The following is a 72,089-nucleotide window of genomic DNA, read 5'->3' as shown; positions in this document are numbered from 1 at the left end:
CACATAATTGGTCACTGGCTCGTCACTCCTCTGCCTGAGGCTGGTCAAATCTGAGAGCTTCATCTCGTGGACTCCCACATAGAAGTATTTGTGGAACTGCTTCTCCAGGTCGGCCCAAGTAACGATGGAATTGGGCGGTAGCTTAGTGAACCACTGGAAAGCCGACCCGGATAGGGACGATGAGAACAGACGTACCCGCAGAGCATCCTGTGTAGCTGCCTCCTTGCATTGGATGATGAATCTGTTTACGTGCTCCATAGTTGAGGTGTCATCCAGCCCTGAAAACTTGGTGAAGTCGGGAACTTTGTACCGATGGGGAAACAATAGTAGATCGTAGGCAAGTGGGTATGGCGTTTTGTACGAGTAGGTTTGTACCTTCGGCTTCAACCCGAATTGGTCTTGAATTACCTCCGCTATCCTTGCTGTCCAATCCACTTGCTGCTGATGAACAACTGGTTGGGGAATCGGCACATGTTGGTGGATTGGCGGCGGGATGACCGGGTGATGGATCAAAGCGTGTGGCGGATTCTGCGGTAACGTGACCGGCTGAGCGGTTGACAGTTGGTGGCGTAGCGAATCAGCTGTCCCATCATACAGCATCATCGGCGCTGCACTTCTGAGTGTTTCTGCAGCATCTGCCCCCCTGCCGATCTCTGACGTGGCCGGTTGATATTGTGGGACCGTTGGCCGGATGGCTGATTGGAAAGGTGTCTGGATCGGAGAGCCTCCATAACCGGCCGATTGATCTAGAACAGCCGTCGTTGCCGGTGCCCCCCCAAGGCACTGAGTTTGAGGGCAATGATTGCACGGAGGAAATCTGAGCAGGCTGAGGCGGTGCTTGTGATTGAAAGCATGGCGCACCGTTGTATCCTAGATGCATTGAAGGCAGTGAAGTGTTGTGTCCTCCATGTTGTGTCGGCATCAGCTGAGGAGCCGAGTGAGATGTGCCCGGTAAGCTCCTGACTAGGGTTACAATGGGCGGGGCGTACGCTGGCCCCTGATATCCTTAAGATACCCCGTTGGCCAGGGAGGTGATGACGGCATTGTACACCGTGTTGGTCATCACCGGGGATTGGTCGATGAAGGCCTGGTAGATAGACTGTTGGATTATGTTGGACATCTTGGCCGAATCCTCAGCGATGGTGATCTGGTGGGGAGTTGGAAGAGGAGCTTTCTTGATGGCTTCCCCGCTTCTAGTACGACTGAAAGATTGCAGGTAAGTCTTTTTGTAGTCTTCCATGTACCTTGCCAGTTCTTCTTTCTGGTCGTCCTTGAGATCTGCCTCCGTAACCTCGATGACATTGTCTTCGGAGATTTCAGCAGCTTTTGACATGTTGGATGTTGAAGTGGCCCCACCGAACGTGCCAAAAGTGTGTTGGCGCTAAAAAGTCAGCCGATTGACCCTCAGTGTCGGACACACGACCCGGGAGAATCTGCTTAGCTCCTGTTCGGGTAATCGCCCTGATGCAGTTTGCGCGGCGTGCCAGTCAATCTGACCTGTTGATTGACAAGGAGAAAAACGTGTCAAATTTCAGGGGTTTCGATTGGCTAAAGTTCCGATCTGTCTCGAAAAGCGTATCAGCGAATCGGCCGATTTGCTATGAAGATGACCGGCTATAGAACAGCCGATAATCACGCAGCGATTGTAAAGAAACTACTAGAGCAGACTAAACAACGCTACGAAGCAACACTTGAAATAGATCTAATCGGCTGTATAATGATAAACAAGAATAATGATAATAAAGCCGACAGTTCAAATCTCAAGCTGGATAACTAGTGATAAAACTAGAACAATAGATGAAACCTATAATTCTAGTAGATATCGATAACTGGTGAATAAATCTAAATGAAACAATTGCGATGCGCCCGAAGTTAAAGCTTAGATATTACTCGATAGACGGAACTTACAGAATCGGCCGGAGATCGTGTCGATGCAGTCTTGCCAACCCGTACGAACTCGTGAAAGAAAAAGAAGTATTGGCGAAGTCGCCGACTTGACGAGGAAAAAGTAGATTGTTGTATTGATTGATGTGTTTTTACAAATCTCTAAAGATGGCTAGTTATAGCCTGTTACAACTGATTTCTTAACCGACTAGGATCTATCTCTAATTTTAAACAAAAATGAATATTTACAAACACAACTCGTATCGGAGTTGGTTATTGTACTCCCGCGGGCCAATCTTTCTCTATCTTCTTTCTCGACCCACTTTAGGCCCATACTGGTCCAATCGCTCTAGCCTTCCAACCGGCCGATCTCCACCAACTCCGTCTGCCAAAATACTGTAGCGCTAATCGGCCGATTCCTAACTGTAGCACCAATCGGCTGATTCCCAATCATAACCTTTTAATCCACCGTATCGGCCAATCCTTTCCTCCCTTGATGCCGATCCCATACGTGTCAAAATCTGGCGTCAACAAGCTCATATTGAATTTATATCTATTAAATTTATATAATTGCAATTAATAAATAAAAATTATCAAACGGATCCGAAAAATTCCCAAAATTTGACATGAACTTATGTTGTCTATGGCCTATAAAAAAATTTTGAACTCAATGCCAAATTCAAGTATCGATTCGACTCAAAATCTTACCGGATCCTTCCAACTTCTGCGAATCCTCTCTGGAGATGCTTCAATTTCTAAGCATCATATGTAAAAATTTGTGCGAAACCTTCTCAATTTTTTACCACAGCCTCCACATATGAAATCATAGCATCTTGGCAAATCTCGTGATTTTCAAACTTCGTTTGTATTTTTGAGAATTAAAAAATCATTCGACCACACGTTCGTGGTCGTGTTTTCTTAACAAAATGTTCAAAATTTCTTTTCATTTCCAGGATGAGACCTCAATTCGGACTCATTAACATGAATATGATTTTTCCACTCATATTATTCCATTATTCCAATCACTTGCAGTTCAAATTTGACTTAAATCAACAAATTACTCTAAATGAAATTAATTCATTAAATATAGCAAACAGGTCAAGAAATTGACCACCTTCTAACATGCAGTGACAAATGTCATACGTGGGGAGTGCAAAAAGTTTGGAGGGTGGAGGAGGGAAAAATTGTTTCGGTTTTGCTGAGTGTCGCAAAAAACACTCGGCACATATTCATGTTTGCCGAGTGTCGCAAAAAACACTCGGCAAAGAGTCATGTTTGCCGAGTGTCCTAGAAAACACTCGGTAAATAGTCAATCTTTGCCGAGTGTCGACGGCGGACACACTCGGCAAAGAACTAACGTCCGGCACACCCTCTAACGGACGCCGCACATGCCGGTCACGTGGTTAAGAGTTGTCGAGTGTCAATTATTTGCCAAGTGTCGGCTGCGAGTTTGCCGAGTGTTTTTCGTTTGACACTCGGCAAATAGGATTTATGCCGAGTGTGTAATATTTGCCGAGTGTTTTCAGTTTGACACTCGGCAAACACGTCCTTTGCAGAGTGCCCGAAATAATGCACTCGGCGAATAAAAAACACTCGGCAATTTTACTGTTTCCCATAGTGGTAGTGCTCTTAACAAGTGTGTTAAGAAACGTGAAGATTTTAAGAAAACAAACCGAAGCGTGTCAAATGTCGCTATTAGAAATACGAGCATTCGATCTTGACATGTATTCTTTTAAGCTAGTTAATGTTCAGAAGAATTGTACCAAATTCATTTGGCTTCTATAACAATGTTCATTGTTCAAGACATTTGTTCGGTGAAGTAACTATGGAGTTAATGGTATACTTCTTTGATAGTTTGCAACTAAAATCATCATTTAGTACGCTTTTTTATGAATATGTATATGTTAAAAAAAGGGGAATATCACAGCAAGGCGAGTAAGCTTTTTTATATCAAACTTGAAGAAAGAGTTCTTTGAATCAAAGAGAAGAAACTAATGATATCAACTTTATTTGTTGTATATAACGGTCTTCTTATCTGTTGTTATGTTCACCCAGGCTCTAGGATATTTCTAGGTCCGCCCACTGGTGTGCGTGGTGTGCTGTTGTACGAGTTTCTCATACATTTTCCTTCTTTAAATGATATGCATCTATCCTGCATGTTAAAAAGAAAAACACATAGATCAAGAAGCAAAGGCGCTCTACCAAATAGAGATTTCCAAGAGGCTGGTCCAGGTTCCATTTTTCACGAGATACACCGGATTAGAAAATATGTACCCTTGTTGCATAGCCGGTCAACTATATACAGTACATTTGCAGCTGACAACATTTCATCCATCTATTGCACGTACTCCAGACTCCAGTATTATTTATCCTCCCACTATATTCCACCCCATCAACAGATGGCCGACTACTGCTACACCTGGATAACCACTTTCTTTGTTATTCCTCGTGTAGCAAATGAGCCAAAATTTACCTTCTTTGAGCTTAAGTGAAGTCATTAGAGCTTAATGGAACCAATGAACAGCCTTGCACCCAAGTAAAATGACCCCTTTTGCCCCTCACGAGCTAAACATGTGTTTAAGCCATAACTCAATTTTTGTCTTAAGAACTTAAAAATGTGCCTAACTAAGAGTTGTATAACTCACAAATTCTAACAACTTTTGTAATTAGCGTTTTGCTTGAAACTGATCGGAAAAGGGTCAAAATATCGAATTACAAATCTGGGCCGAAAGGTGCAGATCAAATAAAGTCAGAACTTTGGAGCCCTTTTTCTCACATTTTTGAATGTATGCTCATGACAAACCTTTTATGAAAGTTTTAGTGCTACGAGTCCTTAACAACTTTGATTTTTGAGCATAGGCCAAAATCTGCACAGAAGGTTTTCAAAAATGAGGTCAAACGCAGCTAAAATGGTCAACACTGTCAAAAATGGATGTAAGTGTTCAAGTCTGAAAGTTTCGGATTTTGCCAAACTTTGAAGCGTTTTATCTTCAATTCAGCTTCGAATTTGAAATCAAGACAATTACAAGAATTGAACTTAGATCCTAGGCCTACAACTTTTGTAAAGGGAGTAGGGGTTGTGCAGTTCAAAAATCTGGAGAAGATCGCGCTCGAAGATTGCCCTATCGTCCGATCCCGCAAATCCCGCACCAGAGCTCACGCCGAGCACGCGTGCGCCGCGCTCCCCTCACCGGCCGCCCCGTGGCACGTGCTCCTCGTCGCTGCCCCGTCGAGTTGCCCCCTGCCGCTGCTCTATCCGCACGCGCCCTGCGACGCTCTGGCACGCCACCGCCGCCGTGCCCGCCAACGCACGCCCGAGACAAGACGCCACAGCTCCTCGGCCTCGCCTGCAGCGCCCTGATGGAGCCGTTCACCCGTGCACGCCTGCTTCGCCTGCGGCGCCCGCCTGCAAGCACGCCCGCCAAGTCGCCTCCCCTATCCGCCAATGGTGCCCGCCGTGGCCGGTCCACCCCGCAGCAGCGTACCAGCGCCCCTCCGACCCACCGGCCAGCCCCACGAGCTCGTCGCGGCTATAAATAGCTCGCCCGCCCCACCGTACTCCCCTCCCCACTCTCGCAGCACCTCGCCACGCTCAAACTTTGCCAGCGAAATCCACCACCGTGAGCGAGTCTCCGGTCGATTCCTTGCAGCCACGGCGCCTCCTCGTCGTCCCGCTTCCATTTTGCCCCTTCCCAGGCTCCCTCCCTTGCCGAGCAGCCCCCTCCACACGAGCCCCCATCCGCCCCCTTCCTGTGCCGTGAGAACTGCTGCACGCCGTCCCTCCTCATCGCAGCGTCGCTGGTGAGCACTCCTGGCCCAAGGCGCCGCCCCTCTCCTCTTCCCCCTGCCGTGTGCTCTTCCTTTCCCTCTGTCGCGGCCGGCCCCCAAGTTCCAGCGCCATGTTTTGTGCCGGAATGTTGCTGTGCTTTTGTACGTGAGGGATCTATGTGGGGAAGAAGAAAGAAAGTCAGGGGGTTATGGGGAAAATCGTGGGATTTATGTTTGAGGTGGGTTTTTGTCCAGGGGTGTAGGCGCAAGATCCAGGGGCCCCTACGCATTTAACCCATAGACTGGAGGGCTAGATTTGAAGATTGCCTCGGTTTTCTTTTTTTTTTCTAGATCTAAAAAGGCTGAAAGTTTAAAAAGGCATAGAAAAGTGTAGAAAAATGCTAAAAATGCAAGATAAATTTTGTTAGACTCAATATTCTGTGTAGTTTCGTATAAAAATAAGTTTACACATGTCTCTGTTATAATTAATGTTATATGATTTAATCCTTGTTTAAGCTAGTTTAAATCATAGCAAATCACAGAAAAATGCTAAAAAGGTAAATCCAACTCTCAAGTGTTTGTTTCAGAGAATAAAAGCTTAGAAAAATGGTTTAGAGCCTAGCTTAGACATTTAAGTTACTGTTTTAGTTTATTAATTGAAATCTATGGGTAGATTTTTCTTTTTGCATAATGATAAATCCAGAGATGATAAAAATATGAAACCACTTGGAATAATTCAGGAATGAGGTGTAGTTCACAGGAAAATTATGAGACTTGGTTTGAAAGTTAATGAAAACCTCTTTCCTTTTTAGAGAAAGATAAAAAGGAATAATATATGAAATGCCTTTCAGACTCTTGGTTTTGCATGTTGAATCATTTGCACCTGCATTTCATGTAGAAGTTAACATCGCCGACGGTACATACGAGCTGCACCCGACGCCCGAAGAGGAAGCTGTAGCGGATCTACACCACGCCGAAGTCGAGCCCGTGCTAGAGCAAGCCGAGGACCAGTTCGCTAACTCCGAGTGTGAAGGCAAGCCCCGGATCATAAATTCCTATGTTTAAATACTTGCAATATATTGGTTGTTTTGATTATGCATTTACGTTTATAGGAATTGATTGAAACCATAGATGCATGAATATAGTGCCCCTTGATCTGAACACTAGTATAAGAAGTCGAGTAGTTGCAATGCTAAATAGGACTCGGTAAAAGTCGAGTGATTTCCTGTCACTCGCGAGTTATAGGAGTTGAATGATTTTCTTTTCATTGCAACTATAAGGATGATGGACGGGGCTGGGCTTATGTTGGTACTCGGTGGTTTGCCCCGTCTGTCTACTTGAAATTGGACTAAGGTCGAAAGGTGATGGTGTTCGTGATCAAGTGTTTGAAAGTACTAATCTCATACCTAGTATGGGATGGGGAAGCCTAGTACCTGATTGAACTGGGACGTGGCTTATACCCCTGCTGTCCTTGGAACGTCGTTCCCATGGTGCATCATGTGGGTGCAATGGCGGTCATAGTACGGTAGAGACCGGGACTGTGGAGCATTGCATGCCAAAGGAAGTTTGGACCTGACACGTACCTAGGGATCGATGGGGACGGCTGACAAGTGAAGCAACCCTTCGTGGTGCGCGGATGTCGTGGGATTAGGTTCGCCATGCATGGTTAATAAATTCGAATCGATTCGTCTGCCTCTCACAGTGTGGGACTACTTGATCGCTATGCTACACTGAGTAAGAATGAAAGATGATGATGATATAATATTGTTACTTGTTATTAATTGCTTGGAAAACTATGCTTATTTAGTATAGTTGCTAAACTTAGAATGATAAACAACAGTAGAACTGGTGGCTAAAATGTTGAAAGTAAGGACCTACACTAGTCGCTTTTGGCAAAACAAAACCCAGAGCCAAAAAGCTTACATGTCTAGGTGTTAGTGGATTAGTACCACAGGTCGGTTAAGTCTTGTTGAGCATAGTTGCTCAGCCTTGTTTGTGGCACCTCTTTTCAGGTGAGGATGATGTTTCTGAGTTCGCTGCTAGTTCTGCTTGGTCTACCCAGCTCCCTCCGGGTTGGACGGTCGAGTGGGATCCCTCCTCGGACGGCGAGGACAGGGGTCAGTGATGTCATGATCGGCTTCTTCATGATATCGTGCATCGACGTTTAGTTTCCGTGCGTTTTATTTCCGCTGCTTGAACACTCTACAAACTATGTTTGAATTTCTGAACTTTATGTTGTAATAAATCGATGCACTTTGTTTAATCTGGGTGGACTGTTGTAATCTCTGTAACCACTCACCATCGTGTGAGTTTTGCCTTTCGATCCTGCGTTACGTGGTTTTATCGGAGGAAATCCGACGGACGACCAAGTTGACTTGTTTAAAGTACATGATCGCGTTTAGGCGACTTAAGTGTGCTTTAGCCAAGTTAATTTAGGTGGTTCCGCCACAGCTGGTACCAGAGCTTGAAAGCATGACAGAGAAAACAACAGACTTTAAATACCTTTTCTAAAATAAAACTTGCAAGAAATTAGTTTGAAAATTTCGTACGATCGTTAAGGATGAACTTAGTACGAGAAGCCCTAGGGGAATTTTTGGGTTATTTAAGGTGGCTATTAGCTATTGGTTATTTTACTAACTTCCAGCACTTTCGCCCACGTGTATTATACGTGCGCAGAGTTCCGCATCGTGAGTATGCGAGGGGTGATAGGAAGTTCTATTCCAAAGAACCTATCATCGCGGTTGTTTTCACCCACGTTTATTATACGTGCGTAAGGTTCCATATGATGATTCATGCGAAGGGTGGTATGGTTCGATTCCAACGAGCCTATCATCACGGTTGTTCGCCCATGTTTATGATACGTGCGCATGATTCCGCATCACGAGTATGCGAAGGGTTATATGGTCCTATTCAAAGGGGCCTATTTCCACAGTTGTTACGCTGTCCATGCAGCGTTAAACGCATGGGTGCCATTTCTATAGTGAATGGTAATGAATGGGGACGCTTTCGTGAGTGTTGGCACGAAAGGTTCATGTGGTATTGTGTTTTTCTGCAGGTACACTAACCACGTTCGTGTAGGAAAACGATATTAGAAACCCGACTAGATACTATAGGGAGCGATGTAATTGTTGCCTTGCCACCGGCACTAATCACGTAAGTCCAATTTTTGGCAATTATTTTGGTTGAGAGGACGATGTAGGTCGTGCATGCATCATGAACTAAAATCCGTGAAACCGAACCATTAAATCGACCTTGCTCATGTGTTTTAAGTTTTTTTTTTCCACGTTAAGGATTTTCTAGCTGCCCTTTTCAGCATGGTGTCTTATCAAAATCTTTTGGGTTTTTTTTTCCATGTGTTATCTACAGAAACTTTATATAAGAAAAGTGTGTAAAAATGTTTTATTATGCCACTGGTAAAATTTGGTAAATTCTCCCAAAGGATTTGCGAGCAATGACAAAAAAATTTGTAACTCCTTATTTCCTGGAAATACAGTTTGTGCACTTGTTATAGTCTTCCTGTTTCGACTCCCTTAAGGACATTTTCTGCTAGGCACTGCTTAAGAAAATCTGTAGAGAACTGTTTGAAGAACCTTGTGGTAAATATTCAGCTTATTTATATCTCTGGTTTGGGAGTTATGCTCAGTTTATTGCCACACTGTCCCTGAAAATTCCAGCATGTGCCACCTGCCAAAGATCTGAGTATATCACCCTGTTAGGATCTGTTTTCACTCCACTTATGAATACCAAACTTGTTACCAATTATCAGAAGGGAATGTTGGTAAAATTTGGGAATTTTTGGATGAGTACTTGTTGAGTTATGACCTTTTTCTCTAGCCTACCAGAATCTGTTTTCATCCTGAGTTTTAATCTCACGTTTCTTTTATCACTCCTTGGTTCCAGATGGCCGCTCCTGGGCACGTGATACGTGGCACGGATGGCACCTCCCACTCCACGTGCCTACACTTCGAGGGTTTTCCCGCTATCTTGTGGGACACCTTGAGGTGGTTTGGGTACCAGTCGCCGCCTCTTTACGCGGGACGCGAGTACCTGGAGCACGGGGTGCAAAGGTGCAGCGTGCATGTGGTCGTACCTCCACCCCCAGTGCAGCCACAGTGGCCCCAGCTTGAGGTTTCGACATATGGTCATACCCTCGAGGATACTTGGGAGTCCGCTGCCCTGCAGGCCCTCACTCAGTTCTGCAGACTACACCCTTTCGAGGTCCTTTTGGATCCGATTGGCTTGTTCCCCGCTAGGGACAGGCTGGACGCAGACTGGCTTGATAGGGTGAACAACATGGAGGTGTTGGTCACCTCACACCCGCAGGTCACCCTCTCCACCGCAACGCGTTGTATGAATGCGTTGTACCGACTGGTCGAGCTCCAGGGGAGAGCTATGGCTGTCTTGGCTCGGATAGCTGTGGACACCCAGGAGCATCTCAATACCACCAAGAAAGATTTGGTGGAACAGTCGTACCAGCTCATCCAGAGGGGTATACGGATCTCTGACATGGAGACCCGGATCACCGAGCTAGAGGAGGAGGTGACAGATATGGAGCACGATATGGTATTGCTTGCAGAGGAGAAGCTAGAGGTTGAGATGGAGCTAGCTGTTGCTAATGCGCACTTGGATGAGCACCACGCCGAGCTCAATGCCATCCATGCGCAGGAGCAGCAGGGGGAGAATGACCCGATGGAGGAGGAGGAGGAGGAGGAAGACCCCGAGGAGATCGAGGGTGTCTCGAGCATGGACTTCGAGGGCGTACAGTCTCCGCACCGAGTTGGTGACGCCCCTTCTCCGGTGCACAGCGCTTCCTCCGTGGGCAACTTAGATGACTTCTAGGTTTTTGTTGTAGCGAGTTGGTCTTCTGTTGTTACTCCTCGGCAACCTATATTTTGGATGGCGATGTAATAGGTTAGCCTCGAGTTGAGTACTCTTTCTGCCATAGACTTGTTATGTATGCATGGACATGCTTTTGTCATGACTGGCGATGTAACCGAAAACTTGGCAGAAATATAGTTGCTGTTTGGTCTCAGTTTTAACCCTATCTCCACTCACTTTTGAACTGATATTTAAATACCAAAGTTGTGCAAAAACTTGTGTTCTAACCGCTCGTAAAATTTCAGCTCCTTTCGATCTGTTAAACTCGTGTTAGAAGCCAAAACTTCACCGCTCAGATTGCTGAAAAACAGCCGGACAATGACTCACTCAGCTCACTGTTCGATCTCTTTATCTTATGTATTGTCAGCGAGCGTAATACAAAAGTTGTGGCATATGAAATGTGCTAACTACTGACCAAAGATGAGAAACAATGTGCATACAGAAGAAGAGATATGCACCTACTCAACAAAAGGATCTTATTGTTGTTTTTCTCAGGATCCGCAAGATTTATGTTTATGATCCTGCACATAATTTTTCGTTGTTTTTAAGCAAGCTTTCGAATTATGTGACTAATGGAAAGATACCCTCTTGCAGATGGTGCGCACTGCACGCTTAAGCTCGATCCCAAGTGGTAGCGAGGATAATCGAGCACCTCCGCCACCACCGCCTCCCCCGCCTTCGCTAGAGGCGATCTTGGCTGCACAGACAGAGCTCTTGCGACACATCGTCCAAGGGCAGCAACACCAGCCTCAGGGAGGAAGGGGTCATCAGCAGCCCCAGATTGCTCGTTATGAGGATTTCTTAGGGACCCAGCCCCCGCTCTTCCACAAGACTGAGGATCCTCTCGATGCTGATGCATGGATTCACATTCTGGAATCCAAGTTCGAGCTTCTCACTACGCCTTGCACCGATGACAACAAGGCACGGTTCGCAGCCCAGCAGCTGCGTGGTTCTGCCCGCCTCTGGTGGGACCACTACCACGCCATGCTGCCGGCTGACCACATCGTCAGCTGGGACGAGTTCAAGACCGCTTTCAGAGGCCATCATATCCCTGAGGGCCTAATGGAGCGCAAGCTCAATGAGTTCCTGGCTCTCACCCAGGGAAGTCGCGACGTCCTGCATTACGCACAGGCCTTCAACGACCTCTGCCGCTATGCCAGCTATCACGCGGATACGGATGAGAAGAAGCGGGATCGGTTCCGCAGGGGCTTGAGTCTCGAACTCAAGGAAAGGCTGAACCCCATCAAAGTGGATACCTACAACGAGCTGGTGAATCTGGCCATTTCCCAGGAAGACTGCATGAAGGCCCTCAAGGCTGACCTGAAGCGGAAAGCTCCCATGATATCACCTAGCCCGCCTGCTCGGAAATTCAGGATGGTTCCCCCTTCAGCACCTCACAGGCCCGCGCAGCCTGGGAGATGGGTTGCTCGCCCTCCACCACCGGCAGCACCTCATTTCCCCGGTTTCCAGCCGCAGGCGCCTCAGCGCAACCTTCCACCGCCGCCGCGCCCTGCAAATGGTAACCGCTGCTTCACCTGCGGCAACGTGGGACACTTTGCCAAGGACTGCCCCAGAAACAAGAATCAACACCCCGGCCAGAGCAATGCAATGGTGAACAAGGGAAAGAAGCCCAAAGTACAAGTTCGTCATGGCAGGCTAAACTTCACCAATGTGGCAGAACTCCCAGAAGGCGCACCGGTGATGACGGGTACATTTCTTATTCATAATCAACCAGTTTTGATTTTATTTGATTCCGGAGCATCTCATAGTTTCATCGGAAGTAAAACTGGTGCTAGATGTGGGTTAAGGTTCTGTCACACCAAAGGGTCGTATATGATCTCTACCCCAGGTGGGAAAATAGCCTCAGATCAAATGAACCTCAATGTACCTATCAAGTTAGGAAGAACCCTCTTTAAGGAAAATCTTATTATTCTCGATCTAGAGGGAATAGATATTATCTTGGGTATGGATTGGATGACTCGACACCGAGTAATGCTAGATATCTCCGCTCAAGCTGTCCACCTAGACTCACCACTGTATGGCACCTCCACTATCCACTTACCCCACCGAGAGTGCATAAACTCCTGTGCTTATCCCATGGTTGAGGCCCAACTGGAAGATATCCCCATTGTTTGTGAGTATCCAGATGTATTCCCGGATGACCTGCCAGGCATGCCACCTGACAGGGATATCGAGTTTGCTATTGAGTTGCAACCAGGCACGGCACCAATATCCAAGAGGCCGTATCGAATGCCACCCGCAGAGCTAGCAGAACTGAAAACCCAATTACATGAACTGTTGGAAAAGGGTTTCATTCGCCCAAGTACGTCACCTTGGGGTTGTCCAGCACTGTTTGTGAAGAAGAAGGACGAGAGTCTACGCATGTGTGTGGACTACCGCCCTCTCAATGCGGTGACGATTAAGAATAAATATCCATTGCCCCGCATTGATGTCCTATTTGATCAGTTAGCTGGAGCCAGAGTATTCTCCAAGATAGACCTTCGCTCAGGCTATCATCAGATCAAGATCCGACCGTGTGACATTCCCAAAACGGCTTTCTCCACACGGTATGGACTCTACGAGTATCTAGTTATGTCGTTTGGGCTTACTAATGCACCTGCTTATTTCATGTATCTCATGAATTCGGTGTTTATGCCCGAGCTGGACAAATTCGTCGTGGTATTCATTGATGACATCCTAGTGTACTCGAAGAATGAGAAGGAACATGCCGAGCATCTTCGCATTGTTCTTCAACGCTTGAGAGATCATCAGCTGTACGCGAAGTTCTCCAAGTGTGAGTTCTGGTTGGAGAATGTTAAATTCTTGGGACACACTATTTCTCGAGATGGCATTGCAGTCGACCCCAGCAAAGTGCAAGAGGTCATGGACTGGAAGCCACCCACTTCGGTTCATCAAATCCGAAGCTTTCTTGGTCTAGCAGGCTACTATCGGCGATTCATTCCGGATTTCTCAAAAATAGCTAAGCCTATGACTGAGTTATTGAAGAAAGGAGTCAAATTCACATGGAGTGACAAATGTGAAGAAGCTTTCCACACCTTGAGAAGACTTTTAACCTCTGCCCCAGTCCTAGCTTAACCTGACACTACTAAGCCGTTTGACGTGTATTGTGACGCCTCCGGCACTGGACTTGGGTGTGTTCTCATGCAAGACAACCGAGCCATTGCCTATGCCTCACGAGCGTTACGGCCGCATGAGCTGAATTACCCGACACATGATCTGGAATTGGCAGCCGTGATTCATGCCTTGAAGATGTGGAGACACTATCTTATGGGCACTCACTGCAATGTCTACACTGATCACAAGAGCCTCAAGTATATCTTTACTCAAGCGGATCTTAACATGCGTCAGAGAAGGTGGTTGGAATTAATTAAGGATTATGATCTGGAAGTGCATTATCACCCCGGCAAAGCAAATGTAGTTGCCAATGCTCTCAGTCGCAAGGCCCATTGCAATTGTTTGTCGGCAACTAACTTCGCAGAAACCATATGTCATGAGATGGGAAAACTTAGTTTGGAAATTATTTCCCATGGCACCTTAGGTCATGTTTCCATTGAATCTACCTTAGAGGACAAAATTGGGCTGATACAATTAGAAGATGAGGAAATAAAGCTAATTAAGGAGAAAGTTGCACAGAGAGATGAGGGGTATAAACATTTCCGACAAGATGAGAAGGGAATAGTGTACTATGAGAACCGACTTGTTGTCCCATCTAACCCCGACCTTAGGAAGCAAATCCTGGATGAAGCACATCTCTCCAAGTTCTCGATTCATCCTGGCAGCAATAAGATGTATCATGACCTCCGTCAAACATTTTGGTGGAGTGGAATGAAACCGGAAATTGCACGCTATGTCTCGGAATGCGACACATGTCAACGTATCAAGGCAAGCCACTTGAAGGTAGCAGGTACCTTGCAACCGCTACCTATTCCATCTTGGAAATGGGAAGATATCAGCATGGATTTCATTGTGGGATTACCTGTTACTTCTCAGCGCCATGATTCTATCTGGGTTATAGTGGACCGTCTTACCAAGACGGCACATTTCCTTCCTGTTCACACTACCTACACCGCTCGGAAATATGCAGAATTGTATCTTGACCGTATTGTGTCCCTACATGGTGTGCCGAAGACAATCATCTCTGATCGAGGAGTTCAATTCATCGCACGCTTTTGGGAACAACTACAGTCCGCACTTGGCACTAAGCTAATCCGTAGCTCAACATATCACCCTCAGACTGATGGCCAAACAGAAAGGGTGAATCAAATTCTAGAAGACATGCTACGTGCTTGCGTCATACATTATGACAAGAATTGGGATAAATGTTTGCCATTAGCGGAATTTTCCTATAACAATAGCTACCAGGCTAGCTTGAAAATGGCACCATTTGAAGCCCTATATGGTCGAAGGTGTCGAACACCTTTAAATTGGTCACAAATAGGAGAAAGACAAACCTATGGGCCTGATCTAGTAGTTGAAGCCGAAGAGCAAGTTAAAATAATTCAGGCAAATCTTAAAGCCGCCCAGTCACGACAGAAAAGCTATTTTGACAAAAGGAGAAGGCCCTTACAGTTTGACATTGGTGATCATGTATACCTCCGAGTCTCACCGACTAAGGGTGTACAACGGTTTGGGATCAAAGGAAAATTGGCTCCCCGATACATTGGTCCCTATGAGATCGTGGAAATATGCGGACCAGTCGCATATAGAGTTAAACTCCCTAACAGACTTTCAGCTATACACAACATATTCCACGTATCGCAGCTCAAGAAGTGTGTACGAGTTCCCACGGCAATTATTGAGCAAGAAGAGGTATCGATAGACCCGGATCTTTCCTATGTGGAGTACCCAATCAAGATTGTTGATCGCAAGGAAAGGAAGACCCGGAACAAAATAATGAGGATGTTCAAAGTTCAGTGGAGTCATCACACAGAAGCCGAAGCCACATGGGAAACGGAGGAGTATCTTAATACCCACTTCCGCGGATTTCTTTTCGATCAGGGAGGTACGATACCCAAGCCACACTAGTTCTTTTTCTTTCACTCGAATCTCGGGGCGAGATTCCTTTAAGGGGGGTAGGTTGTAGCAAATGAGCCAAAATTTACCTTCTTTGAGCTTAAGTGAAGTCATTAGAGCTTAATGGAACCAATGAACAGCCTTGCACCCAAGTAAAATGACCCCTTTTGCCCCTCACGAGCTAAACATGTGTTTAAGCCATAACTCAATTTTTGTCTTAAGAACTTAAAAATGTGCCTAACTAAGAGTTGTATAACTCACAAATTCTAACAACTTTTGTAATTAGCGTTTTGCTTGAAACTGATCGGAAAAGGGTCAAAATATCGAATTACAAATCTGGGCCGAAAGGTGCAGATCAAATAAAGTCAGAACTTTGGAGCCCTTTTTCTCACATTTTTGAATGTATGCTCATGACAAACCTTTTATGAAAGTTTTAGTGCTACGAGTCCTTAACAACTTTGATTTTTGAGCATAGGCCAAAATCTGCACAGAAGGTTTTCAAAAACGAGGTCAAACGCAGCTAAAATGGTCAACACTGTCAAAAATGGATGTAAGTGTTCAAGTCTGAAAGTTTCGGATTTTGCCAAACTTTGAAGCGTTTTATCTTCAATTCAGCTTCGAATTTGAAATCAAGACAATTACAAGAATTGAACTTAGATCCTAGGCCTACAACTTTTGTAAAGGGAGTAGGGGTTGTGCAGTTCAAAAATCTGGAGAAGATCGCGCTCGAAGATTGCCCTATCGTCCGATCCCGCAAATCCCGCACCAGAGCTCACGCCGAGCACGCGTGCGCCGCGCTCCCCTCACCGGCCGCCCCGTGGCACGTGCTCCTCGTCGCTGCCCCGTCGAGTTGCCCCCTGCCGCTGCTCTATCCGCACGCGCCCTGCGACGCTCTGGCACGCCACCGCCGCCGTGCCCGCCAACGCACGCCCGAGACAAGACGCCACAGCTCCTCGGCCTCGCCTGCAGCGCCCTGATGGAGCCGTTCACCCGTGCACGCCTGCTTCGCCTGCGGCGCCCGCCTGCAAGCACGCCCGCCAAGTCGCCTCCCCTATCCGCCAATGGTGCCCGCCGTGGCCGGTCCACCCCGCAGCAGCGTACCAGCGCCCCTCCGACCCACCGGCCAGCCCCACGAGCTCGTCGCGGCTATAAATAGCTCGCCCGCCCCACCGTACTCCCCTCCCCACTCTCGCAGCACCTCGCCACGCTCAAACTTTGCCGGCGAAATCCACCACCGTGAGCGAGTCTCCGGTCGATTCCTTGCAGCCACGGCGCCTCCTCGTCGTCCCGCTTCCATTTTGCCCCTTCCCAGGCTCCCTCCCTTGCCGAGCAGCCCCCTCCACACGAGCCCCCATCCGCCCCCTTCCTGTGCCGTGAGAACTGCTGCACGCCGTCCCTCCTCATCGCAGCGTCGCTGGTGAGCACTCCTGGCCCAAGGCGCCGCCCCTCTCCTCTTCCCCCTGCCGTGTGCTCTTCCTTTCCCTCTGTCGCGGCCGGCCCCCAAGTTCCAGCGCCATGTTTTGTGCCGGAATGTTGCTGTGCTTTTGTACGTGAGGGATCTATGTGGGGAAGAAGAAAGAAAGTCAGGGGGTTATGGGGAAAATCGTGGGATTTATGTTTGAGGTGGGTTTTTGTCCAGGGGTGTAGGCGCAAGATCCAGGGGCCCCTACGCATTTAACCCATAGACTGGAGGGCTAGATTTGAAAATTGCCTCGGTTTTCTTTTTTTTTTTCTAGATCTAAAAAGGCTGAAAGTTTAAAAAGGCATAGAAAAGTGTAGAAAAATGCTAAAAATGCAAGATAAATTTTGTTAGACTCAATATTCTGTGTAGTTTCGTATAAAAATAAGTTTACACATGTCTCTGTTATAATTAATGTTATATGATTTAATCCTTGTTTAAGCTAGTTTAAATCATAGCAAATCACAGAAAAATGCTAAAAAGGTAAATCCAACTCTCAAGTGTTTGTTTCAGAGAATAAAAGCTTAGAAAAATGGTTTAGAGCCTAGCTTAGACATTTAAGTTACTGTTTTAGTTTATTAATTGAAATCTATGGGTAGATTTTTCTTTTTGCATAATGATAAATCCAGAGATGATAAAAATATGAAACCACTTGGAATAATTCAGGAATGAGGTGTAGTTCACAGGAAAATTATGAGACTTGGTTTGAAAGTTAATGAAAACCTCTTTCCTTTTTAGAGAAAGATAAAAAGGAATAATATATGAAATGCCTTTCAGACTCTTGGTTTTGCATGTTGAATCATTTGCACCTGCATTTCATGTAGAAGTTAACATCGCCGACGGTACATACGAGCTGCACCCGACGCCCGAAGAGGAAGCTGTAGCGGATCTACACCATGCCGAAGTCGAGCCCGTGCTAGAGCAAGCCGAGGACCAGTTCGCTAACTCCGAGTGTGAAGGCAAGCCCCGGATCATCAATTCCTATGTTTAAATACTTGCAATATATTGGTTGTTTTGATTATGCATTTACGTTTATAGGAATTGATTGAAACCATAGATGCATGAATATAGTGCCCCTTGATCTGAACACTAGTATAAGAAGTCGAGTAGTTGCAATGCTAAATAGGACTCGGTAAAAGTCGAGTGATTTCCTGTCACTCGCGAGTTATAGGAGTTGAATGATTTTCTTTTCATTGCAACTATAAGGATGATGGACGGGGCTGGGCTTATGTTGGTACTCGGTGGTTTGCCCCGTCTGTCTACTTGAAATTGGACTAAGGTCGAAAGGTGATGGTGTTCGTGATCAAGTGTTTGAAAGTACTAATCTCATACCTAGTATGGGATGGGGAAGCCTAGTACCTGATTGAACTGGGACGTGGCTTATACCCCTGCTGTCCTTGGAACGTCGTTCCCATGGTGCATCATGTGGGTGCAATGGCGGTCATAGTACGGTAGAGACCGGGACTGTGGAGCATTGCATGCCAAAGGAAGTTTGGACCTGACACGTACCTAGGGATCGATGGGGACGGCTGACAAGTGAAGCAACCCTTCGTGGTGCGCGGATGTCGTGGGATTAGGTTCGCCATGCATGGTTAATAAATTCGAATCGATTCGTCTGCCTCTCACAGTGTGGGACTACTTGATCGCTATGCTACACTGAGTAAGAATGAAAGATGATGATGATATAATATTGTTACTTGTTATTAATTGCTTGGAAAACTATGCTTATTTAGTATAGTTGCTAAACTTAGAATGATAAACAACAGTAGAACTGGTGGCTAAAATGTTGAAAGTAAGGACCTACACTAGTCGCTTTTGGCAAAACAAAACCCAGAGCCAAAAAGCTTACATGTCTAGGTGTTAGTGGATTAGTACCACAGGTCGGTTAAGTCTTGTTGAGCATAGTTGCTCAGCCTTGTTTGTGGCACCTCTTTTCAGGTGAGGATGATGTTTCTGAGTTCGCTGCTAGTTCTGCTTGGTCTACCCAGCTCCCTCCGGGTTGGACGGTCGAGTGGGATCCCTCCTCGGACGGCGAGGACAGGGGTCAGTGATGTCATGATCGGCTTCTTCATGATATCGTGCATCGACGTTTAGTTTCCGTGCGTTTTATTTCCGCTGCTTGAACACTCTACAAACTATGTTTGAATTTCTGAACTTTATGTTGTAATAAATCGATGCACTTTGTTTAATCTGGGTGGACTGTTGTAATCTCTGTAACCACTCACCATCGTGTGAGTTTTGCCTTTCGATCCTGCGTTACGTGGTTTTATCGGAGGAAATCCGACGGACGACCAAGTTGACTTGTTTAAAGTACATGATCGCGTTTAGGCGACTTAAGTGTGCTTTAGCCAAGTTAATTTAGGTGGTTCCGCCACACCTCGCCAGTCACTGGCTTGTGTCAATCCCACATATGCGCATGCGTTCCCCTTTTCTCTTGCGCCGACCCAACCCTCACATGCTCAATGCTCGAGCTCAGCGTCCCTCCACCCAGCAGGTAGGCATATTCCGTGATCGCGCGCCGCACGCAGGAGTCCCACACCATGGCCGTTTCCTTCAATGACCTGGGCTCCTGGAGATTGTGGAGCTCACGGCGGAATGCCGCATCCACCACCACTGAGATGCAGCTGAACTTTGTCCTGCAAGTGACCCACAGCCATTTTATTTTTATTTTGAAACGAACTAGCAGGAGAGGCTGCATGTTGTATTGAATAGAAGAAAAGGTTAGAAAGCCGAGGACAGTACACAAAAATACAACTAAGAGCCTGCCACGAGGTGAAACCTGGGTGACTACTATGATATATCAAAGCATAAAGGGGACGAGCAAGGCTGATGGAGGGCGGTAGTAGTAAGCAAGCATGAGCTCACATGAACTCACCTTAGCTGAGCATCTCCTTCATCTTCCACAATAACTGGAGAGCTTCTCGGATAATCGGCAGGGATCAACAGCGTCATGGGCATCACGAGAGGCTGGAGATTTCCTGTTGTTGCAAAATGCAATTTAAGGCTTGGTGCAAGGGAAACTGCAGTGTATGAGAGTTTGACCAGGGTCATGGTCCTGGCCCCATCTTCTCTATCATCGCTGGTGATGCTTATCACTGTATCAATTAGTCTGCTGTTGACAGCTTCAGTCTCATCCAGCAGAGCATCCTTTGTGTTCTGCAATGGAAGTTTCATAGAGAATTGGACTGTAAGAGATAACATATAGAAATGGATCGGCAATTCCAGGAAACTTTAGTGTTACCTGTGTTTTCTGCCTCTTAACACTGCGATTACTGCTGAGTGCAGAATCTGATGCATCAAACTCAAATGTCACGGTGCTGCCATCCGTGCTGCCGAATGTTGGTAATTCAGAAGCAGATGTAACACAAAAGATACGCTTCATTTTGCTATTGGATTGAATCCTTGATGGTACTGAATCCATTTCCCTCAGTGCGGACTCAATCAAATTAACTGAGCTGCGAAGCACTGCTGGTGATGAAGAAAGCACCTGAAGCATAAGGCACAAGTCTGTCAGTACAGTATTGGCATCAGAGAACTACTCCCTCCGTTCAAATTATAGGTCATTTTAGCTTTTCTAGATTTATAGGTGTTCGTATGCATGTCATTTTGGCTTTTCTAGGTTCATATGTGTTTGTATGCATGCATACAAACACATATGAACCTAGAAAAGCCAAAATGACCTATAATTTGGGACGGAGGGAGTAATTGTTATGAAGGTGAGCAATATCCAAGGCTCACTGCTGCAACTAGACGGTCGATGGGCCTCTTGGCCACCGGTGTTTCAGCTCCACCATGCTCCTGATCCTCCGCTTGACCAGCTGGTGTATGTGTCTGACATGGTGGGTCTGGTGTCAGGTTGCAGCAATTTACTGCTCCATTGTTGTGCAGCAACGAGGAAGAATCACCATCAGATGGTGAAGCAACCGGTAGAATCCCTGACTTGGCAATGGCTGAAGGCGAGGCAGACTTCACTGATGAACAGGATGAAGCACCTGCTACAAACCCTAACTTATCGACGGTCGATGTCAACGTGGACTTCGTTGACAGACAGGGTGAAGCAACTGCTATAACCACCGGATGGGAAATGGATGATTGTGATCTTGACTTCAGTAAGGCATTGGGTGAAGCAACCCCTGACTTGTCAGTTAATGACAGCACGCAGGATAACCCAACATCAGTGATGGGCGAGGACTGTAAGGCTCCTGGTGATTTGATTGAGAAACAAGGGCCTTTTACTTCTTGCAATTGTTTGCTATCGGTTTTCTTTTCAACTGATGGTGTTGTGACAACGTTTTGCCTCACTTGGTCAATGCTTTCATCTGCTGACAGTTTTTGCTGGTAACTGCAGAATAAGATTGTGGAAAGGCATTAAACATAGTTGACTTCTGAAGAACAAGCATTGAACCTGCATCCTACTGTGGAAATTGTATATCTTTATTAAGTACTATGTAAATTTATATAATCGACGGCATGAAGAAATTACTGTTACAATCATATGAAATAAGTGGCGCATGTTTGAGATAGGAGACACTATTTAATCTTTAAAGCCTTATTTCAGTAAAGAAGTTCTAGATCGTATGAATTATTGAGCGATTTAGGGGCGTTTTTCTTGAGTCAATGAATTGGGTTGAATGAAAAAATTGTGGTAATTGGGCAGTCTCTAGTGACATTGTTTGCAATAGTTTCAGTATAGATATAGAGGATTTCCAGCAGGCAAACTAATTTCGAATGTCAATAGGGAACTCTTAAAAGAAGCTATATGTGTTTCTACCTACCTTTTGCCACCAGTGAATGGGGCTTTATCAGCAGTCAAATTGATGGTTTCAGGTGGAGATTGCCTAGGACAACTCTTTGACTCCTGTCCTGTATTCATCTCTGCATTCGCTTTCCTTTTCCCCTGACCAAGTAGTAAATGAATGGCTTTCTTATACACGGGGAGTTTCCCCCTATAGGTCTCGAGGCTTTTCTTGAGCTGTAAGAACTCCAGTACATGACTGATATAACATTTTTTTTGTAACATCTGGTTGTATGTGTCAACTTTCTCTCTGGGTAATGACTTGAATTGTTCCTGTGTAGCAATGGAACTTAGGGATGTATAAAAGGAGGATATGCGCACAAATATAAGTGGATGAAGATTTACAACGTGAAGGACATAATAGCAAAAAAGGAAAAGAAAAGAAAAGAAGATAAACCTCTGTTAGTCTTTGCAAAACAAAGTTCTGATCGAGTTCCACGAGCTCCAAAAAGTAAGCATCCTTCAACGACTTGATCTGCAGGTGCAAGGAAAAATAACCAAAATATAAGTAGATGGAGAACTCCCAAAATTTGATGTAACAATCTGAATCTGATGAACAGATCGTCAGATCCTCATCACTGTGATTCAGCTAGTAGTGCTCATGCACTGAATCTGAACCTCACCTGCTGGACCATTTCCTCCCTCCAATCCACTTCTCGAGCACTTTCCATCCTTGCTGAAAATAGCAAAAAGATATTGGCATTTAGCGAGGTAAAGGACACGATGCATTGACAAAAGTATCATGAGATGGACAATTGAATATTTATCAGGAAAAAGAAACCTTGACTCTGTGGGCTTGGACAGTGCGCATTGCTTTGCTGATTGATAGTAATCTGCCTCTCGGCTGGAGGCATCAACTGAGATTCCATGTTAGTCTGCCTCTTGAGCTCCACCTGTTCGCATGCCGTCGATGGTGATTGTATCCCAGAAGCCCACCCAGCGTTTTGCTGATTGTTCCATCCACCAGAATAACCATCGTTCGTCTTTGCCACATTAGCACCAAGCATTTGATACCTTTGCAGGCCCACTGGCTGTTGGTTGATCCAAAAATATTGCTGCTGTACTGTCGGCTGCAGGTGTTGCGCATAGGCACAGACATTTTGGCTAAGGAGGTAACTCTGGTGCCCATTTGGTTGTGCAATTGGTTGTCCTTGCAGCTGTGCCATGTTTTCCCAGTGGCATTGTGCAATGTTTGTGGGCTGCAGTTGCATGACTGGGTGTTGGTTGTCACTCTGCATAACTATTGGTTGCTGACCGACGCTTTGTGCCATTGGAGCAACCATCGCAGGCTGAGAGTTGAAAGTATGATAGAGCATTGGCATCATATCTGATGGTCCTTGGTTAACATTGATCTGCATGTTTGACGCAAAAGGGTGAGCCATGTGCTGGTTCGGCGACTGAAAAGTTGGCCTTGAGGGACTAGCCATCATCGGCACTGCCTGAGGAACAGCGGTAAATGAGGGGTTGCATCCGTGAATAGCTTGAACCGTGTTAGCCAGCTGAATCTGGTGCATCATCTCCATCTGTTGCTGACGGCGTGCAGCAGCCTGCAGTTGCGCCTGATTCCGACATCTACTGAGCATGTAAGATACCCGCCTCAAGTAGTCAATCTGATGAGAAGCCAAAATATCAAATGAGACACCGAGCTCATGAGGCTCAGTCAATCAAACGCACACCAAAACAAGATCAACACGTTATATAAGACTCCCAGCCATGTAGCATTTCTTTGTTTAGTTTGTTGCATTTGGGCACACAGTTATAATAAAACTGCAGCAGGTAAACAACTGTACATAACTGGAAAATGGCCCCCAGAATCTGAAACCAAAGCACATTGTGTCTTTGGTACCGGATTGGTGGGAGCGAGGAGCAAGTTAACTCGTAACGCACCTTGTCTTTGGCTGTCATGAATGCTTCGTTCTCAACATTGGCTACATCTTCGTAGAGTCCCTCAGGAGGGGATTCTTCCTTGGCCCTGAATAACTCATCGATTTTCGCCACTCTGAACACATAAAGAAGTAGGAAAATAAACGGCTTTTCAGACATGTGCCGCAGCAGCATATAAGTTACATGTAGAACAATCAACACAGCTTGGTTATTGCGTCTGTTTCTCTGAATCCGGCCCCCCAAATTAAATTAAACGCAATTCAGCATACTCAGCGTCCAGTCCACACAACCGCGGCGGCGCGCAGGTCACGACGGTGGTGACCGACGCGGAATCGGAGGAGGGGGGGGGGGGGGGGGGGGGGGGGGGGGGGTAGGCGGCAACGTACGTTTGCTGGATCAGGCTGGGGCGCAGCTCGGGCTCCACCTCGTCCTGCCACCGGCGGCCGGCGCCGTCCGCCATGGCGCTCGCGCCGACCAACTGAAATCGAAACCCAGGAAGGCTAGCGAAGCGAGGGCGTACAGGGGGAACGGCTTCGTTTTGGTTATCAAGGACACGCCCACATTTAAATTATTTGGCATCCGACCCCCGGTGGATCCCACTTGAGGAACCGACTCGGACACCGATCGAACAGAAAATTCCGATCAGATTTGCTCCCACAAAATTCTTTTCTTTTCCCTTGTCGCTATCGGTGAACCCGCCTACGCCTGATTAGGTGAGCTCGGAACACAACTCGCGGCAGACTTGAATCCGATTCAGTTTCCTGCCTGATATATATAGAAGTTGGTGCGCATCGATCGCGTGTCATATTTTGCAGCTCCAAATCAAAGATAGGTTTGTGACCATGGCTGCAGCGACGAGATCGCATCCAGACCTCCTGGCGTCGTCGTCTCCTGGACCTGGAGAAGTCGTTGCTGACCATCAGGCCCTCCCATACATCCCTGACGACTTGATCCTGGCCATCCTTCGACGGCTCCCCGCCAAGTCCGTCCTCCGGTTCAGGTGCGTCAGCAAGGCCTGGCTCGCCATGCTCTCGAGCCGGAGCTTCGTGGACGCGCACCTCGAGTTCTCCGCCGCCGCGCGGCCGACGATGCTCATAGTGCCCGGCAAGTACCACCTGTTAGACCCTCGTCGTCTGAGGACGGCCTTCTGGATGGGGTTCTACAAGTACACCAGCGGCGGCGCCGACACCGAGCTGCTTCATGGCGAGCGCTTCCCCGGCGGCGTCGCGTCATGGTTCAAGCCTATGCACTGCGACGGCCTGATCCTCGTCTACACGCGACACCAGGAGCTAATGGTCTGCAACCCAGCGACAAGGGAGTTCGTCCAGCTGCTCAGGGAAACCGAGCGAGACTGCCTGAGCTGTCTTCATGATGCGGTTGGGTTTGGCCGGGACCCACGCAGCAACACGTACAAGGTGGTGAGGCTGTTCTATTCAAGCGAACACGGCGGCGGGCTGGTGAATGTCTTCTCCTGCAGGGCTGAGGTGCTCACGCTGGGAACCAATCAACAATGGCGGCGGGTCGCCACTCCGCCGCGCCTCTTCAACCCGCACCCGGCTCCCGTCCATGTCAGCGGCTTCATCTACTGGTCTGACGTCTCTGATCCCAACAACTTGGTGCTGCTCCGCTTCAACTTAGCCACCGAGACGTTCGCCGCGACGCCGTACCCTCCTTGCAAATTGCCGGGCCATGCCTGCTTGGCAGAATGGGAGGGTGAGTTGTGCTGCTTCTGGGTTCCCGCACCGGCTGAGTTGGCGGAGATCTGGACCTGCGATGGCAAGGCGGATGCGCCGACGTGGACTCGGCGCATCAGTGTTCGGCTTCCAACAGACACCATCACACCTGGCCTCGCATATGCTCAGGGACCACCCACGGTTACTTTTCATGGCAAGGATATGCTTCTGAGAGGTTGCCGTAAGCTTTACCGGTACAGCGTAGAAACTGAAGAGATGAAAAGGGTTGCTGTTGCAGTTGAGGATCTCAAGTACGATCGCCCGGTGGACAGCGATTACCTGCAGAAAATTTCGGGTGAGAAGGTGGAGGCAACAGCTTTCCATGTTGTCAACTATGCGGAGAGTCTTGTGCGGATCAGGGGAAGCAGCACTGACACCCTGAAGCCACGAGCATTTTCAGTGTGGCTACGTATCTTCCTCTGTATACAGAGTCTGATAACCAGACACGGATGGGCAAAGAGCACCATATGCTGGATCGTTCTTATCAGCTGCTTAATAATTGCGTTCTTATCATACAGAAACATATAGCTAGTATAAAGAGTTGTAATCTCCCTTCTTTACCAGTAAACAGTCATCGTGACTCATTATTTTAAACTCCTTTTGAGTTACTGCCCCTTGTTTAAGTTTGAATTTGACCAATTATTATGCTTGAATTTGTGGAACTGCCTGCCTCTTTTTTTTTTTCCAAAATATTTTCAAGGTAGGAAAATTTGTCTACGACACTGAAAATATTTTTTAAAGAAAAATTTTGAATTTATAACTATACCACTGAGCTTACCCAATACTCAACAAATGTGTGATCATGGGCTATCTGCTGGTGAGTCTAAGGGTGGTCTTCGAGTCCTATGGGGTCAATTTTGGGTTGAAGTCACAATGGCTTCTAGAAGATTCCGGGCTATCACGAGAGGTGAGCTTCAAAGATGGAAAGAGAAGTTGAACTAGTGCTACAACAAAGAAAATGGTGGAACGGACCAAATGAAATATGACAGAGCAATATATTTCAAAACGGTGCCTTATTTCAATCTGTATCAAAGTGTACCGGGCACTACTAGAAAACTGACCTTTCATCCCTAGCCTTAGTACCGATTGCATTTGGATCCGGTACTAATCTTAGCATTAGTACCAGTTCCAAAGGATAGGGCTTGGTGCACGAGACGATGACTCATTTAGTACCGGTTGGGGGAGACAACTGTTATTAAAGGCTGAGAATTAGTACCGGTTGGGGGAAGAAACCGGTACTAATGCTCCATGCATCCTCTAGTACCGGTTTTTTGCCTCAACCGGTACTAGAGTACCAATTGCTTCCACCAACCGGTACTAGTGTGGAACCCTCCCTCTAGTACCGGTTCAAGGAACCATCCGATACTAGGGGGAACCACTTTAGTACCGTCAGTACCCTCCTTCTTTCTCTAGCCCGGGTCCCATCCTCCAGCTCGAGCTTCACCCTGTCCATGGTGCCATAGGGGGAGGTTTTGACGGATTTGTGACCATTTCTTGGGGATTTCACTCATTCAGGTGTTCTAAAGGTTAGAAACTTCATCCTTCCTTGATACATGGTTAGTATACTAAGTTTTATGCTTTAAAGCTAGTGTAATTTGTGATTTTTAGAATAAGGTACAATGGGGAAATTTTTCATTTATATGAATGTGTTGTTTAGTGGATTTCACTCCTTCAAGTGTTCTAAACTACATCCTCCCTTGATACATGGTTAGTATACTAAGTTTTATGCTTAAGAGCTAGAGTATTTTGTGCTTTTTAGAATAAGGAACAATGGGACATTTTTCATTTATATGAATGTGTTATTTAGAGCTCATATTTGTGATTTGTAAGCTCATATTTGTGATTTGTAGAATAAGCTACAAAATTTTGGATGCCATGATTCATACTAGTCAAAGAAATTGATATGAGATTAGAGTAATAATTTCGTAGTTTAGTACTTTTTCAAAAAGAGGTACGTAATTACTCATTTTTAGAATAATCTAGATTGGAGAAAAATTTCATTTATATGTTATATGTTATCAAATTGTAGGAAATAATGTTCATTACTCTCTAATTCAAGAATTTTTCTATATTCTCTAGCTATTCAACATTTTTACTACAATTTGCACAGCTTAATTAAGCTTCACCCTATCCATAGCGCCATAGAGGAGGTGTTGCCGGATTTGTTACCATTTCTTTGGGATTGCAATCATTCAAGTGTTGTAAAGGTTGGAAACTTCATCCTCCGTTGGTACATGGATAGTAAACTTGAAAAACCAATCCATGTGTATATACTTTGAAAAATTAGATTAAGTATTTCAATTCATTTTCTTATAGTTAAGAAACCAATCCATGTGTAATATTTTGTAAATGGCTCGGCAATGGATGTACAATGCAGACAAATGTTCCATGGAGTTCATTAATGGCTTGCGTGGTTTTCTTACTCAGGCAGATTCCAATAAACCGCCGTCCGGTTTCATTTGTTGTCCGTGCAGAAATTGCAAAAAATAAGAAGGATTACTCACCCTGCAAGACTCTTCATGCCCACATATACAGTTCTGGATTCATGGCAAACTATTTGATTTGGACCAAGCACGGAGAAAGAGAAGTTATGATGGATGATGATGAAGAAGAAGAAGATGACAGCATTCCTGACTGGATTCAAGGAAGTGCCTTTGCAGATGCTCCAATGGGTGAGGCGGAAGAAGAGATGGGCAAGGCAGAAGGGCCTCTCGATGAGCTAGGTCAGGTGTTGTGAGATGCAAAGGAAGACTGTGAGATTGTGAAGGAGTTAAAAATGTTTGAGCGTATGTTAGTTGATCATAAGAAATTGTTGTACCCAGATTGCAAACAGGAGCTCAAAAAGTTGGGTACCACACTGGAATTGCTGCAATGGAAGGCAAGTAATGGAGTTTCTGACAAGAGTTTTGATGAGTTAACGAAAATCATAAAGAACATGCTTCCTGAGAGGAATGAATTGCCATCCTCAACATACGAAGCAAAAAAGATTGTATGCCCTTTGGGTTTTGGAGGTACAAAAGATACATGCATGTCTATGACTGTATCCTCAATCGAGGCAAGGACTACAATAAAATGGAGGCTTGTCCTGTGTGCAAAGTGCTACATTATAAGATCAGGCAAGATGATCCTGGTGATGTTGAGGGGGAGGCTATCAAGAAGAAAGTTCCTGCGAAGGTAATGTGGTATTTCCCTATAGTACCATGGTTGAAGCTCTTGTTTAGGAACAAGTCACATGCAAAGTTAATGTGTTGGCACAAAGAAGAACGTAAGCAAGATGAAATGATCAGACACCCCACCGATTTCTCATAGTGCAGAATAGTTGATAGTCTATTTCCCAAGTTTGAAAAGGATGCAAGAAACATACGGTTTGGTTTAATTACAGACGGATTCAATCCATTTGAAGAGTTCAGTAGTGGTCATAGCACTTGGCCTATGACCTTATGTATGTTCAACCTTTCATCATGGTTGTGCATGAAGCGGAAGTTCATTATGATGCTGATAATTATCCAAGACCCAAAATAACCTGGCAACGACATTGATGTTTACCTAAGACCGTTGGTTGATGAGCTCCAACTTTTATGGAAGGAAGAAGGTGTACGTGTATGGGATGAGGATAAAAAGAGACATTTAATCTACGAGCATTGTTGTTCATAACCATCAATGATTGGTCGGTGCTTGGTAATCTATCCGGACAGTCAAATAAGGGATTCTGAGCCGGCACGCACTATTTAGATGAAACTAAAGGCATGTATTTGAAGCACTACAAGAAGGTCGTGTATACGGACCATCGTCGATGAAGGTGTATGTTTGTAGGATGAGAATAAAAAGAGACATTTAATCTATGAGCATTGTTGTTCATAACCATCAATGATTGGTCGACACTTGGTAATCTATCCGGACAGTCAAACAAGGGATTCCGAGCCTGCACGCACTGTTTAGATGAAACTAAAGGCATGTATTTGAAGCACTACAAGAAGGTCGTGTATACGGACCATCATCGATTTCTTCCTGATAGGCACGCTCTAAGAAAGAAAGGGAAGCATTTTGAAGGGAAGGAAGAAGATGGTACTAAGCCCCTTCACCGTAATGGTAAAAGTGTATTTTTTATGATAAAGGGTGTGAGGGTAGTTTTTGGCAAGGGATCTGGTAGCCAACCTGTTCCGAACGATGAGGACGGACATGCACCCATGTGGAAAAATAAGTCTATATTTTGGGAAATACCTTATTGGGAAGTCCTTGAGGTCCGTAATGCAATTGATGTGATGCACTTGATGAAAAATCTCTGCGTGAACGTGCGTGGCTTCCTGGGTGTATATGGAAAGATAAAGGATACACTTGAAGCATGTCGGGACCTGAAACATATGAATCAACGAGATGCCCTACATTCGGAAAAGAGAGATAATGGGCATTACTTGCATCCTGCCAGTTACACTCTTAGCAAGGAAGAGAAGGAAAGCATGTTCGAGTGCTTGAATAGTATCAAGGTCTCATCGGGCTACTCCTCAAATATAAAGGTATTAATAAATGTGAAACAGAAGAAATTCATAAATCTAAAGACCCATGACTGCCATGTCCTCATGACACAATTGTTGCCTGTTGCACTGAGGGGTATTCTTCCAGAGAATGTGAGCATGGCAATCGTGAAGTTATATGCATTCCTCAACATGATTTCAATGAAGGCAATCCATCCAGACAATCTATGGAAGTTGCAGAATGACGTGGTGCAATGTCTTGTCAGCTTTGAGATGGTTATCCCACCTTCCTTCTTTAATATCATGACCCACCTTCTAGTCCACCTTGTTGAAGAGATTTTTATCCTCGGTCTTGTATTTCTACACAATATATTTCCTTTTGAGAGGTTTATGGCAGTTCTGAAAAAGTATGTTCGTAACCGTGCCCGTCTAGAAGGAAGCATCGCAAAGGGATATGGAACAAAGGAGGTGATTGAATTTTGTGTTGACTTTATGGACGACCTGAGTTCGATTGGAGTCACTATATCACGCAAAGTTTCAAAAATGTGTTTAGACGATGTCCAGACCCTTCTGAGAATTTTCCAGCTTTTTCTGAAATTTATTCTCATTTTCTAAGAGCTAAATCCAATTTTTGGGTGGTTCAAGCTCCAAATATTTCATTTGGACTCCTCGTGTTCCAATCTATCTTTGGGATTTTTCATGAAATTTTTAGGATTTTCTAAATATTTTCGTGCTCTAAAAACATTATCTAAAGTCTCTAGATTTGTTTTTATACTAAAAATATTTATGAAAATCAAAACCTATCTTTTCGAATAGGCCGAGACCGTGGACCCAACACACATCGGCCCAGCAGGCTGGCCTCGGCCCGTCCCGCATTGGCCCATCCTCTCCAGCCCACATTCACCCTTCTTTCGCCGGCTCGTTTCCCTCTCCTTTTTTTCCAGCAGGCCGCTTCCCGCTCGGTCAACATCCCGCGCCAGCCCACCATCTCTCTCCCTCCCCTCCCACCCTCACTGGCAGGTGGTCCCCACTTGTCAGGAGCTTCTCCTACCTCCCGCACGGCACCGCTTGCTCTACTCTACCAACCGCGCCGCCATGTTCCTTCGCCTCCCCGCTCGCCCCCTCAGCTCCTGGCGCCATCGCACCGCCTCCCCACACACGAGCGCTAATCGCCTCGCCTCCTCCGCTTCCTCTCCCATGGTAACGGCCGCTCCACCGTTGGTCCCCATTAATGGCCAGCCGCCGCTTTTCTCCTTCCCCGGTGCCGCCTCCCCTCCTTCCCGCACCCTATAAAGCCTTCACCTAGAGCTGCTCATCCGCTTCTCTTTTGTGCCACTGCACCGACGCCCCTACGTCACAGCTATCCACTCGCCACCCGTATCCCCTGCCGTTGTCGCTGCCACAACCATCTCGCGCCGCCGGCTGCACTCGACCCTACCTCGTGCAGCTTGCCGCCAGCCCCACACCTCCCGGTTCTGCCGCCTTGTGGCGCGCCCACGCCGCCGCAGGCGCCGCTGTCCCGCACGCCGTCGCCGGGAGCCCGGCCGGCCCGACAGTCATCGGGATGCAAGTGGGGAGTTTGGAGGAAGAATATAAGATGTTTTTGCAGTCTAGCCTCTGAAGATCGTGTAAATCATTGTCTTGTTCTTTGTGTCTCGCATCTTTCACAGAAAAGCCCTCAATCTATTTAGTTTTCTTCAGTGTAATCCAAGTCATTACCTTTTGCAGATCTAACCTCAAGGTTTCACCTTTTCGCGAGCTTTGTTCTCTATGTATCGGTAATCTTCCTTGCAGGCCCCTGTAGTCTCCGGTTAATCGCGCATACGTCCTTAGAACCTCGTTTAACCCATAGATTTCATGTTTTAGTTCTGTTTCTATCCATTCAAGTTGTGTTAGAGTCATCACAACATAAATTACATGTTCGTGTTGATGTTTTTAATCATGCATCTCTTTAAAAATAAATTTAATATTAATTTGATTAATGCTTGATAAACATGTCTTCTCTAAATAAAAGCTACCTAGAGTTATACACCGCTTTTCATAATAAACATCAATTGATTAATGCTTACTTCATATCCTTTTCTAAATAGAAGTCAATTAGGTTATATATCGGTTTTTCATAAACATGAGTTAATTTGATTAACACTTATCTAAAAAATTCTTCCAATTAAAAGCTAATTAGAAATATACCTCGACTTTTCATAAATTAAATTAAATTTGATTAATGTTTATTCAATTTGCCTTCCAAATAAAAGCTACATATGTTATATCTCAAATTTTCATAATTAAATGTTATTAATTTGTCTAATATAAATAGAAATGTGTTTTTAATATAATATGCCTAGTTGAACTCGAAATATAAAGTTATACGCTTAGATGCTTTTACATGCTTCTTCTAAACTCAAATGTTAATTTACATAAATTGTACTTAAATATTTATAAATAAAATTGGACTAAGCTTTACATCATCTTTTCTTATGTAACTATAAATATGACTAGATCGACCTGTCAAAAAAAGATTGTGATTTTCTTTTAGACCTGCGAGGCACCGAAAAGAGAGAGAGAGATGAGGGGGAGTCTAGAGCCACGTCCCTCGTGGCTGGTGGCGACCTTCGCTGGTGACCTATGGGTCTCCTCGCCGCCGGTGATCTCTTGATCCTGGCGCCCACCTGCTCTTCACCCGTTCTGTTCTTTCTGGTGCCCTTTTCTCTTTTGGAGTTCTTTGGCTCAATTTTTCTATGGATTTCAACATGGATCTTCACCCGGGTTTGCAATTCGCTGCGAAGGTACGATCCCTGCTTGGTCTCAAGATCTCTTCTGAGGAAGGTCCGGGTTTTTGGCTTCTTGCAGCTTTTCCTCGTTCAAAATTTAAGCTCTCTGAAGACACAGTTGGATTCCTTCTGCAATCAGCTATTGGTGGTTATGCTAGTCATTTTGCGCCTTTGGAGGTGCTTGATTGGATTTTTAAGTTCAAGGTTTCCTCCAAAGCGGTGGGCTTGTTTATTTATCAATCGGGATCCTTCCAATCCGATGATTTCAGGGTTGTGTTTCATCTTGATAATGATCGTGGTATGGACCTTGCTAAGCAAGTGATTGAAAGGGCGTAGGGTATTCATTTTCCCTGGCATTCTGTTCGTTGTAAGAAGTCTAGTTTATGAATCATAACCTTTCAGTTGCAACACCAGGCAATTCTCTAACAGGAGCCAATGCAATCCCGATCAATCGGCTCAAGCCTTTCTCTCAGCCTACGGCCTCTTCTTTAGTGTTTAATCGTTTGGATTTTACGCATGTCAAGGGGGACAAACAAATCTTGCTCCATCGTGCTTGGATTCCAATCAAGGCAAATACCATGAACTCTAGATCTTCATGTTTCTCTGGTTTGAATTCAACAGTTTCAGGCATTGATTTCTCACTTAATTTGGGGCCTAATCAGTATCGGCATTCAATGCCTTTAAGTGTTGAGGATTCAGTTTTGGTGCCACAACAACTTGCTTCTCACTTTCCAAGCCGTTTGCAGTGCTCACGATGTCTCTCTATGGATCATTCAAGGCCGGCTTGCAATCGGCCGATTATATGTTCTAGGTGTTTTCGTTTCGGCCACATTGCGGCCCATTGCTGTTTCAAGCCTCGTTTTCCGGGCCTCTCTAAAGAAAGGAATTTCTCAGGTGTTATTCAATCTGCTCAGTAGTCAGTTCATAAAGTTAAGACTTGGTTCTCTTGCCCTTTGCCTCTAGAGGGTGGACCTCGAACTGCTGCGGTCCCATTCTTCGGTTCTCTTCAAGACTTGGGAAAACATGTGCTAGGGGTGAATGTTTTGGAGCCTCCATGTCTTCTCCGGAGAGCTCGCCCCTTCCTCTTCCCGGCCATCTTTGATGCCTTTGTCACCGGTTTCCCCACCAGGTGTGCCACCTTTTTCCACCTCTGCTCTCTCTTTTCCAGTTGCAGCTCGGGCCTCTGAGCCACATTGTGCTCCGTGGCCTTCTTTGCTCCGCGCATCCCCCCAACGCTTGAGCACCCATAGCACCCCTCCTTCCACGCAGCATCCTCAGAACCTCCAAGAAGTCCTAATGGCTTATCGCTTTGTTGATCCCACCCCCTTCTTGCCACGAGGGGCGCATCGCCGAATGGTCGGATTTCGGAAACCAATGGCTCGGGTGGTTCTTGGTGGCCCTCGCCGTAACAACTGTGATGTAGCCATTGCAAGCATTGAGCCTCTACCTCAGCAGCAGGTATCTTTTCATTCCATCAGAGAGTTGCTTGATGGTTTCCTTCATAACCGTAGCCGCATTGGGTTCCAATCGATTCAGCCATGCCCTTTTGGACAAGCCTATGTCTGTTTCAATTTCATCCACGATAGGGATTTCTTAATTGGGGGCAGTCCTCATGATTATGGGTAATACAAAATTTCTTTTACTGAGCATAATCACAGATGGAATAATAACACTATTACCCTGAATTGTGAGGTTTGGTTAAAGCTTTTGGGCTTCAACATTGATTTCTGGTCTAAGGTAGACATTGAGAAAGCTATCTCTACATTTGGTAAGCTCCTTGTCTGGGAAGAGGATCCTAACAACCTTGCCCGTATTGTGGTAAAAGCAAGGGTGGTGGATTTGTCTGAGATCCCTTGGTTCATAGTTTGTTCAGAAGGGGAAGACTTTGAGGGTGATTCTTGGACGGTTCAATGTGAAATTTTGCAATACAAAGTCTTAGGAGGTGCCCCTGCAGATAAGGATCAACCTCTAGATGAAGTAGAGCCAAATTTGTTTGACTTCTTTGGTTTTGGTCAGCCTAATCAGGGCCCAGCTCGTCAGGCTAATCCTAATCATTTATTGAATGCTAATCAGGGCCCAGCTCCACAATGGGGTCTTTGGCCAGATGGGCCTGAAGCTCAGCATGATGCTCCTTTTATTGGGCCTCCAGTTAATCCTCAAGTCCAACAGCAGAATGTTGCACCTCCCCAAGTCCCTGAACAGGCATAACAGAATGACATGGCTGCTAATGGAAATGCTCTGGATTTTGATTTAAATATGCCTCTAGATGATGACATGGGGGGAGTTGATGAAATGGTCCAGCCTGCAGCTGACCCTGTGAATGACGATCAAATGCCTCCTACTCAAGTTATAGACGCTACTGATTCTTCTGATAGCTCTAACGGTATGGCAAACAACTTCAATTTGGGTGCTGATGAGGTGCAGGTGGAGGTGTTCATTCCTCAAAACAATGGTGAACCTATGCATTTGGTTCAGGAAGAGATACACGTACATGAGCTCATGGGAGGAAGTTTTTCAAATGAAATTCAGCAACATAGCAGTTCTGACAATGACATCACGTAGCTTGGTTTTGTTGAGCTTGTACAACCTCCGCAGGACCCTGTCCTTATGTCCTCACTCATGCGGCCACCTCTTCATCCTTTCCAGTGTAACCCCGAGGCAGTCAGACAATGGGCTAAATATTTGGTACCACACATGTCTTCTAAAAGGGCAAAAATACCATTCTTATGGTCAGATTGTTGGGATACGAGGTAGGGTACGCTAGCGCAAAATAAAATTTTTCTACCGCGTAAACTAGGAAAACATCTGTACATGGATCATGGGATTACCACTCGATGCACTGGTGCGGAAGATGTAGAATCATGTTGGGGTAGCGAAGTCGATCAGCGTAGTCGAACACGTCGACGTCGAGCAACTCCTCAGCAGCTCGTCCACGTGCAGCAAGATCCTTCTCGTGCCATGGCTCGCTGTCGGCTCGTTGTGGCTCGTCGGCGGCTTATCCAAGTGCTGCAGGTGCAACACCTCCAAGGTATCCACATGTGCAGGGAGGAAGCGTCGCAAGTCGGACTGCTAGGTTCACGAGTTGCAACAAGGCGAGAGTGTGGGAGGCGCGACAGCTCACGTTCGGCCAAAAGTGTAAACCCTAGGGCACCCCAAGCCCTCTATTTATAAAGGTTTCTGATAGGCCTCTGAGTCCGAGGCCCATTAGTACTTCTAAACCTCATCCAACTCGGATCATATGCGAATTGGGCTTCCAGCCCCTTGAGTGTGTGACCCTATGGGTTCGGATACGTATAGACATGGCCCGAGTACTCCTTCTCAGCCCAATAGTCGGTAGCGGCCTCTTGCAAGACGTGCCAACTCCTATGCGCACACGAAAATCATATCAGACAAACTGTCACAACATCACGTAGATGCTATTCCCTTTGCCTCACGATATTTGGTCTAGCTCCAAGCCGACCGCTCTTTCTCGATCCTGTGATTCGGAATCCCTTTGTAGGTTAACTCTTAACCGTACGTAGCATGGTCATGCATTTTCAAATCCGATCACTCGAGGGGCCCAGAGATATCACTCTCAATCAGAGAGGGGCAAATCCCATCTTGATTGACCATGACTCATAGCACGCTTCTTGACAAACCCGAAAGCTACCTTTTTAACTACCCTGTCACGGTGTAGCGTTTGATAGCCCCTAAGTAAGTTGATCCATATCTTGAGTATATGCGATAATCTCAGGTCTAAGGACAAAGCGTACTTGTCACGTAAAGAGAGAACTACTTCTCGTGTTGGGTCAGTCCTAGCACATGTCTCTACACATGCCCACATTATTAGTTTGACATCTCCATGTCCATGACTTGTGAAACATAGTCATCAACTAATACATGTACTAGTCTAATATTCATGTGTGTCCACACATGAACTCCGACTAGGGACTACTTTTAGAATAACCATACAAGTAAAGAGTTCCACATGCAATTCACATAATTGCAGATCAATTCAAGTTGCCTTTAATGGATATTCAATGAACACAATATACAAATTATGAATACAAATGGGATATCAATACCTCCAACACAGATTTCTTCACAGCTTAATTGCTTAACCCTCTCAGTTTTGTTTGGGAAGAATTTCCTCACCTCAGTAGCTTTGCAATTCATAAAGTCAGATTCCGGTACTGTCACTTTTGGTCTGCCTGACAAGTGTCCTTTCCCTTTACAGTCCTCTGATTTTAGTACCTCTCAACCCTTCAGTGTTGCTGCAGAGAAAAATAAGAATAAGATTTTAGAAGGCCTTCCCTTGACTAATATTGCAAGCTCTTCCAAGCAGGCAGCAATTTCCCCAGTGGTTTCTCCTGCAACAGACATGTTATCCTTAGAGGACTCTCCTACCACAGGCTAGTCTCCTGGGACTCCTTTGGGGGATATGCAACCCAAAGTTTCTGTTACTCCTAGCCCATGGTCCAGGACTCTCATGCAACAGGCACTCAATCTACAGAAGGCTAACAAACTTGTTTCAGAAGATGAACTCAGAAGAAGTAAAAGATGCAAGTTACAGAACAAAGGCTTCAAAGGTTCAAGTTGAAGAAATAAGGACTGCATTGGATGCTCTCTCAAACCACCTACACTCACTCCCTCTGTTATTCGCAACCTAGGAGAATCCTTTTGCAAAGTTGACCCCGACAAGCTCACCTTGACTGCGCTACACAAAAAGAAGGCTCTAGCTCCCCCCGATGATAGGAAGCTGGCAAAAAAAAGTCTGATCTTCCCAAAGATGATACTGACGCAAATAAGTTCTCTAAAAAGAAGCCCAAAAAGCAGTAGGGCTAGTTTCAGACTTCAAGTCTGTATTTTGGTGTTTAGGAGTCTTTATAGGGTCATATATTTCTGCTTTCCTTCTTTGTTACTATCATATATGTACTCCTGCATGGAATGTTTTGGTGGAACTTGTTTTTAGACCTTGGGTTTATTAACATCAGTGTTATGCACTATATGTTTCAAGATTTTCTTTCTCAATTTCTTAATCATGAATGGCCATAGAAATTGGAAAATTTTGTGCTAGAATGTCACGGGCATTAATTCAGATAAAAAATAGAATTCTATTCGGGACAAAATTGTTGATAGTCAGTGTGACATACTTTGCCTTCAGGAAACTAAGAGAGAACATTTCGATTTGAGCTTTGTCAAAAAATTCTGCCCTCCATCTTTTGATCAGATTGAATACCTGCCATCTCAGGGAGCTTCAGGGTGTATTGCAATTCTATGGAAATCATGTTTATTTGAAGAACAACTTGCTTTCAGAAATAACTTTGCTATTTTAGTTCAATTCTCCTCCAAGTTAAATGCCTCAAGTTGGATACTTACAAATGTGTATGGGCCATGCACTTCAAAAGGGAAAAGAAACTTTATGCAGTGGTTTAAACATATTACCATGCCAGAAGACTTTGACTGGATTGTTTTAGAAGATTTCAATTTAATGAGGGATCCTTCAAATAGAAATAAGCCAGGAGGTGATTATAATGAGATGTTTATGTTCAATGAAGCTATTAGTGCTTTAGGTTTGGTTGAAATCCCTCTGCAGTTAAAACAGTTTACTTGGACAAACAAACAACAAGCTCCTCTTTTAGAAACATCAAACTCCTGGACATTTTCTTATCCACAAAGTTCAGCTTATCCTTTGACTATGGAGACTTCTGACCACTTTCCTTGTGTGATAAGTATTGGAACTGATATACCAAAAAGAAGCTTTTTTAGATTTGAAAATTTTTGGATGGAGCATGAGCAGTTCATGAATATTGTTTCTCATGGATGGTCTATTCTTGTACCACACATGGATAAAGCCAAAATAATTACAGCCAAATGCAAAAATCTGAGGAGAGTGTTAAAGGCCTAGCAGCACCATCTCTCAAGTCTTAAGTCCAACATCTCAAATGTCAAATTAATTATTACTTTCCTAGAGCTACTGGAAGAGCACAGAGATCTTAGCATTGCAGAATGGAATTTTAAGTCTATACTCTCAGAAAAACTGGTAACTCTTCTACACCAATAGAAGACATATTGGAAACAAAGAGACCACATTAAATGGGTTAAATTTGGGGATGAGGGAACAAATTCTTCCATGCAAATGCTACTATCAAACATAGAAGAAATTACATCACTGCGTTACAGGACTCTACTGGGACACCTCAGACTGATCACAATACAAAGGAAAGGAAATTATGGGAGGCATACAAGGAGAGATTGGGCACATCTGATTCTCAACCAATGATCTTTAACCTACAACAGTTGTTTCAAACAACCAATACTTTACAGTGCTTAGAGGAGCCTTTCACTTCTGCTGAAATTGATGCTGTTATTCAAGAGTTACCAACAGATAAGGCACCAGGGCCAGATGGTTTTAACACTGACTTCATCAAGAAATGTTGGCCCATCATCAAATAGGATTTTTATGAGTTGTGTTCTGTCTTTTATTCAGGTGATCTATATTTGCACAGCATAAATGGTTCCTTCATCACTTTATTACCAAAGGTGGATGGGGCTTCAAGAGTTTCAGACTGTAGGCCCATTTCTCTGTTAAATATATCCATGAAATTATTGACAAAAATGCTAGCTAACCGGTTACAAAAAGTCATCATAGGATTAATCCATAAGAATCAGTATGGTTTCATAAAAACAAGGTCTATTCAAGATTGCTTGGCTTGAGCCTTTGAATATTTACATCTTTGTCATAAATCAAGAAAAGAGTTAGTGATTCTAAAACTTGATTTTGAAAAAGCTTTTGACAGAATTGAGCATGGAGCCATGTTGTCTATCATGGAGCACAAAAGCTTTGGGTCAGTCTGGTTAGGTTGGATGCAGAAAATTTTTAACTCAGGTACTTCTTCAGTTCTGTTAAATGGAGTACCAGGGAAAACTTTCCACTGTAAAAGGGGAGTGTGGCAAGGTGATCCTCTTTCCCCATGCTTTTTGTCATTGCAGCAGACCTTTTGCAATCTGTTGTTAATGAGGCCAAAAACCAGGGACAATTGAGGTTGCCAATCCCTATGCTTCATAGCCAAGATTTTCCAATACTTCAGTATGCAGATGATACTCTGGTTATTATGGAGGCTTGTCCAGATCAGCTTCAGTCTCTTAAAAGTATCTTGCAAGACTTTGCAGTATCTACAGGGCTCAAAGTAAACTATTCCAAGTCTATGAAGGTACCCATTAATATTACAGATGACAGACTTCATTACCTATCTCAGTTTTTTGGTTGCTCTAGTGGCAGTTTACCTTTCACTTATTTGGGTTTACCCTTGGGAATTACAAGACCAACGGTTGAGGAGTTCCTTCCCCTAGTCTCCAAATGTGAGAGAAGATTAGTCTCCACATCTTCTTTTCTATCTTCTGGCAGATTGCAGCTTACTAATTCAGTTTTCACAGCCTTGCCAATGTTTCATATGTGCACCTCCCTCCTCCCTAAATCCATATACAAGCGATTGACAAGTACAGAAAACATTGCTTATGGAGAGGTTCTGATATCAATAATAAAGCTCCTCCGAAAGCAGCTTGGGAAATGGTCTGTGTTCCTAAAAAACAAGGAGGTCTAGGTGTGCTAAATATCAGGGCTCAGAATGAAGCCTTACTCCTTAAGTTCTGGCATAAATTTTTCAATAGGATGGATATCCCCTGGGTTCATCTGGTATGGGAAAAACATTATCACAATGGTCGCATTCCAAATCATATCAGGAGAGGTTCCTTCTGGTGGAGGGATTTGCTGAAATTATTATATAAGTTCAAAGGCATATCGGTGGTACATATATATGATGGCAGAACATGTTCTTTTTGGAATGATATTTGGAATGACCACATACCAGCATAATCTTATCCTCATTTATTCTCATATGCAAGAAAAGCCCTAATATCTCTACAACAGGCTACACAACTTGAAGACATTGATCAGCTTGTCCATTTGCCAGTATCTGCACAGGCTTATGAAGAGCTAATCCAATTGGCCACCCATATGGAAAACTTGGATCTAACTTCTTAAAAAGATATTTGGTCATATATTTGGGGATCCTCAGCTTTCTCCTCAGCAAGAGCTTATAAACAACTCACAGGTTTCACCCAGGTACATCCAGTTTTTAAATGGCTTTGGAAGTCAAGATATCAAAATAAACATAGAGTTTTCTTTTGGCTAGTACTCAACGATAAACTTAGCACAAGAAATATTTTACGAAGAAAGAATATGGCTCTCCCCTCTTATGATTGTGTCCTTTGTTCCCAAGGCACCGAAGAGACCCTCTTTCATCTGTTGCTTGGGTGTCCTTTTGCGCAACATTGTTGGATCAATATGGGATTGTTTGTAGACCTTCATGCGGATCCTTATGATATTTTGGAAAGCTTTAAATTACAGCTACAAGTTCTTCATCGAGATCATTATTATTATGAGCTGGTGTATTTGGTTTGCCAGAAATCACTGGATTTTCAAAGGCATTTCACCTTCATTATCCACCTGTCTTCAGAACTTCAGGCACATTTTTACTCAAGTTATTCTTCGAGTAAAAGAAACATGGAAGGATCCAATGTATACATGGCTAGAGCAGTTTGTGTAATTTTTTGATCTTTTTTGTTTCTTTCTTCGTCTCCTAACAATCTGTGTTATTTGTTTCTCTCCTTAATATATATATATATATATATATATATATATATATATAATAAGTAGGGGATACTTTCCCCTCCTGTTTCATAAAAAAAATATGACTAGATTAATTTAAACTAAGGCTATTTCTCTGAAATATCTTTAAATTATTTTTCTCAACTAAAATAAATGCAGCAAGAGCTCTTGTCTTTTCTTTTATACTTCAAATCTCTCGATAGCATTATCTTTTCAACCATAGTTCCGTTTTAAGCGTTTCTTGCATTTGCGTAATCCTAGAATCAAGCCCTATCCTTTAATACGCTCTTTTAAAGCCTTTCTTTTATTTGTTGTATTGTTCTTAGTTGTACTTGTTAGCTTGCTTGTATATTAGTGCTGATATTTGCTTCGAGTAGAAGGATCGCTGCTCGGAAGGTTCGAAGACTAAGAGTTTCAAGAAAGCAAGAGCCAAAGAGCAGTAAGAGTAAGTTTTCATTGGAGAAAGGCAAGTGTCTGTAACCATCCTTCTACCTATACTTTATTCATAATATCATGATAGTGTTAATTGGAACATAGAGAACCACGCGGGAAAATAGTACAACCACAAGAACTATCATGGCTCTGGTCTTGGCTAATTAATAAGAGACTCTAGTCTAGAGTAATCTTACCGAAAGGGCAAGAGGGGTGGTGGCAGATGGGGTATAACCCGGTCCTTTTGGGAAGTGGGCTTTGCTAAGACACTATACCCACTAGGGTGGTTTTATACTTTATTACCGCTCTGGAAACCTCAGCGAGTTACCACTTACTAGGGAATCTTTGTAAAGACCTTGTAGCGTCCCTATGCAATAACACCTCGGAAGTGTGGTATGGTACCTAGCTAGCACCGCATGGTTGGGTCCAAAGTTCTTCAAACTTTTAGGCAACTTGTGGATAAATATGTACAACCTCTGCAGAGTGTAAACTGATATATCAACCATGCTCATGGTTAAGAGCAGCCTGGACCCTCACATGATTAATTAAACTTCAAGATGGACTTAAATCGTTATTCTAGTTATTTCTTGTGGTCTTGCTGAGTACCAACCATAAGTGTACTCACCCTTGCTTACTGCTGCTCAAAAGAAGAAGGTGTGTGAAATTTTCTAAAGATGATGCCGAGTTCGAGGCATACGCAGCCCTCAGTCATTTGCCTATGAAGTTTGGAGCCTCTGTTTCCATGGTTTAAGATGCGTATCTCTGATAGTCTTGTAAGTCTTTGTTTATCTCTTTACGTGATAATGTTGTTGTTATTCACTAATGATGTCACTATCTGTATGAAACTTGATCCTGACATACATATAGGTAGCACTTGGTTTTGTTTTAAAACCGGGTGTGACACTCCCCCATTGGCTGGCGACATCGCACTCCAGGTGTTTGGCGAAAAGCTCCAACAGCGTTTGGCGACAGCGCTTGGCCGACAGCAGTCCTCCTGGCGGCCGCTAGCGAGGAAAAAGGCGGCGGTCTCAGGTACGTCCACCCTACGGGCCAAAGGTCTGGGCTTTGGGTCCTAGAAAGATTGTACGCACGAGCGCGGGCCAAGGCTCGGCCTTGGCCACGGTGGCGACGGCGACCATCGGTGCCGAGGTAGCGGTAGGTGGCGGCAAAGCGGCAGCGCAGCCTGCAACCCATGGCACGAAGATCGGGTCCTCAAACGCGTGCGGCGACAGCGGCTAGGTGCGAAGCGCATGGAAGGAAGCTAAACAGCTCCAGTTTCCGACCGATAGGGCAAACAAGCATGGGACGGATGGAGTAGGCATGGAGAAAGCAAGGGTTAGGATTGAGTAGGATTGAGAAAGCAAGCACAAGCCGACCCGAGGGGCAAAGCAACTCACGGACTGGCGAACATTCACGCGTTTTCCACATACGGAGGGAGAAATCATTGAAATATCCTCAGGAATCGGTTAGTCCATTTCCCCGGCCTAGCATCGCTAGTAGATAATTCCTTTTCTTTAATCCCCGGCTCAGATTGTCCCCCCCGCTGGTCAATGGCGGTGAGTTGATTGACCAGGTGGGATATTTTTAGGGTAAGGAAAACGCTTTCGGAGATTGAGATGTCGCGAGCGCGGAATAGTGTCCTGGTCGTGGCGTGGCGCCCGCGCATGACGTCGTGCGTGCGGCGCGTTGCGGTCCCCGGGAGGTGGTGGCATCTCAAGGCTACGACAGGCACAGGCTACAGCTAGGAGAAGAATAAGGGCGAGGGGTCACCGGCGGTGAAGGAAGTTGCGAAGATGGCGTCAGAGATGACGGCGTGGCGCGTTGACGTCGTGGTGAGGTCCCAAGCACGGTGCTCTGCCTCCGGTTCACGGTGCCCTCGTCCGCTCCTCTTCTCTCTTCCCCTCTTCCCCTCTCGCCTTGGCTCCCTTTCTCTCTCTTCTTCTTCGGAACTGGCGGTGGACGGAGGGAGAAAACCCCAATGGCATCTCGGACAGGGGGAGGCGGCCAACGCAGAGTTTATAAGGGGCAGCGGCTAGGGTTCTTAGCAGCGCGGATGATAGGGATGAGACCGGGCGGCGTGGCTGCGATCCACGCACGCTAGCGCAAAAGAGCCGGTGGCGAGCGGAGCACGTCACTATCGCGCCTCACGCGCGGTGCGCGTGCGAGGTGGAGGAGGAAGATGCACAGCGCCCCCCGAGGTGGCTTACGTGTGGGGTCAGCGCGGCAGTGGCTGTGGCACAAATGCTTCGAGATGCGGGGCTGGCGCGTAGCGAGCCGCTACTTGTGTTGGCATAACTGCAGGCCGGTGTGGCGAGGGGACAGCCCAGGTGGCCTGGCGGGTGTGTGCACGGCAGGCTGGCGCCTTGGGCCGTTGCTAGGTTGGTGCGGACGGGCAGTACGGGCCGGTGGGGTGCGGGGTGAGTTGGGATAGTTAAGGAGTTTCGGAACGTAGTGGTTAGATTAGTTAGGGGAGTTAGTTTAAGTTCAAATTTGAATTTAGAATTCAAATTTGAACCCTCAATAAAATCCAAATGGCACTCTAGCATTTATTCAACCCTGATTTTTTTAAATTAATTCAAATTATGATTCAGGTGTGATACAGAGAAGACACTCTTATTGCTGGGAAAAATTCACTCCATCACAACAAAAAAAAAATTAAAATTCACTTTTTCGCTCATATTAACATCTCGTAAACATACGGGATGTTACACTAATAAATCAGGTAAGTTTGTAGTTTCATGAAAGTTGCAACTACATTATTTTGCATGATGCAAGACATGCAAAGTAGTGGCAACAAGAAGTATAATAACGAATATACTTAAAAGAGTGAAACGTATCAATGTCTCCTGACTGCTGCCCATCCACCGGTTATCAGATTGCACGTACGGTCGAAGCTGCGCGCCAACACTGAAAAGACTCGTTGCTTCACCGAACTGTTATATCCTCCCCTTATGTGTACTAGACTCTCCGCATACTTATTAACAATACGGAAAGCCACTACGTCACCCGAAAATTCCTTGTAACTGTTGTTCTCCGGGTGATAATACCTCAAATCCTCAACTCCAACATCAACCTTTTTCATCTCTCCAGTTTCAGTATTGTACCGGTATAGATTACGGCCACCACTAATAAGTATATCCTTCCCATGAAAGGTAATCCTGGGGGGTTGCAAGCTACCCCAAACCTCTGTCGTGATGGTTTCTTGTGGGAGCTGAATAGTGAAGCGCAAAGTCCATGCCGGCTTATCTGTACCATTGCAAGTCCAAATCTTTGCCACTTCGCATGCACTACGGGACACAGGAAAATCGCCGAGTGCCAGGGGCACTCGGCGAAGGAACAAATACACTCGGCGAACCGTTTGCCGAGTGTAACACTCGGCAAACGACACACGGCAAACTTTGAGTCGGCAAACACGTATTTGCCAAGTGTTTTGTGTCGCGCACTCGGCAAAGTCTTTGCCGAGTGGCCAGAAAACACTCGGCATCCAATTTTTTTTTAAAAAAAATGTTCCGCCACCGCCGCCACCACCGCCAGCACCACCAGCCACCACCGGCCACCACCACCAGCACCACCAGCCACCACCGGCCACCACCGCCAGCACCACCACCGGCCGCCACCGCCAGCACCACCACCGGCCGCCACCGCCAGCCACCACCGCCAGCACCACCACCAGCCGCCACCGCCAGCCACCACCGCCCGCCGCCAGCCGCCAGCACCACCACCGGCCCCCTCCCCTCGATCCGCGGCCGCCGCCCGGATCTGGCCGCCTCCGGAGCCCCCTCCCCTCGATCTGCGGCCGCCGCCCGGATTTGGCCGCCTCCGGAGCCCCCTCCCCTCGAGCCGCCCGGATCTGACCGGCGGCAGAGGGAGGGAGGAGGGGCGCCGCCCGCACCGGAGAGGGAGGGGAAGGGGAGGTGTGGCAGAACCGTCCAACTTAAACTGGTTTAAATGCGCCTAATTGCTACCGACACAGCAATTATCCGAAACGCACTTAAAACAGTATAAGTCCGGTCGTCCGTCGAGTGTCCCTAGGACTCCTCGAAAGATCCACGTCGTGTTTCATAGCCATACATCAGGATAGTATCCGCGATGGGATAGCATCAACAAATATTACATTTTTACATACATATAAAAGGTACGAGTTATTACAGAACATAGATTGAAGCAAACTTAATAGTGCAGTGTTAGACAGAGTTCTAGGACTTAAAACATAACGGTTCAGGTGGAGATGAGCGTTTAAAAACTTCTTCTAAGGGTATTGTGAGACTCATAACAATACCCTAGGGCTTCGGGGCTTCCTCCTCGGTAGACTCCTCCGGTGCTTCTGAAAGATAGCCACAAGGGATAACCCTGAGTACGGGGTACTCAGCAAGTCTTACCCGACTAACCAATATAATAGCTTTCTTTGGAAGTATATGCTAGCTTTTTGGTGTACTTGGCTAATACAATTTTTGCCGAAAAGCTTACTACAAGTGATGCCTTAGTTTTATCTTTTATTTGGGTTAAGTTATTACCTAACCATTCTAGATGATGAGAAAAGAGTAAATACAACAATAAGGTATTAAGCCATACATCACTCATTATCTGAAAGGTATGTCATTCATGAATTTATACTACGATGCTCAACAGTGATCAAGTGCATTCATAACCGAGAATTGCGGCGATCCGGATCATGTTACATCCTGCAGGAGAGTACCCTGATCACCAGTTTCATACGAATGTCCAGGTCGTACATAACGACCTTTCGATTAGCAAAATCAATGATTGGGAATAAGACTACCCGGACCCAGGGACGCACCCCCACATGGGACCCCACGTCTGGCCCGATCACCATGTGAGTTTCAGGCTACGCCCCTGCCAATCTCCAGCACGTCAAGCGTGGGTACGAAGTATTCCCGATCAGAGAGTTTACTAATCTACTGGGGTTTACTGGTCCCATACCCAGTAAGTGATCAGATGCTTATCACTTGATCAAAGGTTAAGACAACGAATCGGGCCTTAACCAAATTAATCTAGCAGACAGAACTACATCTCTAGCTTCTGTCCGCTTCTCAATTTCCAAGTCATCTTCCCATAAATAACATGTATGACTCAAAAGTTTTCCTTAAGGTTGGTAAACCAAGCATTTAAGCAACTAAGCAATTCTAGACTTGGGTTATCTACTAAAGGTTTGAACAAGTGGCAAAGATGTCCTTAACGCAAGGTATGATCATGCACAAGAATAGGTTTCAAGCAACTCCTAGACTTAGTGCATACATATAGCAAATAGCTGAATAAAGGACACATGAAATATTGACTTCAAAATAATAGGTGTAATGCACCGGGGCTTGCCTTGTTCGCTTAAAAAGTTAGTACTGTCCGACGGGTTGGCCTCGCAGGGGACCAATTCAAAGACTTCTTCGAACTTCGAAGATCCTTCTGAAAATTCCAAGTAATCTCCTTCTGGTGCTTCGGGGTCTATAGCACAAGACATGCAGGGGTTAGGAATGCAAATTTTTGAATAAAAGACTATACAACTTTCCTTCATGATAAAGTTGCAAGCCAACAAGGACTATACAATTTATCATGATAAAGTTGCAAGCCAACACACAAAAACCCAAAAAGATTAGCCCACAAGTTTTATTTCCTTACCTAACCTTACTTAAGGCCTTTCTTTTATTTTTAGAAAAGGTTATAATTATTTTCTAACTTGAAAACCTAATTTCCTATGAGTTGAGAATAATTTGTAATTATGAAAATGTTATTTCATATTTTATGCATTTTATAAAGATTAAGTATTTATTTAATTACCTTAAAAGAAAGGCAAATAAATACCCAAATTTTTATTATTTTTCTAGGTTGTAAAAATTTTAATGCATAAAGGAAAATAAAACAGGCCTAACAAAATTGGTTTCACTAATTTTGGACACTCCTAGAAATTTCTGTGATTTAAATGGTGAAATTTGGATTTAAACTAATTATTCTATAAAGGAAATCTAACTTTTCCCGAAAAACACCCCCGGCGACTTTTCTCACGCGGCTCGACTCTACCCCCTCTCACTTGCACTGGGCCCGCAGCGCGGACCCACCTCTTTTCCTATTTCTTCTACCCGCCGGCCTCCTTCTTCCCCTGACGGGCTTCCTGGGTCGTTTTCTTTTTCTTATTCTCTTCCCGGTCCAACACCGGCCCAACGGCCCAACCTTCCTTTTCCTTCTCTCTTGCAGCTGCTGGCCCGCCTCCTTAGTCTACCGGCCTGCCGGGACTTCACGGGCCTCTAGCCTTTTTCCTCCAACGGCCAACCCACACCGACTTCCTGGGCCTCCGGAGCACCGGCCCAACAGATGCCCGCGCTCGGCCGGCCTTCTTCTCCTCCTCCCCTTCTTCACTGACGCGCGGGCCCAAGGCTCCAGCGCCTTCTTCTTCCTCCCGCCAAAACGCGCGCGCGACAGGGGGCGGCGCGACTCGCCGGTCGGTGCCCTACCGGCGGCGGGACTAGGTCAGAACAGCACCTCCGTGCCTTTACGCACCCGCGCGTGGCAACAGCTCCTCGGGAGATGGCCGGAGCCATTCCCTCCACGGCGGCGGGCGGCGGCACCTACGGCCGGTCGCGGCTACGCACGACAACGGCACGAACTACCCCAACGACCGCTACTACACCATCCTAGCATCCTAAGGACCTGCCTAAGGCTATCCACGAAAGAAGAGAACAAACACAAGGGGGTGCTCACCGTGAGCGGGAGGTGCGGCGACGGCGGACAGAAACTTTGGCGGGTTCTAGCACGCCGGTGGAGAGGCTGGGCAACAAGCTGCTAGGGTTGCTGGTGGGGTGTGGGCGGAGGTGTGGACGGAAGGAATCGACGGGAGGTGCGGTGTGGTGGGAGTATTTTTCTCGGCGGCGGCAGCTCGGACAGAGGAAGTGGCACCGCGCGCATGGGCGACACCGTGGCCTACTCGTAGGCTTGCGTGGTGAGGAGGTGGCGTAGCTGCCGCGCTGGCGAGCGACCGACGACGGCAGCGGTGACACGTCCTGCTTTGCTCTGTCATCCTCCCCCTCATTATCTCAGGTGCCCGAAACTTCAGAGCTTCACCACGGCTGATTTCCAATCCGACGGTCCCCAAGTGTCTTAACCGAAGTTGTAGATAAACTTGAACTCTTCAAATTTTATTTTTGCTCTGACCCGAGATAATCATCCATTTATTTGGAATTTTGAATTCCTTCTCTTCTTTGTCTGGCTTTTCTGAACTTCAATGTTCAGTTCGTCAGTCAGTCGGCTGGTTCATCCACCCGACTTTGCAGATGGTTTTGATGATTCAATTCCTTTCCTCATGGTCCAACTTCTTCCCATTCGTGTTCTATGACATCCAAGGATTCCATTTTGCCCATATTCGCTCATACCCTTTGCACTAGATCTCTCTGAAATTGGCTCCAAACTCAGCTATTTTTGCTGTTTCAGACTTAAGCAATTTCAGCAGGACAGTCAACCCGTGACCATGTGCTGACTTTGAGCTCAAATTCGAAATTGTTCCCTTCCCTGTTCCTAGCCAACAACACCCAAATCTAGGAGTCCAAAGTCCATACTTTAACATGGTATAGTTGTTTGGATCCACTTATTTGAAAAATTCAGCAGAAATGAATTTCCAAAATGGACTCTAGTGCTGTTTTTTTTTTCTGAATTCCTATTGCCGGATGGTGAACAGTACATTTGAATTTCCATTTCTTTTCTTTGATCCTTTTGAAGTATTAGAACCAATTCTTGTCCCAAATTTGGATCCTTGAGTTCTAATCACTCTTTCACCTTTATTCCATATTTTTGCTGAATTTTTCTGAATTTCAAATTCAAAATTCAAATTTCGGTCAAATTTTAACCGAATTTAATTTTTGGCCAATTTCTTTTTCTTTTCTTCTCGAATTGCTTCCAATTATTCAAAGTCACTTTGATGACTAAAATGCAGGTGTTACAGCCTCTTCCCCTTAACAGAATCTCGTCCCGAGATTCCCGGGGTTAAATCTTCGACTTTGAGAATGGAAAGGAAACTGCGTCAGGTCAACTATTTTTCTCTTTTCTGTACAAGGATAGTGGGGTGGTGGTTTTTGTTCATCTGTTCCTGTCGGTTTCAAATAACTCAGGATATTTAGACTCTAGGTCTTCAGCTTGTTCCCAAGTAGCTTCATCCGGAGTATGATTTTTCCATTGTACCTTGTAAAATGTGATACTCCGAGTTCGGGTATCTCTTGTCTTTTGATCCAAAATTTTAATGGGCCTTTCCTCATAGGTTAGATCTGGTTCGAGCTCAGTTTTCGGATCTTCTAGAATTTCTTCTGGAACTCTTAAACACTTCTTAAGCTGGGATACATGAAATACGTCATGTATAGAAGTAAGTTGGTCTGGTAGTGACAGCTTGTATGCCACTGGACCCTTTCGTTCCAGAATTTCATAAGGACCAATATATCTTGGGGCTAACTTACCTTTTATTCCAAATCGTTGTACTCCTTTCATCGGAGATACCTTCAAGTATACAAAATCTCCGGTATGAAATTCCAAGGACCGTCTCCTTTTATCCGAATAACTCTTTTGTCGGGACTGGGCTACTTCCAAATGTTTGCGAATTTTCTGGACCTTGTCCTCGGTTTCCATAACCAGGTCTGATCCCAAATGTGTTCTTTCCCCTACTTCTAACCAATTCAAAGGGGTTCGGCATCTTCGACCATACAGGGCTTCGAAAGGTGCCATTTTAATGCTAGCTTGATAGCTATTATTATAGGAGAACTCGGCTAGGGGCAAACATTCGTCCCATAGCTTAGAGAAGGTAAGGACACATGCTCTTAACATGTCTTCCAAGATTTGATTGACCCTTTCTATCTGTCCTCCAGTTTGAGGATGATAGGAAGAACTTCTAATGAGAGTAGTGCCCATGTCTTTTTGCAATTGTTCCCAAAATCTGGAAACAAACTGGGAACCTCGATCAGAGATAATGGTCTTTGGTACTCCGTGCAAGGATACGATCTGGGCTATATAGAGTTTAGCATATGTCGACACTGGATAGGTAGTCTTGACTGGAATAAAGTGAGCTGACTTAGTAAGACGGTCGACAATAACCCATATGGAATCATATCCTTTTGAAGTGGTAGGCAATCCAACTATAAAGTCCATGGAAATATCCTCCCATTTCCAGACAGGGATTTCTGAAGGTTGTAATAAACATGCCAACTTTTGTAGTATGGGCTTAACTCTTCAGCAAGTATCACATTCAGCTACATACCTTGCAACTTCAGGTTTCATCTTGGCCCACCAAAACCTTTGCTTTAAATCTTGGTACATTTTATTGCTTCCGGGATGAATAGCAAACTTAGACAGATGTGCTTCTTCTAAGATCAACTTTCTTAGGCTCTCATCCTTAGGAACTACTATCCTTTTCTTGAAGTATAATCCTCCATCTTCTTCTTGATTGAATTCGGGGACCTTTCCTTCTGCTTTTTGCTGATAGAGTATCTTAATCCATGGATCTTCTTTTTGGGCTGTTATAATCCTTTCCTTTAGGGTATCTTGCATCATAATATTTTGAAGGGTGCCTTGTTTTACTATTTCCAAACTTAAATCTTCCATTTCCTCACATAAGGTCTTAAGGTTAGACTGGATGGTAGTGCAGTGGCATTGGGCCTTTCTGCTCAAGGCGTCGGCCACCACATTAGCCTTACCAGGATGATAATGAATTTCTAATTTATAGTCTTTAATTAGTTCCAGCCACCGTCTTTGCCTCATGTTCAAGTCCATTTGAGTAAAGATGTACTTCAAGCTTTTGTGGTCAGTAAAGATACGACATTCACTACCCAAAAGATAGTGTCGCCATATCTTTAATGCATGCATTACGGTAGCAAGCTCTAAATCATGGGTAGGGTAATGCTCTTCATGACGCTTTAGTTGACGAGAAGCATAAGCAATAACTCTGCTTTCTTGCATAAGAACACACCCTATGCCTGTTCCCGAGGCATCACAGTATACATCAAAGGGCTTCTCTATATCAGGTTGAGCTAACACCGGGACTGTAGTCAGCAATTTCTTTAAGACTTGAAATGATTCTTCACACTCAGGTTTCCATTCAAATTTCACTTCTTTCTTCAATAATTCTGTGATTGGTTTGGAAATTTTTGAGAAATTGGGGATGAACCTACGGTAATAGCCGGCCATTCCCAAGAAACTTCTTACTTCATGCACAGAGGTTGGTGATTTCCAATCCAATATGTCCTTGACTTTTCCGGGATCTACTTCAATTCCTTTTTCAGACAATATGTGCCCAAGGAATGGAACTTTCTTTAACCAGAATTCACATTTACTAAACTTGGCATATAACTGATGTTCCCGGAGTCTATTTAGAACAATACGCAAGTGGTGCGCATGTTCCTCTTCATTTTTAGAAAAGACAAGGATATCGTCTATGAAGACGACCACAAATTTATCTAATTCTGGCATGAACACTGAATTCATGAGGTACATAAAATGCGCTGGGGCATTTGTCAGTCCGAAAGACATAACCAAGTATTCATACAGTCCATATCGGGTTGAAAAGGCTGTTTTAGGTATGTCTTCGGGTTTTATCTTAATCTGATGATATCTTGACCGAAGGTCGATTTTTGAAAAAACCTTGGCTCCAGCTAGTTGGTCAAACAACAAGTCAATCCGTGGCAACGGATACTTATTTTTAATGGTTACCGCATTCAAAGGGCGGTAATCCACACATAGCCTTAATGTGCCATCCTTCTTTTTAACAAATAGAGCAGGGCAGCCCCATGGTGAAGTGCTAGGTCGGACAAAACCTTTGTCCAACAATTCTTGGAGTTGTATTTTCAATTCTGCTAACTCCTTAGGTGGCATTCGATACGGTCTTCTCGAGATAGGAGTGGTGCCTGGTTCTAACTCAATGGTAAACTCTATCGCTCTATCAGGCGGTAGTCCAGGCAGATCTTCTGGAAATACATCTATAAACTCATTAACCACAGGAATAGATTCTAGAATACTGCGATTGAGCCCTCGAAGATAACAATCTCTTTTTCTGGACTCGGTATTGACATGTTCTGGTGCATATTGGGCTAAGTAGTCAAACTCACTGGTATACTCAAGAATACAGCGATTCCCCTGCTGTAGCCCTAAGAATTGCTCCAATTTCATCCGCATGATACCTTCCAGCACAAACTGCGTCCTGAAGGCTTCCTTAAAGTTCTCCCATGTAACCTCCCTTCCAAATGGCTGCCTAGCCAGATAGCTGGTCCACCAGGTCCCAGCAGGACCTTGGAGCTGGAGTCCTGCAAACTCGGCCTTTTGAGTGGTGGTGCACTGGGGGATTACTCGAAACTTCTGTTCCATTGTTTGAAGCCATTCGTTAGCTTCAAGGGGATGCTCAGCCTTCAAAAATATTGGAGGACGAGTCTCCAGGAACTGGGTGTAGGATACACCCCGCTCTGGATCCCGCCGATTTCCACCGTTACCGGTGTTCTGTACGATCATCTGAAGTAATCGAGCCTGTTCGGCCCCTGAGTTCATAAGGCTGGCTATAGCATCTGCCAGCGTTGGAGCTCTCAGTAAATTCTCCTCCTGGCCCCCTGACCCTGAAGCTCGTGGACCTCTTGGATCCGTCATGCTGCCAAGAGTAAACAGAACATTAATATCTAAGGTGCATTTTATCAATGGTTCACTGCACACTAATATTTCACACATCACAACATGACCATACATAAACCACACTTATACACATATTTATTTATAGTACATGCCCTGAAGTTACTTTTTACAAAACTACCGTGCTACTCCGTCCATCACATATATCTTACATAAATATATTACAACATCTCTCAGATAAGGTCTCACTTCAACCATCGTAAGGGTAGATGCCTAGTTCCTCGACATTCAGTCCTAGTCGGGCCATTGCTGCTTGCAGAATATCTTGGTCTACTGTCATCAACGTTTGCCCTGGAGGAGCGACGGGTGGGGCTTGATTCACTGAGTTTTCACTTCCTGATTCCGGCCCGGGGTCGCTCGAAGTGTAAGAAGTATAGGATGCAGAGGTACTAACTCCGAAATTTCCCTCCATCTCTTCGGGATCTTCTTCTTCTCCCCCGTCTTCTAGCTCCTCTTCTCCCCATTGCTGCATTGGCCCGTAGCCCTGTGGATCTAGCCCATCGGCGTTTGCATTGGCCCAGGCAAATTGTTGATTTCCCGCGGGAGCTTCACCCTGATCGTCTTCCATGTCAATATCAAACCCTTCTAAGTTCTCATGAGCATACAGATCAATCTTAGGAGCTGCAGGTGGAGCAAGATCTTCCTCCACTCCTACCACATCCACTAACTGGTCCGCTTCTTCTGGGTTCAGTGGCTGGGGCTCTTCTGGTGGTGGGGGTGGTGGAACATTGACGATGTTTTGCGCAGGTACCTGGGCCTGCATCTCCTCCAAAGCCAGACGAAGTGATAAGATCTCGTCCAGCTGCTGGAATCTTTCTGTTTCAAGCCTATTAACATTGGATTCGGCTTCCTCCCTTGCTCTATCTGCCATGCTCCTGCTGGCCTCTATGAATCCTTGTAGTACCCTGAGTTTCTCTTCATATTCGTCGATTCTTCGAGACTGCTCCCTCATTATTTTCTCCATGTCGTGTTCCCTTGTCAATGCCGCCTTTTTGTACAATTCCTTATCATGTCGGGCGCCCATTAGCTCCATCTTGGCATCTTCATTTTTCTGCCTCTGATTGTAATACTCTCTAATGCAAGATTGATGTAAGTTATACATGGCCATCATGTAATCAGAAGCAGCAGCAACCAAGATATCATGCTCTACACGAGAAGAGTTCTTCAGACCTTTAATTCTTCTCTTCCAGATCCCATCATCTTGATTCTTGATAGGATAGAACCGAGCAGAGCTCGACCCTATCTCTACTTTGTGCTTTTCATGTTGGGATACGAGGTAGGCTACGCTAGCGTAAATCAAAATTTCTACCGCGTAAAACCAGGAAGAACTGCCGTATAAGGATCACAAGATTACCACTCGACGCACTACTGGTGCGGAAGATGTAGATATGCGTCGATGCAGTGAAGACGATCACGTAGTCGTACGTAGTCGATCACGTCAACATCCAGCAGCTCCTCAGCAGCTCGTCCACGTGCAGCAAGATCGTCTCCCGTGCCGCGGCTCGTCGTCGGCACGTCGTGGCTCGTCGGCGGCTCGTCGTGGCTCGTCGTGGCTCGTCCAAGTGCTGCAGGCGCAACACCTCCAAGGTATCCACATGTGCAGGGAGGAAGCGTCGCAAGCCGGACTGCTAGATCCGCGAGTTGCAACAGGCGAGGGCGTGGGAGGCGCGGCAGGTGTGTTTCGCCAAAAGGTGTAAACCCTAGGGCGCCCCCACCCCTCTATTTATAGAGGTTCCTGACGGGCCTCTGGGTCTGAGGCCCATTAGTACTTCTAAACCTAATCCAACTCGGATCAGATCCGAATTTGGGCTTCCAGCCCCTTAAGTGTGTGACCCTATGGGTTCGGATACGTATAGACATGGCCCGAGTACTCCTACTCAGCCCAATAGTCGGTAGCGGCCTCTAGCAAGACGTGCCAACTCCTATACGCACACGAAGATCATATCAGACGAACCATCACAACATAATATACATGCTATTCCCTTTGCCTCACGATATTTGGTCTAGCTTCAAGCCGACCGCTCTTTCTCGATCCTGTGATTCGGAATCCCTTTGTGGGTTAACTCTTAACCGTACGTAGCATGGCCATGCATTTTCGGATCCGATCACTCGAGGGGCCCAGAGATATCACTCTCAATCAGAGAGGGGCAAATCCCATCTTGATTGACCATGTCTCATAGCATGCTTCTTGACAAACCCGAAAGCTACCTTTATAACTACCCTGTTACGGCGTAGCGTTTGATAGCTCCTAAGTAGGTCGATCCACATCTAGAATACATGCGACAATCTCAGGTCTAAGGACAAAGCGTATATGTTGTTTAAAGAGAGAACTACTTCTCGTGTTGGGTCAGTCCTAGCACATGTCTCCACATGTGTCCACATTATTAGTTTGACATCTCCATGTTCATGACTTGTGAAACATAGTCATCAACTAATACATGTGCTAGTCTAATATTCATGTGTGTCCTCACATGAACTCCGACTAGGGACAACTTTAGAATAACCATACAAGTAAAGAGTTTCACATACAATTCACATAATTGCAAATCAATTCAAGTAGCCTTTAATGGATATTCAATGAACACAATATACAAATCATGGATACAAATGGAATATCATCATCTCTATGATTGCCTCTAGGGCATACCTCCAACAGTCTCCCACTTGCACTAGAGTCAATCTAGAAGGTACCTAATACCCATAGCTCTTACATGCGCATCATGCTTAGCCTGCGGGAGTGGTTTTGTCAACGGATCAGAAATGTTCAGATCCGTGTGTATTTTGCATATCTTGATCTCACCCCGGTTAACGAAGTCTCGAATGAGATGAAATCGCCGCATTACGTGTTTGTTCTTCTGGTGGTTCCTTGGCTCCTTTGCTTGCGCAATTGCCCCATTGTTATCACAGTAGAGATTCAATGGGCTGGACGCATTCGGGAACACACCAAGCTCAATGAGGAAATTCCTTATCCAAACACCTTCCTTCGCGGCTTCTGAAGCCGCGATGTACTCGGCTTCTGTCGTAGAATCGGCCACCGTCTCCTGCTTGGAACTCTTCCAACTAACAGCACCACCATTTAGCGTGAACACAAATCCTGATTGTGACTTTGTATCATCTCTGTCGGTTTGGAAACTAGCATCGGTGTAACCTGTTACAACGAGCTCCTCCTCACCTCCATAGACGAGGAACATATCTTTAGTCCTTCTCAAGTACTTAAGAATGTTTTTCACCGCTGTCCAGTGACTCTCACCTGGATCAGATTGGTGTCTGCTTGTCATACTTAGCACATATGAAACATCTGGGCGAGTACTTATCATTGCATACATGATAGATCCAATAGCCGAGGCATATGGCACTCTACTCATGCGATCCCGCTCATCAGCAGTCGAAGGACACTGAGTCTTGCTGAGATGTATGCCATGTGACATAGGCAAGAACCCTTTCTTTGCCTCTTCCATGCTGAACCGCTTCAACACTTTGTCAATGTAAGTATCTTGGCTTAAACCTATAAGCCTTCTCGATCTATCTCTATAGATCTTAATGCCCAGAATATATGCCGCTTCCCCTAAGTCCTTCATCGAAAAACTATTTTTCAGTGAAGTCTTTACGGACTCAAGCATAGGAATGTTATTTCCAATCAGTAATATGTCATCCACATATAAGATTAGAAATACTACAGAGCTCCCACTAACCTTCTTGTAAACACAAGACTCTTCTTCGTTCTTGGTGAAGTCAAACCCTTTGACCACTTCATCAAAACCAATGTTCCAACTCCTAGATGCTTGCTTCAATCCATAAATGGATCTCTGAAGCTTGCATACCTTTCCAGCATTTTTCGGATCGACAAAACCCTCGGGCTGTATCATATACACGTCCTCAGCTAGGTTTCCATTCAGGAAAGCTGTCTTGACATCCATCTGCCATATCTCATAATCGAATATGCAGCTATAGCTAGAATAATCCGAATGGACTTAAGCATCACTACGGGCGACAAGGTCTCGTCGTAGTCATCTCCTTGAACTTGTCGAAAACCTTTTGCGACAAGTCGTGCTTTATAGATGTGAACATTTCCATCCATGTCCTTTTTCTTCTTATAGATCCACTTGCACTCTATGGCTTTAACACCATCAGGCGGGTCAACCAAGTTCCAAACTTGATTGTCTCCCATGGACTCTATTTCGGATTGCATGGCACTCTGCCATTTTTCGGAGTCTGGGTCCATCATTGCTTCTGCATATGTCGCAGGCTCATCATTGTCCAACAATAATATTTCCCGCATTTCGCGGAGCCTTGCCGACCTTCGTGGTTGTGGCGGTGCTTCTCTTGCCATGGGTATCTCAACTTGTTCTGCTACGTTAGCATCACTCATTGATTCTTGCCCGATCGGCTCATCTTGAACTTCTTCAAGATGCACTGTCTTTCCACTCTTTTCTCCTTTCAGAAACTCTTTCTCTAGGAAAACCCCGTTCCGAGCGACAAACACTTTGCCTTCTGATCGGTTGTAGAAATAATATCCCAAAGTTTCCTTTGGATATCCCACGAAAATGCACTTATCTGACTTGGGTGTGATCTTGTCCGACTGAAGTCGCTTGACAAACACTTCACATCCCCAAATCTTTAGAAAAGACAAACTAGGAACCTTTCCAGTCCATATCTCATATGGTGTCTTAACTACGGATTTAGATGGTACCCTATTAAGTGTGAAAGCTGCTGTTTCTAGAGCGTATCCCCAAAATGACAACGGTAGGTCCAACTGGCTCATCATTGATCGAACCATGTCTAACAAAGTTCGATTACGTCGCTCGGACACACCGTTTCTCTGAGGTGTTCCAGGCGGCATAAGTTGTGGAACAATTCTGCAACACTTTAGATGATTGCTAAACTCGTGGCTCAAATACTCGCCTCCACGATCAGATCGTAAGGCCTTAATTTTCTTGCCACGCTGATTTTCAACTTCATTCTGAAATTCCTTGAACTTTTCAAAGGTTTCAGACTTGTGCCTCATCAAGTAGACATAGCCATATCTACTAAAATCATCAGTGAAAGTTATGAAGTATTGGAATCCTCCTCTAGCCGCCGTGCTCATTGGTCCGCATACATCACTATGTACGAGTTCCAACAAGTCTACTGCTCTCTCAGGAAATCCTGTGAAAGGCGTCTTGGTCATCTTGCCTAGCAAGCAAGCCTCACATGTCTCGTATGATTTAAAATCAAACGAAGTTTGAAGTCCATCAGAATGGAGCTTCTTCATGCGCTTTTCACTTATATGACCCAAACGACAATGCCACAAGTAGGTAGGACTCAAATCATTAGGCCGAGGCCTTTTAGCACTTACATTACAGACAGGTGAACCATCAAGATTTAAAACAAATAATCCATTCATAATGGGTGCAAAAGCCATAAACATACTATTCTTAGAGATCACACAACCATTGTTTTCACTCACAAATGAATAATCATCCTTCATCAAGCATGAAGGAGACAAAATGTTTCGACTTAAACTAGGAACAAAATAACAATTATTCAACTCCATAATAAATCCTGACGGGAGGTGGAGTTGCATCGTCCCGACGGTCAACGCAGCAACTCTTGCATTATTGCCCACGCGGAAATCAACTTCTCCTCTTTCCACGCTTCTACTTCTTATCATTCCCTGCATCGAATTGCAAATATGAGCAACCGATCCGGTATCAAATACCCAAGAATTAATAATTGTATTAGCAAGAAATATGTTGTCTATAACATTAACAACAAGAGTACCTGAGATAGAAGTACTCTTACTTCCGCCATTCTTCAAGGAAGCTAGGTACTGCTTGCAGTTTCTCTTCCAGTGACCAAGTTCATGACAGTAAAAGCACTCTTTGTCTGGAGCAGGTCCAGGTCCAGCTTTAACCTTGGGCGGTGGGTTTGGCTTGGACGTTCCAGCCTTGCCCTTCTTCTTCCAAGAATTGCCCTTTTTCTTAAAGCTAGGCTTGTTCTGTATAGCCATCACATGGCTGGTACTAGCGCTTTTCTTGATGTCAGCCTCTGCTATTTTAAGTATGCCACACAGCTCATTCAGACCCTTCTCCGTCCCATGCATATAGTAGTTCCAGATGAAGTTCCCATAGCTAGGCGGAAGAGACGAAAGAATGAAATCAGTGGCCAACTCTTGGCCCAGTGGGAAGCCTAGCTTCTCCAACCGTTGAGTGTAACCAACCATCTTGATTACGTGTGGTCCTACTGCTGCGCCTTCTGCTAGCTTGCTCTCAACAAAGGCCTTGGACACATTGAACCTTTCAGTCCTGACCTGTGTTTGGAACATGTCTCTAAGCACCACGATCATATCGTGCACCTCATGGTTTGTTTCGAACTTCATCTGCAGCTCGGGTTCCATGCAAGCAAGCATAAGGCAGCTTACTTCGAGGTTAGCATCACATGCTTTCTTGTAAGCATTCTTAGCAGCAGCGGGTGCATCATCAGCAGGTTCTTCTGGTAGTGGGTTGTCTAGAACATCTTCCTTTTTCTCAGCCCTGAGAACAATTCTCAGGTTACGGATCCAATCCGAGTAATTTGTTCCATTCAACTTGTCCTTCTCAAGGACCGTACGCAAAGCAAACGGTGTAGTGCTGCTAGGTGCCATTTAATCTACAACAAAGTAATGCAAAATACACTAAGACAAACGTATCCATGATAGAGCAAATCACATTAAACTATTTTAACAGAATCTACTCCCACTAAAATCAATATCCCTCTATTGAAACTTAGTGATTCAGGATCCACAACTAACAAGTCCACTAGTGAGCTTTAGCATCACCGCTAGCAAACAAGGTAGATCGGTAGCAACTTTTGCTAATCATATCACATATGACTCCTGTTGTTGGGTGACATCTCTATGTCTCGGTGCCCAACCTTTATGCCCCAAGGTCCTTAACCGTTAAGATAACCTTGTTAAGCAAACCAACCCTTATGCGCGTAAGTGTCCGACACAAACCCGTCTAGTCAAGGAAAACTAGTGGCACCCTAATTTCATAGACCCACCACTAATTGTACAAGACATGGGACGATGCAAGTTTTAGTTGGGAGGGCATACTAACTTAAACTTTGTGAGGGATCGTTCTACTTCTAACATCACAGCATGCAGAAAGTAAAACATAAACAGAATAGCATTCACATAGTTGTGACACAGTATGGCCCGTTTTTCTTATGGTGATCTCCATCTCCATAGAATCTGTTCACCATGGTGATCTCCATCTCCATGTTCCATGTGCGCTATCCTCCTGGTGATGAGTCCTCCAAGAACTAGAACATGCTATTACGCCTAATAGCTAGTAAAGAAGCTAGTAATGAAGATTACATAGTTGCTTGGATCATCACAGATTGGTACGCAGACCATTAAATACAATAAAGTGACAACACATATGGCTCCTGCCGTGTTGCCGTACGCGCGACACGCATGTCACGATTGAGTTACACACATGCATCACATACACAAAGGGGCCATACTGATCACAAGATACATACATACATCCTGCAAAACAGAGTTAAGCGTCCTAACGTTCCAAACTTCGGAGGCCCGAAACTCCATCTTCCAAGCCGAATTTGGGAAATCTAATTTCGCCGAAAACGGCGATGCGGTTGAATTTCATGTGTAACTTTTTTTGTAGATCAATTTTCATATAAAATTCGCCCCGATCCGAGATCGTACCGAAAAGTTACGGCTGATTTACCGAAGCATACGCATACGGCAAAAATCCCGACCCCAGTAGTAGATCCCATCTACTTTTGCACATCTAATGCGCCTGGCTTATGACCCTCGATTTCGATTCAACCAATCATATTGATCTTCGCTCATTGCAACTGGAATTACGTATATCACTTAACTCCGATGGCGGAAACCGACCGGTAGGAGTATGTCGTTACACTACCATTGCAGCAAGAGCACGAAACCAGGACATAGATCAAACTGAAAACTCGCATATCTCCATATGCACACATCCCGAATCCAAAACTAAACAGCTACAGCTCATGATACCACTATTGGGATACGAGGTAGGCTACGCTAGCGTAAATCAAAATTTCTACCACGTAAAACCAGGAAGAACTGCCGTATAAGGATCACGGGATTACCACTCGACGCACTACTAGTGCGGAAGATGTAGATATGCGTCGATGCAGTGAAGACGATCACGTAGTCGTACGTAGTCGATCACGTCAACGTCCAGCAGCTCCTCAGCAGCTCGTCCACGTGCAGCAAGATCGCCTCCCGTGCCGCGGCTCGTCGTCGGCTCGTCGTGGCTCGTCGGCGGCTCGTCGTGGCTCGTCGGCGGCTCGTCGTGGCTCGTCGTGGCTCGTCCAAGTGCTGCACGCGCAACACCTCCAAGGTATCCACATGTGCAGGGAGGAAGCGTCGCAAGCTGGACTGCTAGATCCGCGAGTTGCAACAGGCGAGGGCGTGGGAGCCGCGGCAGGTGTGTTTCGCCAAAAGGTGTAAACCCTAGGGCGCCCCCACCCCTCTATTTATAGAGGTTCCTGACAGGCCTCTGGGTCTGAGGCCCAATTGGGACGGGTGTCTTCATCTGGAATATGCACATAAACAGTGCAGTATTGTTTGTGACCCGTATCTTCCTTCCTCCAATAATATTCAGGAGGGTTGTGAAAGCCTAATTACTGCAGCGTCTTCCATAGCAACTGCACAAACCCCAGCTTATCCAGATAATGGCCGCGGGTCCATCCATCTTGATCAGTGTAACCTTCTTGAAACATCCTATAAAAGAAACAAGGTCAGGTCTAACGGCACTCACCAAACCCAAAAGTTTTTAAAATATGCTTATGCAACATGATGCAACGATTCCTACGGACTCACAGACTCATATACACACTCGTAAAGAAATTGGTGGCATCATAACCTCTCCCTAAATAACAGACTACCGAATACTAGCGACACGCAGCAAACAGTTAGCATCTGCAAAACAAACACCCAGTTAACACTACTGCCACCTGTGACTCATGTTTTCTTTATTTTAAAGTAGAGTCTCAGTTTTAAATGGTAATATCTGTTGATTATCCCAACCTACGGCTCTGCTACCAGCTGTGGCGGAACCGTCCAACTTAAACTGGTTTAAATGCGCCTAATTGCTGCCGACGCAGCAATTATCCGAAACGCACTTAAAACAGTATAAGTCCGGTCGTCCGTCGAGTGTCCCTAGGACTCCTCGAAAGATCCACGTCGTGTTTCATAGCCATACATCAGGATAGTATCCGCGATGGGATAGCATCAACAAATATTACATTTTTACATACATATAAAAGGTACGAGTTATTACAGAACATAGATTGAAGCAAACTTAATAGTGCAGTGTTAGACAGAGTTCTAGGACTTAAAACATAACGGTTCAGGTGGAGATGAGCGTTTAAAAACTTCTTCTAAGGGTATTGTGAGACTCATAACAATACCCTAGGGCTTCGGGGCTTCCTCCTCGGCAGACTCCTGCGGTACTTCTGAAAGATAGCCACAAGGGATAACCCTGAGTACGGGGTACTCAGCAAGTCTTACCCGACTAACCAATATAATAGCTTTCTTTGGAAGTATATGCTAGCTTTTTGGTGTACTTGGCTAATACAATTTTTGCCGAAAAGCTTACTACAAGTGATGCCTTAGTTTTATCTTTTATTTGGGTTAAGTTATTACCTAACCATTCTAGATGATGAGAAAAGAGTAAATACAACAATAAGGTATTAAGCCATACATCACTCATTATCTGAAAGGTATGTCATTCATGAATTTATACTACGATGCTCAACAGTGATCAAGTGCATTCATAACCGAGAATTGCGGCGATCCGGATCATGTTACATCCTGCAGGAGAGTACCCTGATCACCAGTTTCATACGAATGTCCAGGTCGTACATAACGACCTTTCGATTAGCAAAATCAATGATTGGGAATAAGACTACCCGGACCCAGGGACGCACCCCCACATGGGACCCCACGTCTGGCCCGATCACCATGTGAGTTTCAGGCTACGCCCCTGCCAATCTCCAGCACGTCAAGCGTGGGTACGAAGTATTCCCGATCAGAGAGTTTACTAATCTACTGGGGTTTACTGGTCCCATACCCAGTAAGTGATCAGATGCTTATCACTTGATCAAAGGTTAAGACAACGAATCGGGCCTTAACCAAATTAATCTAGCAGACAGAACTACATCTCTAGCTTCTGTCCGCTTCTCAATTTCCAAGTCATCTTCCCATAAATAACATGTATGACTCAAAAGTTTTCCTTAAGGTTGGTAAACCAAGCATTTAAGCAACTAAGCAATTCTAGACTTGGGTTATCTACTAAAGGTTTGAACAAGTGGCAAAGATGTCCTTAACGCAAGGTATGATCATGCACAAGAATAGGTTTCAAGCAACTCCTAGACTTAGTGCATACATATAGCAAATAGCTGAATAAAGGACACATGAAATATTGACTTCAAAATAATAGGTGTAATGCACCGGAGCTTGCCTTGTTCGCTTAAAAAGTTAGTACTGTCCGACGGGTTGGCCTCGCAGGGGACCAATTCAAAGACTTCTTCGAACTTCGAAGATCCTTCTGAAAATTCCAAGTAATCTCCTTCTGGTGCTTCGGGGTCTATAGCACAAGACATGCAGGGGTTAGGAATGCAAATTTTTGAATAAAAGACTATACAACTTTCCTTCATGATAAAGTTGCAAGCCAACAAGGACTATACAATTTATCATGATAAAGTTGCAAGCCAACACACAAAAACCCAAAAAGATTAGCCCACAAGTTTTATTTCCTTACCTAACCTTACTTAAGGCCTTTCTTTTATTTTTAGAAAAGGTTATAATTATTTTCTAACTTGAAAACCTAATTTCCTATGAGTTGAGAATAATTTGTAATTATGAAAATGTTATTTCATATTTTATGCATTTTATAAAGATTAAGTATTTATTTAATTACCTTAAAAGAAAGGCATTAAATAAATACCCAAATTTTTATTATTTTTCTAGGGTGTAAAAATTTTAATGCATAAAGGAAAATAAAACAGGCCTAACAAAATTGGTTTCACTAATTTTGGACACTCCTAGAAATTTCTGTGATTTAAATGGTGAAATTCGGATTTAAACTAATTATTCTATAAAGGAAATCTAATTTTTCCCGAAAAACACCCCCGACGACTTTTCTCACGTGGCTCGACTCTACCCCCTCTCACTTGCACTGGGCCCGCGACGCGGACCCACCTCTTTTCCTATTTCTTCTACCCGCCGGCCTCCTTCTTCCCCTGACGGGCTTCCTGGGCCGTTTTCTTTTTCTTATTCTCTTCCCGGCCTGGCCCGCCTCCTTAGTCTACCGGCCTGCCGGGACTTCACGGGCCTCTGGCCTTTTTCCTCTGACGGCCAACCCACACCAACTTCCTAGGCCTCTGGAGCACCGGCCCAACAGATGCCCGCGCTCGACCGGCCTTCTTCTCCTCCTCCCCTTCTTCACTGACGCGCGGGCCCAAGGCTCCAGCGCCTTCTTCTTCCTCCCGCCAAAACGCGCGCGCGACAGGGGGCGGCGCGACTCACCGGCCGGCGCCCTACCGGCGGCGGGACTAGGTCAGGACAGCACCTCCGTGCCTTTACGTACCCGCGCGTGGCAACAGCTCCTCGGGAGATGGCCGGAGCCATTCCCTCCACGGCGGCGGGCGGCGGCACCTACGGCCGGTCGCGGCTACACACGACAACGGCACGAACTACCCCAACGACCGCTACTACACCATCCTAGCATCCTAAGGACCTGCCTAAGGCTATCCACGAAAGAAGAGAACAAACGCAAGGGGGTGCTCACCGTGAGCGGGAGGTGCGGCGACGGCGGACAGAAACTTCGGCGGGTTCTAGCACGCCGGCGGAGAGGCTGGGCAACAAGCTGCTAGGGTTGCTGGTGGGGTGTGGGCGGAGGTGTGGACGGAAGGAATCGAAGGGAGGTGCGGTGTGGTGGGAGTATTTTGCTCGGCGGCGGCGGCTTGGACAGAGGAAGTGGCGGCGGTAAAAAGGCAGCGGTAGAAACGGCGGCGCGGGAGCGGTAGTTATTCAAGCGTTCACCGCGCGCATGGGCGACACCGTGGCCTACTCGTAGGCTTGCGTGGTGAGGAGGTGGCGTAGCTGCCGCGCTGGCGAGCGACCGACGACGGCGGCGGTGACACGTCCTGCTTTGCTCTGTCATCCTCCCCCTCATTATCTCAGGTGCCCGAAACTTCAGAGCTTCACCACGGCTGATTTCCAATCCGACGGTCCCCAAGTGTCTTAACCGAAGTTGTAGATAAACTTGAACTCTTCAAATTTTATTTTTGCTCTGACCCGAGATAATCATCCATTTATTTGGAATTTTGAATTCCTTCTCTTCTTTGTCTGGCTTTTCTGAACTTCAATGTTCAGTTCGTCAGTCAGTCGGCTGGTTCATCCACCCGACTTTGCAGATGGTTTTGATGATTCAATTCCTTTCCTCATGGTCCAACTTCTTCCCATTCGTGTTCTATGACATCCAAGGATTCCATTTTGCCCATATTCGCTCATACCCTTTGCACTAGATCTCTCTGAAATTGGCTCCAAACTCAGCTATTTTTGCTGTTTCACACTTAAGCAATTTCAGCAGGACAGTCAACCCGTGACCATGTGCTGACTTTGAGCTCAAATTCGAAATTGTTCCCTTCCCTGTTCCTAGCCAACAACACCCAAATCTAGGAGTCCAAAGTCCATACTTTAACATGGTATAGTTGTTTGGATCCACTTATTTGAAAAATTCAGCAGAAATGAATTTCCAAAATGGACTCTAGTGCTGTTTTTTTTTTCTGAATTCCTATTGCCGGATGGTGAACAGTACATTTGAATTTCCATTTCTTTTCTTTGATCCTTTTGAAGTATTAGAACCAATTCTTGTCCCAAATTTGGATCCTTGAGTTCTAATCACTCTTTCATCTTTATTCCATATTTTTGCCGAATTTTTCTGAATTTCAAATTCAAAATTCAAATTTCGGTCAAATTTGACCCGAATTTGATTTTTGGCCAATTTCTTTTTCTTTTCTTCTCGAATTGCTTCCAATTCTTCAAAGTCACTTTGATGACTAAAATGGCAGGTGTTACAGGAGGGGGCGGATCTGGAGGGGGGGAGGCGGCGGCGCCGGAACCGGGGGAGGTGGCGGCGCCGACGGATCCGGCTTGGAGGTGGCGGCGCCGACGGATCCGGCTTGGAGGTGGTGGTGCCGGATCCAGAGGAGGTGGCGGCGGTGGTGGATAGATCTGGCCCGGAGGAGGGGCGGCGTCGGGATGAGGGAGGGGAAGGGGAGGGGGGGTGGAAATGAGGGAGGGGGAGGGAGGAGGGGAGGGGAGGGGAGGGGTTGGCCGGCGGCGGAGGGAGGGACCGGCAGCGGAGGGAGGGGCCGGCTGGGGGTGCGCGCGGAGGGAGGGGCCGAGGGTGCGCGCGGAGGGAGGGGGAGGGGCCGGGTGCCAGGAGGTGAGAGGAGAGGTTGTGGGGGCGGCTAGCTGGTGCGGGAGGCCGGAGGATGGGTGGGGGGGGTCTTAATTGTTATGCGGCGCGGGTGGGTTTGGCCCTTTGCCGAGTGTCCTACGTGGACACTCGGTAAAGGGTTTCTTTGCCGAGTGTCCCATATACGACACTCGGCAAAGTTTTTTTAAAAAAAATTAAAAAATATCCAACAGTTTTAAAAAAATATCAAATTTTCACATGAACCAATATATGTTCTCTATTGACTATACAAAAAGTTTCGTAGTCAAACCAAACTCGACCATCACTTCGACTCTAAATCTTATCGAATCCTCTCAAAGTTACTATTCTTCTTCTGAGATACTTCGGTTTGTAATCATTGTACATGATGAAATGTGCAAAACCTTCTCAATTTTTTTCCACAGCCTCCACGTATTATATCATCACATCATGACAAATCTCATGATTTTCAGACTTTGCTTGTTTTTTTTTACAATTTAAAAATACTACTGCCACACGTTCATGGTCGTGTTTCCTGAACAAGATGTTCGAAATTTCTTTTCATTTCATGGGTCAGGTCTCAAATTAGGCCAAATAACATGAATATCATTTTTCTACTCATTTTGTTCCATAATTTGAATCACTTGCAGTTCAAATTTGACTTATACCAAAAAATTTCTTAAAATGCAATTAATTAAATAAATATAGCAAATAAATCCAAAAATATACCAAATTTTAACATGGAGTACCACATGTTGTATGTGGGGAGTAGAAAAAATTTCATGGTGAAAAGAGAAAAAAAATTATTTTTTTGCCGAGTGTAAAAAAAAACTCGGCAAACCCCCCCTCTTTGCCGAGTGTCTTTTTTGACACTCGGCAAAGAGGGTAGTTTGCCGAGTGTTTTTTATTTGACACTCGGCAAAGTCCCGATTTGCCGAGTGTTTTTTATTTGCCGAGTGTTTTTGGATTGGCACTCAGCGAAGAGCTTGTTTGCCGAGTGCTCGAAAAAAACACTCGGCAAAAAAAATACACTCGGCAATTTTTAGCTTTCCCGTAGTGATGTCAGGGCAACAACAACACTGCACAATCCACCCTCCAATTCTGTGAAATGGACATATATACCCCCCTGATTTGCACGGACGAAACGGTGTCTCATCAGCTAGGCTGAAGCGAGCCAACACAAAGGAATCGTTTTCCCCGGAAGCCGACCATGCAGTAGATGAAACCTCGGACATGGACGCAGGCACTCCCCTTGTGCACGGCAAGGAATTCCCTAGTCGCTGGATTGCACACCGTGATTTGGTCATACGTGGAGATGACAACCAGGCCATCACAATGCAGAGTGTAGCCCATAGATCAATAAACCTCTGCTTGGGCATGGCAAGGAGTTGACTACTCGTGATGTTTTTGCTGTGAAGGACCTCTGCGACATCGCCGCCATTGTACCCCTGTAGTACCCCATCCAAAAGGTCGTTCTCCAACCCCGCCATTGCCGACGGACTTAACTGCCAAAGATTAGAAGAGAACTCGTGTGGATATCATCCAGGTTTATTTGCCTAGCGAAAAGGAATCCTAGTCTGACAGGAATTATATTGGAATTTTGTTCCATCAATCGAAAAGGGAGGGAAAGGAGTTGTTTTTATTTTCCAGGCAAAATCCAATCTGAATCGGAGCCAAAGACAGCAGATACACTAGATCCAGATCGGATTCAGTAGTATAGAATAGAATAGAATCGACCAAAACAATTAATAAACCATACCAGCAGCAGAGGTCTCTCTCAAAGGCCGCGCCGGCCGCCGTCGACGAAGGTCGATACTGGCCCGGCATCTCCCACGCCGGCTGCAAGCCATGCGCGGTGCGGCCCTCCAGCGCAAAAGCTGCCCGCTCAGAGAGCGGCTCTCCACCGCCGACCTCCCGCTCCGCCTTGCGCCGCCTGGACACCGAGCGAGCGCCAACCGCCGCATCTTATGTGCAGATTTCACTTTTTTGTTGCATCTTGTACATGTTTCCGTTGCATCTTAAATTTTGCATGATGGTAGAAGATGGCGTGAGCTTCCATTCATTTTTTTATTGGAACTTTTCGATCAATGTAGACATGCATTTCAAATTTGGTAAAACGATAATATCCTAATGGGTGGTAACACAGGAGATGTTCTCGTAGTGTCCCATTCCTAACGCATCTGGTTCTCCCCGCTGCTGAGCTGTGGCCTGTGGGTCCGAATTGTGCATCTGCTCCTCACACGTACGTATCCCGTTCAGTGTCATGCAAACTCATCGGTGGCCCCACTAAGCAAATTTGTCGTCCGCATACTCAATACGTCAGGCCCTCCCCCTCCCAGTTCTACCGCCAGAATCAGAAGTCACACCTCTCCTCTCCCAACAAACACCACTGCCATCATCGTCACTCGCAACGGTGTTAGATATATAGGCTTGATCCATATAAATAATTTTTTAAATAATTTTGAATAAATCTCAAATGTCCATTAGCGTAAGAGGGGTACACCATCTATTAGTCTCGTATTACTAATAGATGAGGGTGTTGGAGGTTTCCTCCCTATAAATACGGACCACCCCCCTCATGAAAATGACGCACCGTAGACTACTGTACGGAATGGAATGGAGAAAACTACATACTCCTTCCGTCCCAAATTGTAGGTCGTTTTGTCGTTTCTAGCTAGGTTTATAGTTTATTTATGCATCTGGATATACACTATGTCTAGATACATAACAAAAGCTATGAATTTAGAAATTCCCAAACGACCTACAATTTGGGATAGACGGAGTAGCTTTTACTACACATTTAGATATAGATCATGAAAACAATACGTATTTAGAAAAGCCAAAATGACCTTAATTTCAAAAGGAGTGAGTAGGACTCAAGCATAATCCGGTCCTTGCAATATGATCCATGCATGGTCATTAGTATGCCACACTAACAACTTGCTAGGACTTTTCCTCGTTGTCAATTTCAAGCTCCCCGGAAAACTTATGAGGTTGGTATAAGTAATAAGCGTGGTTGCAAAAATATTTCATTTATCGCAAAACTTATGATCATCTCCCCATGGTTTCTGAATTACCTATATAATTTATGTAAAAACTATAGGTCAATGTGATTTTCTATTATCCATAGCAACGCACGGGCATTTTGCTAGTGTTTCTAAAATGAGCAATGATTCCTTGGTCTGTCATATATTCATACCTCTATATATGCTGCAAGTTATTTACCCACACCGCCATCATGTTTCCTTCCCAAATTCCAATCGGCCTAGTCACCTCTCTCACGTGATATTTTAGCCTTGCAATTTTTACTCCTCCGATCCCAACATGGAGTACAAAACTTATTTTTTTGGTAAAGTCATGAGTTCGCACGCATACTAAATTAATTATCTTGCTTCATACAAATAAAATAGAATCTATATATCTTCAGTTGGAAATTATCTTGGCATCATTAACAAGTCTCTTGCTGCCGTGATGTTAACAAGTGTTCATTACAAGCCTCCTAGCAAATACAAACTCTTTAAACACCAGCCAGCCATAGCTACTATGAATCAATTATGGTCTCAACGCTAGATCAGACCACCACGATTGGTAAAAAAAATAAGGGGCGGGTCCTGCACCTCGAAGCTTAGGCCATTCGTTTAGATATCATCGACGAGGAGGTAGATGTTTTATGGTCAACAAGGAGGCCCAACAGTGAACGGGGAGGCCCAACAGTGAGCTGGACGCATCAGGTGTCAATGTGGCGAGGCCTTACGACTCAAAGGTTGCCTTGGGGCAAACTCATGGTGGCACGTAGGCGGAGCAGGTTGATTTTTCCACCCCTTTGACACGATATTTTGGAGAAAATCCCTCTTATTCCTCTCTTTGTGTCTTTGTTGTGCATATTGACCCAACCTTCGTCCTTACAACACCCATAAGTCTCAATTTCATTCCAAACAATGCGCCTTTCTTGAATATAGTAATCATTATATAAGGGCTACAAGTGCCTAGATATTGCCACAGGTCGCGTGTATATTTCTTGTGATGTGGTCCTTGATGAGAATATATTTCCGTTCTCTAGCCTTCATCCCAATGCCGGCACACGGCTTCAACAATAACTTCTTCTTTTACTCTCTCACTGGATCAACCATGATGAGGCTATGAACTCAGTGTTTCTAACCAGACTAATACTTTACCCGAGTCTTGTGAGCTGCTCTTCGATGATACAGATGCAGGGACGGCAATACAATCTTTCAGGATGTCACATATCACATATGGCGCAATGTCCTGTTTCCGCAAGTCCTACGAAGTCAAATTTCCCTTCAGAGCTTCCGTCCAAGGTCGACACGGCACCCGAAGCTGATCCTATGGTGGATCCCGAAGCTGATTGCGCGACAGCAGTGCCTGATTCGCTCTTGTCCCTTCCTGCAGTGCCACCTGTTCTGGACACCAACCCGACAGCGCCCTTTATCCCAGACAACCCGACGCGATCCTTGCCTGCGACAGCTGCTTCATGATATTCTGCGGGTGTATCTTCTTCCAGCGGACTACCACTTGGATCTGGTGCGGCGGCGCCTGGATCCAGCTAAACCGTTCTACAATACTCGCTCCGTCCCAAAAAATAAGTCGTTTTAGAATTGTCCTAAGTCAAAGTTTTTTAAGTTTAACCAAGATTATAGGCAAAAACTCCATATATTTATGGTATGAAATAAGTACCATTAGATTTATCATGAGATATATTTTTATAATATACCTATGCCATAAATATTGATACTTTTCTCTATAAATTTGATCAAAGTTGAGAAAGTTTGACTTAAGACAATAACTTGTTTTTTGGGATGGATGGAGTATCTAGTATCTTTCCCAAATTCCTATCAGCCTCGCCATCTCTCTCTCATGATATTTTATCCTTACGATTTTTACTCCGATTCCAACATGGAGTACAAAACTTTTTTGGCAAGTCAAGAATCGCAGGCATCCAAAATTAATTTTCTTCATGCAAACAAAATCTATCTTCATTTGGAGATTATATTGGCATCGTTAACAAGTCTTTTACGGCCAGTGATGTCAACAAGAGTTCGTTACAATCCTCCCAGCAAATAGAAACTAGTTAAACACCAGCTATGCATGCATAGCTACTATAACTTTCTTCTTAGCTGAGGAGTCTGTAAACTTGTACTTCCTCTTTTTTCCTTTTGAGTCTTTTGCTCACCTATTAAATACTTTGTT

The 72,089-nt window shown here is 45.2% G+C and overlaps 3 protein-coding genes and 1 long non-coding RNA gene across 4 annotated transcripts; 3 read left to right on the top strand and 1 right to left on the bottom strand.

The window, feature by feature from the left end:
* The first annotated feature begins 5,509 nt into the window (after positions 1-5,509).
* LOC117863692 (uncharacterized) lies at positions 5,510-7,938 on the top strand. The gene is made up of 2 exons (XR_011898740.1): positions 5,510-5,685; positions 6,551-7,938. It is a non-coding gene; the product is annotated as an uncharacterized lncRNA (long non-coding RNA).
* A 2,220-nt stretch (positions 7,939-10,158) lies between these two features.
* LOC140223323 (uncharacterized) lies at positions 10,159-12,367 on the top strand. Its single transcript, XM_072294978.1, has 3 exons — positions 10,159-10,215; positions 11,125-12,238; positions 12,339-12,367. Exons 1-3 carry the CDS (start codon positions 10,159-10,161, stop codon positions 12,365-12,367), a joined length of 1,200 nt encoding a protein of 399 aa, XP_072151079.1.
* A 6,356-nt stretch (positions 12,368-18,723) lies between these two features.
* LOC117863270 (uncharacterized) lies at positions 18,724-24,162 on the bottom strand. The gene is made up of 10 exons (XM_072294977.1): positions 24,089-24,162; positions 23,706-23,817; positions 22,600-23,428; positions 22,442-22,494; positions 22,216-22,293; positions 21,799-22,091; positions 20,735-21,365; positions 20,265-20,510; positions 19,899-20,179; positions 18,724-19,659 (listed from the first exon to the last, which is right to left on the bottom strand). The coding sequence occupies exons 1-10, from the start codon at positions 24,160-24,162 to the stop codon at positions 19,422-19,424; spliced, it is 2,835 nt and encodes a 944-aa protein (XP_072151078.1). The 3' UTR covers positions 18,724-19,421.
* Positions 24,163-24,544: 382 nt separating this feature from the next.
* On the top strand, positions 24,545-25,963 carry LOC117863690 (F-box protein At1g11270). The gene has a single exon (XM_072294976.1). It carries the CDS (start codon positions 24,545-24,547, stop codon positions 25,961-25,963), a length of 1,419 nt encoding a protein of 472 aa, XP_072151077.1.
* Positions 25,964-72,089: the final 46,126 nt, after the last annotated feature.

This window comes from Setaria viridis, chromosome 7, assembly GCF_005286985.2.
Source record: "Setaria viridis chromosome 7, Setaria_viridis_v4.0, whole genome shotgun sequence".
Taxonomy (NCBI): Eukaryota; Viridiplantae; Streptophyta; class Magnoliopsida; order Poales; family Poaceae; genus Setaria; species Setaria viridis.
Note: the sequence above shows the minus strand (reverse complement) of the source record. Positions and strands in the feature narration are given on the sequence as shown.

Coding starts and splice junctions, on each gene's coding strand:
- LOC140223323 (XM_072294978.1), top strand. CDS start 10,159: ATGGAGACCCGGATCACCGAGCTAGAGGAGGAGGTGACAGATATGGAG. Junction 10,216..11,124: donor CAGATATGGAGCACGATATG/GTATTGCTTGCA, acceptor ACCCTCTTGCAG/ATGGTGCGCACTGCACGCTT. Junction 12,239..12,338: donor AGGCGCACCGGTGATGACGG/GTACATTTCTTA, acceptor ATGTGGGTTAAG/GTTCTGTCACACCAAAGGGT.
- LOC117863270 (XM_072294977.1), bottom strand. CDS start 24,162: ATGGCGGACGGCGCCGGCCGCCGGTGGCAGGACGAGGTGGAGCCCGAG. Junction 23,818..24,088: donor CCCAGCCTGATCCAGCAAAC/GTACGTTGCCGC, acceptor TTATGTGTTCAG/AGTGGCGAAAATCGATGAGT. Junction 20,511..20,734: donor TTGGATATTGCTCACCTTCA/TAACAATTACTC, acceptor CTTATGCTTCAG/GTGCTTTCTTCATCACCAGC.
- LOC117863690 (XM_072294976.1), top strand. CDS start 24,545: ATGGCTGCAGCGACGAGATCGCATCCAGACCTCCTGGCGTCGTCGTCT.